The sequence below is a fragment of the Somniosus microcephalus genome, chromosome 4 (genome assembly GCF_052327205.1).
Source record: "Somniosus microcephalus isolate GS21.2 chromosome 4, FLI_Smic_1.0, whole genome shotgun sequence".
In the NCBI taxonomy this organism is placed as follows: domain Eukaryota; kingdom Metazoa; phylum Chordata; class Chondrichthyes; order Squaliformes; family Somniosidae; genus Somniosus; species Somniosus microcephalus.
The window spans coordinates 42362698-42423645 of record NC_140990.1 but is presented as its reverse complement, the minus strand read 5'-3'; the positions used below and the strand labels follow the sequence as shown (position 1 = coordinate 42423645).

The following is a 60948-nucleotide window of genomic DNA, read 5'->3' as shown; positions in this document are numbered from 1 at the left end:
AGCACCCTGTGTCACTGTCTGTATCTGTACTGATGTTAATCCAGCTTCCTCACACTATCACTCAGTAACCCCTCCCCCAGCGCCCTGTGTTACTGACTGTATCTCTACTGATGTTAATCCAGCTCCCTCACACTGCGACTCAGTAACCCTCCCCCAGCGCCCTGTGTTACTGACTGTATCTCTACTGATGTTAATCCAGCTCCCTCACACTGTCACTCAGTAACCCCTCCCCCAGTGCCCTGTGTTACTGACTGTATCTCTACTGATGTTAATCCAGCTCCCTCACACTGTCACATAAGAACATAAGAAATAGGAGCAGGAGTAGGCCAATCGGCCCCTCGAGCCTGCTCCGCCATTCAATAAGATCATGGCTGATCTGATCCTGACCGCCAATCCACTATCCCAGAACCATCTCCTGAATCTAACAGAATTAGACACACGAAATAGGAGCAGGATCAGGCTACATGGCCCCTGGGCCCGCTCCGCTACCCACAGGGCCATGACCGATCCGAACCTAGACTCATGTCCAAGTTCCTGCCCGCTCCCCGTAACCTTTAATTCCCTTTACTTCTAGGAAACTGTCTATTTCTGTTTTAAATTTATGTAATGATGTAGCTTCTACAGCTTTTTGGGGCAGCATATTCCATGGACCTACCACCCTCTGAGTGAAGTAGTTCCTCCTCATCTCAGTTTTGAAATAGCAGCCCCTTATTCTATGACTATGCCCCCTAGTTCTAGTTTCACCCATCATCGGGAACATCTTCCCCGCATCCACCCGATCCAACCCCGTCACAATCTTATATGTTTCAATAAGATCGCCTCTCATTCTTCTGAACTCCAATGACTAGAGTTCTAATCTACTCAACCTCTCCTCATATGTCCATCCCCTCATCCCCGGGATTAACCGAGTGAACCTTCTTTGTACTGACTCGAGAGCAAGTATGTCCTCTACTCCCCAGCATCCTGTGTTACTGACTGTATCTCTACTGATGTTAATCCAGCTCCGTCACACTGTCACTCAGTAACCCCTCCCCCAGCGCCCTGTGTTACTGACTGTATCTCTACTGATGTTAATCCAGCTCCCTCACACTGTCACTCAGTAACCCCTCCCCCAGCACCCTGTGTTACTGACTGTATCTCTACTGATGTTAATCCAGCTCCCTCACACTGTCACTCAGTAACCCCTCCCCCAGCGCCCTGTGTTACTGACTGTATCGCTACTGATGTTAATCCAGCCCCCTCACACTGTCACTCAGTAACCCCTCCCCGAGCACCCTGTGTTACTGACTGTATCTCTACTGATGTTAATCCAGCTCCCTCACACTGCCACTCAGTAACCCCTCCACCAGCACCCTGTGTTACTGACTGTATCTCTACTGATGTTAATCCAGCTCCCTCACACTGTCACTCAGTAACCCCTCCCCCAGCGCCCTGTGTTACTGACTGTATCTGTACTGATGTTAATCCAGCTCCCTCACACTGCCACTCAGTAACACCTCCCCCAGCGCCCTGTGTTACTGATTTTATCTGTACTGATGTTAATCCAGCTCCCTCACACTGTCACTCAGTAACCCCTCCCCCAGCACCCTGTGTTACTGACTGTATCTCTACTGAGATTATTTGAATGGTAATAGATTGGGAGAAGGGGAAGTTCAAAGAGACCTGGGTGTTCTTGTACACCAGTCGCTGAAGGTAAGCATGCAGGTGCAGCAGGCGGTTAAGAAGGCAAATGGTATGTTGGCCTTCGTAGCAAGAGGGTTCGAGTACAAGAACAAGGATGTCTTGCTGCAGTTGTACAGGGCCTTGGTGAGAACACACCTTGAGTATTGTGTGCAGTTTTGGTCGTCTTACCTGAGGAAGGACGTTCTTGCCATGGAAGGAGTGCAGCGAAGATTCACCAGGCTGATACCTCGGATGGCAGGAATGATGTATGAGGAGAGATTGTGTCGATTGGGCTTATACTCACTGGAGTTTAGAAGATTGAGAGGGGATCTCATCGAAACCTATAAAATTCTGTCAGGCCTGGACAGACTAGATGCAAGAAGGATGTTTCTGATGGCCGGGGAGTCCAGAACCAGGGGTCACAGTCTAAGGATAAGGGGTAGGCCATTTAGGACTGAAATGAGGAGGAATTTCTTCACCCAGAGAGTGGTGAACCTGTGGAATTCTCTGCCACAGAGGGCGGTGGAGGCCAGTTCATTAAGCATATTCAAGAAAGAGTTGGATATATTTCTTAAGGCTAAAGGGATCAAGGGATATGGGGAGAAGGCAGGGACCAGGTACTGAATGTGGATGATCAGCCATGATCTCATTGAATGGGGGAGCAGGCTCGAGGGGTCGAATGACCTACTCCTGCTCCAATCTTCTATGTTTCTGGGGCCACTAATATGGGAGAATCATGTGGACCAATCAAACTGACAGAAACCCTGAAGCCCCGCCCACTCTTTGTTCCTGCCCAAAGTACCGCGCATGCGCCGTGAGACCCGCCCTGTCCAAGTTGGCGGCCAGTGACCCCGTTGACCCGGGCGGTCACTGACCGGGCCTGTAACCGGGGAAACACGGGACCTGTGGGCTCTTATTCGCGGCCTCAGGCCTACACCAGGTGTTTATAAAGCTTTTAAACCTACCCGCCGGTCCAATCCATCCCTTGCGCCCACAATCTTCTCCCGGCGCTGACCCGCTTGTTCTGCTCAATCCATCACCGACTCTCCCACGGCGCATGCGCATTGTACGTTTGGACCCGCGCCGGCGCACTGGGCTCCGGTCGTCATGGATAGGGCGCGGAGGATTCTGGGTTACTGCACTGCCATTGAAATCCCCAATTGGTGAACAAAACATTCATTTTTTTCTTATCCGATTGAGAGTGGGCCTTTTTTGAGTACCGGTAGGGGCGACACTAAGTAGTCCCACTGTCATCAGACGGGAACAAAAACCGTTTAGGCAAGAGCCCTAGTGCACCACAAATATGAAACAAACAATAATAACTATGTAGTGTACAGCGACACACACAAATACGATGGAAAGATGGCTGCAAACTTCCCTTAACTCCAACCCTCTGATTTCTATTTTGTAGCTGTCTTTCAATCCATTCTGCTGCCTGGCCCTTCACTTCACACCTTACTCATCTAGATCTTACATATTGTTTATGGATGGATGGATAGCAAGCTGGTTACAAAACAGGAAACAGAGAGTAGGGGTCAGGAGTAGCTGCTCAGACTGGCAAAAGGTGAAAAGTGGTGTTCCACAGGGATTGGTGCTGGGACCATTGTTGTTCACATTTACATAAATGATTTGGACTCGGGAATCGGCAGTACAATTTCAAAATTTGTCGATGACACCAAATTGGGATGTGTAGATAATAAGAACATAAGAAATAGGAGCAGGAGTAGGCCAATCGGCCCCTCGAGCCTGCTCCGCCATTCAATAAGATCATGGCTGATCTGATCCTAACCTCAAATCTTCTATCACTCTGCATCCACCCGAACCCATGTGATCTCCCGGGAGAGGCGAAAAACCAGATAAAAGACCCAATGGCCAATTTGGGAGAAAAAAATCTGGGAAATTCCTCTCCGACCCATCTAGGCGATCGAAATTCTTCCAGGAGATCACACTGTCCCTATATTTTCTACAGTACTTACCTTCTGTAAAGGCGATCTCCACCCCAGCCAGGAACAGGAATAAAACCATCTCCTGAAATCTAACACAGAATTAGAACACAGTAGGAGCAGAACCAGGCTACACGGCCCCTGGGCCCACTCCACTACCCACAGGGCCACGACCATTCCGAACCTAGACTCATGTCCAATTTCCTGCCCGCTCCCCGTAACCCTTAATTCCCTTCTAGGAAACTATCTATTTCTGTTTTAAATTTATTTAATGATGTAGCTTCCACAGCTTTCTGGGGCAGCAAATTCCACAAACCTACCACCCTCTGAGTGAAGAAGTTTCTCCTCATCCCAGTTTTGAAAGAGCAGCCCCTTATTTTAAGACTATGCCCCCTAGTTCTAGTTTCAGCCATCATTGGGAACATCCTCACCGCATCCACCCGATCAAGCCACTTCACAATCTTATATGTTTCAATAAGATCGCCTCTCATTCTTCTGAACTCCAATGAGTAGAGTCCCAATCTACTCAACCTCTCCTCATATGACCACCCCCTCATCCCCGGGATTAACCGAGTGAACCTTCTTTGTACTGACTCGAGAGCAAGTATGTCTTTTCTTAAGTATGGACACCAAAACTGTATGCAGTATTCCAGGTGCGGTCTCACCAATACCTTGTACAACTGCAGCAATACCTCCCTGTTTTTATATTCCATCCCCCTAGCAATAAAAGCCAACATTCCATTGGCCTTCTTGATCACTTGCTGCACCTGCATGCTAACTTTTTGAGTTTCGTGCACCAGGACCCCCAGATCCCTTTGTACTTCAGTACTTTCCAGTTGCTTGCCATTAAGATAATAACTTGCTCTATGATTTTTCCTGCCAAAGTGCATAACCTCACACTTTCCAGTATTGTATTCCATCTGCCAAATCTTAGCCTGTCTATGTCCCTTTGCAGGTTTTTTATGTCCTCCTCACTCACTACTTTCCGTCCCATCTTTGTATCATCTGCAAACTTTGATATGTTACACTCGGTCCCCTCCTCCAAATCGTTAATATAGATTGTAAAGAGTTGGGGACCCAGCACTGACCCCTGCGGAACACCACTAGTTACTGGTTGCCAATCTGAGAACGAACCATTTATCCCAACTCTCTGCCTTCTGTTAGATAGCCAATCCTCTATCCATGCCAGAATATTACCCCCAATCCCGTGATTTTTTATCTTGAGCAATAATCTTTTGTGTGGCACCTTGTCAAATGCCTTTTGGAAGTCTAAATACACTACGTCCACTGGTTCCCCTTTATCCACCCTGTATGTTACTTCCTCAAAGAACTCAAGTAAATTTGTCAAACATGACTTCCCCTTCATGAAACCATGCTGAGTTTGTCCTATTAAATTATGTTTATCCAAATGTCCCGTTACTGTCTCCTTAATAATGGACTCTAACATTTTACCAACCACAGATGTTAGGCTAACAGGTCTATAGTTTCCAGCCTTCTGCCTACTACCCTTTTTAAATAAGGGTGTTACATTAGCAGTTTTCCAATCTGCCGGTACCTTTGCTGAGTCCAGGGAGTTTTGGAAAATTATTACCAATGCATCCACAATCCCTACCGCCACTTCCCTCAAGACCCTAGGATGTAAGCCATCAGGTCCAGGGGATTTATCCGCCTTGAGTCCCATTATTTTACCAAGTACCACTTCCTTAGTGATTTTAATCATATTTAGTTCCTCCCCCCCTAGAGCCCCTCTGAGGAAGACTGAGAAAATGTAAGAAGACATGAATAAATTTGCAGAATGGATGTGTAATTAGCAAATGAATTTCAATGTGGATAAGTGTGAGGTGGTGTATTTTGTGAGGAAGAATAAGGAGGCCACACACTACTTGGAAATTATTTGGACTCAATGGGGTAGAGCAGGAAAGGGCTGTAGGGGTACAGATACACAAATCACTAAAAGTAGGGACGCAGATTAAGGCCATAAAAGAAGCAATCCAAGCACTGGGGTTCATTTCTGGAGGGATAGCATTGAAAAGCAGAAAAGTTATGTTAAACTTGTATAGAACCTTGCTTGGACTACACTTGGAGTCCTCTGAACAGTTCTGGTCTCCATATTATAAAAAGGATATAGAGGCACTGGAGAAAGTGCAAAAAGTATTTGCAAGGATGATCCTAGAACTGAGAGGATATATTTATCAGGAAAGGCTGAACAGGCTGGGGCTCTTTTCTCTAGAATAAAGAGAAGGCCAATGGGTGACCTGATAGAGGTCTTTAAAGTTATGAAAAGGTTATATAGGGTGGACCTGGAGAAAATTTTTCCACTGCAGGAGTCCAAAACTAGAAGTCATAATTATAAGATAGTCACTAATAAATCCAATAAGGAATTCAGGGGAAACTTCTTTACCCAAAGTGAGGTAAGAATGTGGAACGTGCTACCACAAGGAGTGGTTGAGGCGAATAGCACAGATGCAAGGAATAGAAGGTTATGCTAATAGGTTTAGATGAAGAGGGTGGGAGGAGACTCCTGTGGAGCGTGCACCACCAGAGACCAGTTGGGCCGAATGGCCTGTTCCTGTGCTGTAGACTCTCTGTAGACTCTGTAACTCTATGTAACTATGTCTTAAGAACATAAGAACATAAGAAGTAGGAGCAGGAGTAGGCCACACAGCCCCTCCGGCCTGCTCCGCCATTCAATAGGATCACGGCTGATCCGAAACTGGACTCACGTCCACTTCCCTGCCCGCTCCCCGTAACCCCTTAATTCCCTTATCAGCTCGGAAACTGTCTATCTCCATTTTAAATTTATTTAATGTCGCAGCTTCCACAGCTCTCTGAGGTAGCAAATTCCATAGATTTACTACATCTGAGTGAAGAAGTTTCTCCTCATCTCAGTTTTGAAACGGCAGCCCCTTATTCTAAGATTATGCCCCCTAGTTCTAGTCTCATCCATCAGTGGAAACATCCTCCCCGCATCCACCCGATCAAGCCCCTTCACAATCTTACATGTTTCGATAAGATCGCCTCTCATTCTTCTGAATTCCAATGAGTAGAGTCCCAACCTACTCAACCTTTCCTCATAAGTCAACCCCCTCATCTCCGGAATCAACCGAGTGAACCTTCTCTGAACTGCCTCGAGAGCAAGTATATCTTTTCTTAAATATGGAAACCAAAACTGTACGCAGTATTCCAGGTGTGGCCTCACCAGTACCCTGTATAACTGAAGCAAGACTTCCCTGCTTTTATACTCCATCCCCCTTGCAATAAAAGCCAAGATTCCGTTGGCCTTCCTGATCACCTGCTGTACCTGCATACTAACCTTCTGTGTTTCATGCACCAGGACCCCCAGATCCCTTTGTACTGTAGCACTTTGCAGTTTCTTTCCATTTAGATAATAACTTGCTCTTTGATTTTTTTCTGCCAAAGTGCATAACCTCACACTTTCCAACATTATATTCCATCTGCCAAATTTCTGCCCACTCACTTAGCCTGTCTATGTCCTTTTGCAGGTTATTTATGTCCTCCTCACTCACTGCTTTCCCTCCCATCTTTGTATCGTCGGCAAACTTGGATACGTTGTGCTTGGTCCCCTCCTCCAAATCGTTAATATAGATTGTAAAGAGTTGGGGTCCCAGCACTGACCCCTGCGGAACACCACTAGTTACTGATTGCCAACCCGAGAATGAACCATTTATCCCAACTCTCTGTTTTCTGTTAGATAGCCAATCTTCCACCCATGCCAGTATATTGTCCCCCAATCCCGTGATTTTTTATCTTGTGCAGTAATCTTTTGTGTGGCATCTTGTCAAATGCCTTTTGGAAGTCCAAATACACCACATCCACTGGTTCCCCTTTATCCACCCTGTTTGTTACATCCTCAAAGAATTCGAGCAAATTTGTCAAACATGACTTCCCCTTCATAAAACCATGCTGACTGTCCGATTAAATTATGCTTATCCAAATGTCCTGTTACTGCTTCCTTAATAATGGACTCCAACATTTTACCAACCACAGATGTTAGGCTAACTGGTCTATAGTTTCCAGCCTTTTGTCTACCTCCCTTTTTAAATAAGGGCGTTACATTAGCAGTTTTCCAATCTTCTGGGACCTTTCCTGAATCCAGGGAGTTTTGGAAAATTACCACCAATGCATCTGCAATCCCTACCGCTACTTCTCTCAAGACCCTAAGATGTAAGCCATCAGGTCCAGGGGATTTATCCGCCTTAAGTCCCATTATCTTATTGAGTACCATCTCCTTAGTGATTTTAATCGTGTTTAGCTCCTCCCCCCTATAGCCCCCTGTTTGTCCAGTGTTGGGATATTTTTAGTGTCCTCTACTGTAAAGACTGATACAAAATATTTGTTCAGCATATTTGCCATCTCCATGTTCCCCACTATTAATTTCCCGGTCTCATCCTCTAAGGGACCAACATTCACTTTAGCCACCCTTTTTCTTTTTATATAACTGTAGAAACTCTTGCTATTTGTTTTTATATTTTTTGCTAGTTTACTTTCATAATCTATCTTCCCTTTCTTAATTAATCTTTTAGTTATTCTTTGCTGGCTTTTAAATGCTTCCCAATCTTCTATCCTCCCACTAGATTTGGCTACTTTATATGCCCTTGTTTTCAGTCGGATACTATCCTTTATTACTTTACTTAGCCATGGATGGCTGTCTTTTCTTTTACGCCCCTTTTTCCTCACTGGAATATCTTTTTCTTGAAAGTTGTGAAATATCTCCTTGAATGTACACCACTGCTCCTGTACCGTCTTACACCTTAATCTATTTTCCCAGTCCACTTTAGTCAACTCTGCTCTCATACCTTCATAGTCTCCTTTATTTAAGCTTAGTACGCTGGTTTGAGATCCAACTCTCTCACCCTCTAACTGAATTTGGAATTCAACCATGTTATGGTCACTCATACCAAGGGGATCATTTACTAGGACATTTTTTATTAATCCTGTCTCATTACACAGGACCAGATCTAAGATTGCCTGCCCCCTGGTTGGTTCAGTAACATACTGCTCAAGGAACCCGTCCCTAATGCACTCTATGAACTCTTCCTCAAGGCTGTCCTGCCCAATTTGATTTGTCCAGTCAATATGAAAGTTAAAATCTCCCATGATTATAGCTGTTCCCTTATTACAAGCCCCAATTATTTCCTGATTTATACTCCGACCAATAGAGTTGCAACTGTTTGGAGGCCTATGGACTACGCCCACTAGTGACTTTTTCCCCCTTATTATTCCTTATCTCCACCCAAACTGTTTCACTATCCTGATCCTTTGACCCAATATCATTTCTCACTATTGCAGTGATTCCATCCTTTATTAACATAGCCACCCCACCTCCCTTTCCTTCTTGTCTGTCCTTCCTAATAGTCAAATACCCCTGGATGTTTAGTTCCCAGTCATGGTCACCTCGCAGCCATGTTTCTGTAATGGTCACCAGATCATACCCATGTGTAGTTATTTGTACCGTCAACTCGTCTATTTTGCGTGCATTCAGGTAAAAAACTTTTAAATATGTTTTGTGACAATTTATTCCTGCTTTTACCCCCTTTACTACTTTACCTTTATCTTTATATATTCTGTCCCTTCCTGACACGCTCTGGTTTTTAATTCCCCCACTGCTACTTTGCTCTATTGCCTTCTCCACTGTCATTTTTATTTTTCGCTCTCTTAAAACCTACCCCCCACTAATTAGTTTAAAGCCCTCTCTACAGCCCCAGTTATTCGATTCGCCAGGATTCTAGTCCCAGCACTGGCCAAGTGAAGTCCGTGCCAACGGAACAGCTCTCTCCTGTCCCAGTACTGGTGCCAGTGTCCCAAGAAGCAAAACCCATATCTCCCACACCAGTCTTTGAGCCACGCATTTAACTCTCTGATTTTATTTACCCTAGCCAAATTTGCTCGTGGCTCAGGTAGTAATCCAGAGATTATTACCCTTGTGGTTCTGCTTTATAATTTGGCCCCTAGCTGCTCATACTCCCTCAGCAGAACCTCTTTCCTTGTCCTATCTATGTCGTTGGTACCAACATGGACCATGACAACTGGATCCTCCCCCTCCAAGTTTCTCTCCAGCCCAGAGGAGATGTCCTTAACCCTGGCACCGGGCAGGTAACACAACCTTTGGGACTCTCGCTCTTGGCTGCAAAGAACCCTATCTATCCCCCTTATGATACTATCCCCTACCACTACAACATTTCTTTTTACTCCCCCCACTTGAATGGCCCCCCGTTCCACGGTGCTGTGGCTAGGTTGCTCATCCTCCCTGCAGTCCCTGCTCCTGTCCTCACAGGGAGTAATAGCCTCGAACCTGTTGGACAAGAGCAAGGGCTGCGGCTCCTCCAACACTACCTTCTGGATCCCCGTACCTGCCTCACTCATAGTCACACCCTCCTGTCCCTGACCACGGACTACATCTGAATTAGTTAATCTAATTGGTGTGACTACTTCCTGGAACACAGAGTCCAGGTAACTCTCCCCCTCCCTGATGTGTCGCAGTGTTTGAAGCTCGGACTCCAGCTCATCAACACGGAGCCGGAATTCCTCGAGCAGCCAACACTTGCTGCAAATGTGATCACTGTGAACATCAATGGTGTCCACCAGCTCCCACATATTGCAGCAGTAACACATCACCTGCTCTCCCATTCTATGTAATAAATTAAATTTATTAATATTATTTTTAAATACCCTCTGCCCCGATTCTAGATGATGAATATCACACCTTAGAAACTATAAACCACAGAGTTTAAGTTTAAAAAGTCTTCTGACTCCTGACATAGCTGGAAAAGCTTTTGCTATTCTTACCACAATTCTGCACCATTTTCTTTTCCAAAGACCACTGAGCTTCTCTAATGGCTGCTTTTGTCTCCCTCAATTGTGGGTGATATTTGTCCCTATTCTTCTGTAAACTGAATTCGTCTTGTTACAAACTGGGTTCAAATTTCGGCGAGTCAGGCATCATTCACCCGAGACCTACGCAGGCAGGTAAGAGCACAGATGGTTCCTTAGTAAGGATTCCTCTGGTTCCTTGGCATATATTTGTCAGGATACTGAAACCCAGCTTTCTTACCGTCCACTCCTGGAGGCCCCACTCCCTGAGCATACAACCTTCAGCAGGGTCAGTGGTGGAGTTCCACAGCGGGAGTGATCCCAGAGTAACTGTCGGGATCGCACCCCGTGGATGTTATGGGTACGTCAATAAAACAGGGAATTCCTGGAAACACGCTGCAGGTCCTTCTTTATCTGGAGATCAAATATCTGTTGTATAATTGTACCAGCAGTTAACAGGCTCCTGTGATCTCCTCCATCTGCTATTTTAATGCAGACTTTAACCAATTTATTTTAAATGTGTTTATTTTAAATGAGCTAATACCTGCCTTAAAATGGTAGACTCAGGACTGTCCCACAAACACATTAAATCTTCGTGGAATAATTACCAGTCATTTTTAGACTGGAAACTTAAACCTGTTTCACTTTCAGTCAGGAACAGATCGCAGTTTGACACCAATCTCTGATTTGACAGCACGTTTCCAGCATTCACCGTTGTTCTTCCTGACTCTAAACACAGTTGTAAAGGAGCCTTCTGTTCCGTGCCTAGGAGCTCTGGACCATGGAAGGGAGCGGCTGGGACACATTTCTTACACGCCTCAAGATTAACCCGCACGGAGACTTTGCTGTCAGTGAAGAGAGACGAGAAAGACCAAAGTGCCGTTTGCCCCTCTCAGTGTGGCCCTGAACGACTGTGTCCAGGCTGGAGTTCTGTTCCCGCCGTATGATCCTCCCCCAGATTGTCCTTTCTGAGCTCCAGCCAGGTGATGCTAAACACTCAGGTGGGAAAGAAAAAAATCTACAACAATGTGTTTAAAACAAAGCTGATTTATTTGACAGGTATCCAGAATATTGAACACCAGCCCAGTTATAGGGGTTATTAACATCAGCAGAAAAAAATCCCAACTGTCAGAATGAGCATGGTTCAGTCCTGGATCTGATTAACAGCAGCAATAACAGCATAATCCAAACCCAGCAGTCACATGTGAACTCGCTGGTGTGTCAGAAGGTGGGATTACTGAGTGAATCCCTTCCCACACACGGAGCAGGTGAATGGCCTCTCTCCAGTGTGAACTCGCTGGTGTCTCAGCAGGTGGGATGAACAGGTGAATCCCTTCCCACACACGGAGCAGGTGAACGGCCTCTCCCCAGTGTGAGTACATTGGTGTTTCAGTAGGTTGGATGAATCAATGAATCCCTTCCCACACTCGGAGCAGGTGAATTGCCTCTCCCCAGTATGAACTCGCTGGTGTCTCAGCAGATCCTTTTTGCTTTTAAATCCGTTCTCACAGTCAGAACATGTAAAAGGTCTCTTAACTGTGTGAACAAGTTGGTGTGCCAGTAGGTGGGATGACTGAGTGAATCTCTTCTCACACACAGGGCAGGTGAATGGCCTCTCCCCAGTGTGAATTCGCTGATGTGTCAGCAGGTAGGATAACTGAGTGAATCCCTTCCCACACTCAGAGCAGGTGAACGGCCTCTCCCCAGTGTGAACTCGCTGGTGTATCAGCAGGTGGGATGATCGAGAGAATCCTTTCCCACACTCAGAGCAGGTGAACGGTCTCTCCCCAGTGTGACTATACTGGTGTGTCAGCAGATCATTTCTGCTTTTAAAGCTCTTCTCACAGTCAGAACATTGAAAAGGTCTGTTATTGGTGTGAACAAGTTGGTGAGTAGTGAGGTGGGATGAACAAGTGAATCCCTTCCCACACACGGAGCAGGTGAAAGGTCTCTCCCCAGTGTGAGTGCGCTGGTGGACAGTGAGTTCAGATGATCGCCTGAACCCAGTCCCGCAGTAAGAGCAGCTGAACGGTCTCTCCCCAGTGTGAACACGTTGATGGCATGTCAGTTCCCCAGAACGTTTATAGCACTTCCCACAGTCCGGGCATTTAAAAGGTCTCTCATCAGTGTGAACTCGCCCATGCTTCAGCAGATTGGATGAATTAATAAATCCTTTCCCACACTCGGAGCAGGTGAACACCCTCTCCCCAGTGTGAACTCGCTGGTGTCTCAGCAGATCCTTTTTGCTTTTAAATCTCTTCTCACAGTCAGAACATGCCTCATATCAGTGTGAACTCGCTGGTGTGTCAGTAGGTGGGATGACTGCGTGAATCCCTTTTCACACACAGAGCAGGTGAACGGTTTCTCCCCTGTGTGAACTCGCTGGTGTGTCAGCAGGTGGGATGGCTGAGTGAATCCCTTCCCACACTCGGAGCAGGTAAACGGCCTCTCCCTGGTGTGAACTCGCTGGTGTGTCAGCAGGTGAGATGATCTCCTGAACCTCTTCCCGCAGAGAGAGCAGCTGAACGGTGTGTAACCGGTGTGAATGTGCTGGTGCTCCATCAGTGCCTCAGGGCATTTAAAACACTTTTCGCAGTCGGAGCATTTGAACTCTCTCTCATCAGTGTGAACTTGCTGGTGTCTCAGCAGGGCAGATGACTGAGTGAATCTCTTCTCACACACAGGACAGGTGAACGGCCTCTCCCCGGTGTGACTGCACCTATGAAGTTCCAGAACAAACAGGTAATTGAATGGTGCTTTTTGCTTCCACATTCAGAGGCCGATGATATTCAGGTCCCAATTAATCGAGTTGCTCTGTCAGATCTTGAAGTGATGTTTGGTTTGAGCTTCCCCTCTGCAAATCCTCCCCTTCTAACATCCTGAAAAATGAATTTAAAACAGGAAAAAAGGAGCGTGAGATGAATCTGGTCATTTGCAGGGCTGGCACTAGAAAAACGTGACTATGAAAGCTGCCGAATTATCGTAAACATCCAACTGGCTCACTAATATCCTTCACAAGACTCTGGCCTCTATAGTAGGAGAGGAGAGATAGAAGTGGGCGGGGGCGAAGTAGAGGGCCTCTGTACATCTGCAACTCGACAATAACTTTGACAAAACCTCCCAAACCCGTGACCTCCACCACCGAGAAGGACCAGGGCGGCAGGTGCATGGGAAAACCACCAACCCCAGGTCCCCCTCCCGACCTGGAAATATATCGCTGTTTCTTTATTGTCGCTGGGGCAAAATCCTGGAACTCCTTACCTAACAGCACTGTGGAAGTACCTTCACCACACGGACTGCAGCGGTTCAAGAAGGTGGTGGCTCACCACTACCTTCTCAGGGGCAATTAGGGATGGACAATATATGCTGGACTTCCCAGCGACAGCCACATCCCAAGAATGAAGTAAAAAAATCTGTATATGTAAAATAGATTAAAATCCTCTACCGAAATACTTGTTCCTAAAACAATAGTCTTTTACACTGTAGGGGCAGTGTCTGTTTAACAACCTAATCTCCCCCAGAATCCACCTCCCTTGACAGTCTCACATTGGAAATTGTTGGGTCCTCCTGGGCTCAGAAGTACTGGGGGTTAAACCCAGCAGCTTCTCCTCCATCTCCACTCCAGCTCAAACTGAAGCAACAAAAAGACCTACACAGGTGGCCAGGGACCGACTTCCGCATCCAGCGCTCACCCTGATACAAGCCGGCTCTGGATTGGTCGTCTCTGTTTCCAGGCTCGGTTCTGTGAGAAACGCGAGCAATAAAACAAAAACAAAATACTGCGGATGCTGGAAATCTGAAATAAAAACAGAAAATGCTGGAGATACTCAGCAGGTCAGGCAACATCTGTGAAGAAAGAAACAGAGTTAATGTTTCAGGTCGATGACCTTTCGTCAGAACTGGAAAAAAGAGGAAATGGATCAGATTTTTTAGTAAGTGTAGGGGCTGGGAAAGGGGGGAGGGGATGAAAGAACAAAAGGGAAGGTCTGTGATAGGATAGAAGGCAGGAGAGGTTAAGAGACAAAGGATTGCTGACTAATGGTGGCCGCAGCACCCACAATCCCCCACACCCCAGAAACTGCTCTATCCAACGCGCTGATTTCCCCGCTGAGAGTGCGCATGCTCCCTGGGGCCACGGGCCATTCTGGGAGCCTGGCTCCTGTCCTTTGCCCCGAGTCGGACTCGGTGGAACCGGCTGAAGAAACCGGGAAGTGGTGGCAGATGGGGGAGGCGCTGCACCCTGGGTTTCCTGGTGCCGGGGCCCTGGCCGCAAGACCTGTCCTTTGTCCCGAGTCGGACTCGGTGGAAAATGGTGAAGATTCCCCTCTCTCTTCTCCCCTAAAGGTGCTATCGCTGGCTTTACCCCCCAATACTCTGTCCTTCCTTACAAGCTTAAATATGGTCATATTTATGTTAATATACTACAAGCCAAATGTATGTTGAATGTTTAAATGTCTTAATCCAAATGTACACTCTCGGGAGCCGCAAGCCTACATTTCGTTGTACTGCACTTGTGCACTAACAATGACAATAAAAGTTGATTTGATTTTGATTTGATTCCCTCTGTAATACCTCCCAATTCTGGCGAGGGGCTCTCCCTGACCAGTCATCAATTCTCCTCCATTTACAGACGCTCCTTGACCGTCACCATTTCTCCTCCATTTACAGACGCACCCTAACCAGTAACCATTTCTCCTCCATTTACAGACGCTCCCTGACCAGTCACCATTTCTCCTCCATTTACAGATGCTCCCTAACCAGTCACCATTCCTCCTCCATTTACAGACGCTCCCTGACTCACTTCCTGTCTGTCCCGGAGTTTGGCGCTTTGTTGAGATTCGGGCCGGAGTGAAACCGGATCCCGCGGGTGGGGGCGGATAATGTTCACTGCTCTTATAATCGGGGCTGAGGCCGCACTCGGGGTGTGTGAAGCCCGCGTCCCCCCGGGGTTCATTAACCCGCCTCCCTCTGACCTGCTGCAGCCTCGCCACCCGCGCATGCTCAGCTCACACTGCCCAACAATCAGCCTCTCCAGCGCATGCTCAGCTCACACTGCCCAACACTCAGCCTCTCCCGCGCATGCTCAGCTCAAACTGCTGAATCATCCCTTTGTCATTTAATCTGGTATCATTCTACTAAATCTTTTTTGCACTTTTGCCAGCACCTCTCTATCCATTAATAATAGAGTAGAACAGTTCACAGTAGTCCAAGTGTGTTCTAACAGGGGCTCTGTACAAGTTTAACATAACTGCTGTGCTTTTCAACTCTAATTGTTGCTTGCGATTCCTGCACCATGTGGGAACTTCCGGACACTTCACGTGTCTTGGGGGACCATGTGTGTCGGAAGTGTTTCCAGCTGCTTGAGCTCGAGCTCAGGGTTTCCGAGCTTGAGGGGCAGCTGGAGTCACTGCGGAGCATCAGGGAGGCTGAGAGTTTCCTGGACTGTACGTTCCAGGAGGTGGCCACCCCACAGGCAGAGAGAGTTCAGGATAGTAAATGGGTGGCCATCCAGAAGAGTAGGAAGAGGCAGGAAGTGCAGGAGTCTTCAGGGGGGTCACTCTCAAACCGGTACGCAGCATTGGGGACTGCTGGGAGTGACAACACCTTGAAGGAGTGCAGTCCAGACCATGGCACCAATGGGCAAGGGACGGCACAGGGGGGAACAGCAAAGAGTAGAAATACAGTCATTATAGGAGTCTTGGAGTAATAACGGCACAGAAGGAGGCCATTCAGCCCATCGAGTCCATGCCGGCTCTCTGCAGAGTAATCCAGTCAGTCCCATTCCCCGCTCTATCTCCGTAGCCCTGCAAGTTTATTTCCCCCAAGTGCCTATCCATTCTCCCCTTGAAAACATTGAGTGTCTCCGCTTCCACCACTTCCGTCGGCAGCGAGTTCCAGATCATCACCACTCGCTGTGTAAAAATGTTTTCCCTCACATCCCCCCTGTATCTCTTGCCCAAAAGCTTAAATCTGTGTTCCCTTGTCCTTGTGCCATCAACTAGTGGGAACAGCCTTTCCCCGGCTAGCCTATCCAAACCCGTCATAATCTTGTACACCTCTAGCAAATCACCCCTCAACCTCCTTTGCTCTAATGTAAACAAATCCAGCTTCTCCAACCTGTCCTTGTAGCTAAGATCCCCCATCCCCGGAACCATTCTGGTAAACCTCCTCTGCACCCTCTCAAGGGCCTTCACATCCTTCCTAAAGTGTGACCAGAACTGGAGGCAATACTCCAGTTGTGGCCTAACCAGCACTTTATAAAGGTTCACAACTTCTTCATAGCTAGCATAACTTCTCTACTTTTGTACTCAATACCTCTATTTATGAAGCCCAAGATCCCATATGCTTTGTTAACCACTCTCTCAATATGTCCTGCCACCTTCAGGGACGTATGCACATTAACTCCCAGGTCCCTCTGTCTCTACACACTCTTTAAAACTGTGCCATTAAGTGTATATTGCCTCTCCCTGTTCCTTCTGCCAAAATGCATCACCTCACACTTATTAAATTTCATCTGCCACTTGTCTGCCCATTCTGCTAGCCTTTCTATGTCGTGTTGCAGTCGATTGATATCATCATCACTGTTTTCCACACCCCAAAGTTTGGTGTCATTGAGTATTCTAGCCTTGCCCTGTGCCTCTAAGCATATATTATCTTCTTTGTCTCTAATAGGCCCCACCCCGCCTCTTACTACCCGCTACTGTTTACATGCCAGTAGAAGATTTTTGGGTTCTTTTTATGTTAACTGCCATTCTACTCTCATATTTTCTCTTTGCCAATCTTATTTTCATCTTCACATCCCCTCTCAACTTATTGTATTTGGTCTGGTTCTCTCTTGAAGAATTCACCTGACATGCATCATACACCCTCTTTTTTTGTTTCATCACCTTCTCTATCTCCCTTGTCTTCCAAGGAGCCCTTGCTTTGGTTCCCTTACCCTTCCCTCTTGTTGGAATGTACCTAGCCTGTACTTGGAACATCTCCTCCTTAAAGATCACCCATTGTTCTGTTACAGTTTTTCCTGTCAGTCTTTGGTTCCATTTTACCCTGGCTAGATCCTTTCGCATCCCATTGAAGTTAGCCCTATTCCAGTTTAGAAGTTCCACTCTAGATTGTTCCTTGCTCCTCTCCATTGCTAATCTAAATCTTATGATACGATGATCACTCGTACCCAAGTGTTCTTCCACAGACACTTGGTCGACCTGGCCCACCTCATTCCCCAGCACCAGATCCAGCAATGCCTCCTTCCTAGTTGGGTCAAGAACATATTGGTCAAGGAAATTATCTTGAACACATTTCAGAAATTCCTCCCCCTCCTTTCCCTTTACTCTAGCATTATCCCAATCGATATTTGGGTAATTAAAGTCCCCCAATATCACCACTCTATAGCTCTAGCATATCTCTGCGATTTCCCTGCAGATTTGCTCTGCTACCTCCCTCTCACTATTTGGAGGCCTATAGAATACCCCCAATAGCGTGATCATACCCTTTTTGCTCCTCAACTCTAACCAAATGGATTCTGTCTTTGTTCCCTTTCCAACACTACAATGTCTTCCTGAATCAGCACTGCCACCCACCTCCCTTTCTTCCTTCCTTATCTTTTCTGAACACCCTGTACCCTTGAATATTAAGTGCCCAGTCCTCACCGTTTTCAAGCCACATTTCTGTTATTGCCACAACATCATATTGCCACACAGCTAATTGTGCTTGTAGCTCACCAACCGTATTCTCCACACTTTGTGCATTTACGTACATGCATTCTAAACCCAGTTTGGAATTTTTCATAGCCTTTCTTAGTCTGCTCCTATCTAATATAGTACTACTGCCTCTGGTACTATCTGTCAGTTCACAGAATCACAGAATCCCCACAGTGAAGATAGAGGCCATTTCGGCCCATCGAGCCTGCACCGACACATATCCCACCCTATCCCCGTAAACCCACGTATTTAATCCCCTAACACTAAGGGTCAATTTATCATAGCCAAATCAACCTAACCTGCACATCTTTGGACTGTGGGAGGAAACCAGAGCACCCGGAGAAAACCCATGCAGACACAAGGAGAATGTGCAAACTCCACACAGACAGTCGCCCGAGGCTGGATTTGAACCCGGGTCCCTGGTGCTGTGAGGCAACAGTGCTAACCACTATGCCACCGTGGGAAATTACTGGAATCTATCAGAGACAAAATGATTGAGCACTTGAACAAGTACGAGCTGATCAAAGGAAGTCAACGTGGATTTGTGATGGGTAGGTCATGTCTGACTAACCTGGATGAATTTTTGAGGTCTCTAATAAGGTAGACATGGAGGTGTCTATGGATGTTGTCTATAGATTTCCAGAAGGCATTTAATAAGGTTCAGCACAAGAGATGATTAGCAAAATTAAAAGCATAAAAAATTGAAAATCACCTTGTGACAAGGGTTGGGAGGTAGGAGACAGAGACTGGGATAAAGGGAACGTACTCTGATTGGCAGGATGTGTCATGGGTTGTCCCTGGGGATCTGTACTGGAGCCTCAGCTTTTCACCATATACACCATTGACTGGGATGAACATAGAAGATAGGAGCAGGAGTAGGCCATTCGGCCCCTCGAGCCTGCTCCGCCATTCAATGTGATCATGGCTGATCATCCAAATTCAGTACCTGGTCCCTGCTTTCTCCCCATACCCCTTGATCCCTTTAGCTTTGAGAAATATATCCAACTCCTTCTTGAATATATTTAATGAATTGGCCTCTACTGCCTTCTGTAGTAGAGAATTCCACAGATTCACCACTCTCTGGGTGAAGAAATTCCTCCTCATTTCTGTCCTAAATGGCTTACCCCTTATCCTTAGACTGTGACCCCTGGTTCTGGACTCCCCAACCATCGGGAACATCCTTCCTGTATCTAGTCTGTCCAGTCCTGTCAGAATTTTTTGTTTCAATGAGATCCCCTCTCATTCTTCTAAACTCCAGCGAGTACAAGCCCAATCGATCCAATCTCTCCTCATACGTTATTCCTGCCATCACAGGTATCAGCCTGGTGAATCTTTGCTGAACTCCTTCCATGGCAAGAACATCCTTCCTCAGATAAGGCGACCAAAACTGCACAGAGCTGGGGCTGGAATCTGGGAGAGGGGCCACAGTCAGCACAGAGCTGGGGCTGGAATCTGGGAGAGGGGCCACAGTCAGCACAGAGCTGGGGCTGGAATCTGGGAGAGGGGCCACAGTCAGCACAGAGCTGGGGCTGGAATCTGGGAGAGGGGCCACAGTCAGCACAGAGCTGGGGCTGGAATCTGGGAGAGGGGTCACAGTCAGCGGGCCTGGCAAAGGGCCAGAGTCACAGCAGCTTCACTAAAGAATATTATTTAAAGACAAATTTCCTGCAGTTTCACAGACAGCCTTGGTCACTCTGCAAAAACTAAAATGTTTATTAATGAAATAAGGGAGTCAAAACCATCAGGTGAGTCAGTTTGAAAAGACAGTCCCTGACCAGAGATTGCTGGATGCTGACACTCGGTGCTCTCAAGGATAGAATGTCCCATTCCCCGGGCACAGACATCCAGCACCTCGATGACAGCAAAAATTCACAAAACAATGGCAATATAACTTGGAGCAGAGATGGTTAAGTGGAGATCTGATAAAGATGTTAAAATTACGAGGGTTTTTTAAGAGCAAAGAAGGAGAAACTGTTGTTGCTGGCAGGAGGATCAGAAACGAGAGGACACGGATTTCAGATAATTGGCAAAAGAATCCAGAGGGGGAATGAGGAGACATTCCTTTACACAGCGAGTTGTTATGATCTGGATTGCACTGCCTGAATGGGTAGTAGAAGCAGATTCAATAGTGACTTTCAAAAGGGAATTGGATAGATACTTGAAAGCAGAATTTTGCAGGGCTGTGGGGAATGGGCAGGGCAGTGGGACTAATTGCATAGAGAGCCGGCACCAGCACGATGGGCCGAAAGGCATCCTACTGTGCTCTGTGATTCTGTAACATCAGCTTCTCTCTGCTCACAAGCACTGAGAGAACAGCGAAGAATATTACAATCCAGCCCAGTTATTGGGGGCTCTTAACATTAACAAGCCCCAGTTGCCTGAATTAACATGGTTCAGTCCTGGATGTGATTAAAGGCATCGGAATCAGTCAAATCGACCCCCCGCAGTCACAATGTGGACACTCTGGTGTGTCAGCGGGTGGGATACACCAGGGAATCCCTTTCCACACACTGAGGCTGACTCCAATGATCGGGAGTCACAGGGTTTCCGATACCAGATAATCAAGCTCACAAGAACACAAATTGTCTCTGCAGGCTTTATAAGGGCGCTGCATAACACAGATTGGGTGATAATTCCCTCAATCTGGAGAACAGAAGTACAGTGGATTCACGCCTGATCTTCTCGAGTCTGTTCCAACTGACAACGTGGCCTGTTCTTCTACACAAGCTTGGTTACCGCTCCGGAAATGGGATAGTTTGGAGCTGTCTGTTGACCGCCTCCTGAACTCCTGCTAATTCAGGGAATTTAGTTCATCTGTGACCAGACTATAACCACAAACACGTCTGGTTATCACACCTATACGGTCCGTGAGCTTATTATTAGATTCACACCCAGACATTGTGCCTTTACTTGTCTGCCACTTCATCCCATAACAGGGGTACAGGGGCTCAGCAATGTTTCATTCATCAGAAAAAGACAAAGTACAACAGCGTACTGGTCAGCTTAACAGAATCTCATCATATTTATGGGGCCATAAATATAAGATGATCACTAATAAATCCAGTAGGGAATTCAGGATACATTTCTTTACCCACACCTCCATCCCCCACCAGGACGGCCTTTGGGCGCTCCGCTTCTTCCTTGAACAGAGTCCCCATCCACCACCACCCTCCTTCGCCTGGCTGAACTTGTTCTCACATTGAACAACTTCTCCTTTGACTCCACTCACTTCCTCCAAATTAAAGGTGTTGCTATGGGAACCCGCATGGGCCCTAGCTATGCCTGCCTGTTCATGGGATATGTGGAACATTCTTTGTTCCAGTCCTACTCAGGTCCCCTCACTCACCTCTTTTTCCGGTACATCGATGACTGTATTGGTGCCGTTTCCTGCTCTTGCCCTGAACTGGATAAGTTCATTCACTTTACTTCCAATTTCCACCCTTCCCTCACCTTCACATGGTCCATCTCCGACTCTTCCCTTCCCTTCCTTGACTTCTCCGTCTCCATTTCTGGCATCGGCTTTCGACAAACATCCACTACAAGCCCACCGACTCCCACAGCTACCTGGACTACACTTCCTCCCACCCCACTTCCTGTAAGGACTCTATTCCATTCTCCCAGTTTCTCCATCTCCACCGCGTCTGTTCTGACGATTCCACCTTCCATACCAGTGCTTCCGACATGTCTTCCTTTTTCCTCAACCGAGGATTCCCCTCTACCGTGGTTGACACGGCCCTTGACCGTGTCCGTTCTATTTCCCGCACTTCTGCTCTCACCCCTTCCCCTCCCTCCCAGAACCACGATAGGGTTCCCCTTGTCCTCACCTTCCACCCCACCAGCCTCCACATTCAACGGATCATCCTCCGCCATTTCCGCCACCTCCAACGTGATCCCACCACCAAACACATCTTCCCCTCACCTCCCCTTTCAGCATTCCGTAGGGACCGCTCCCTCCGCGACACCCTGGTCCACTGCTCAATCACCCCCAACAGCCCTTCCCCTTCGCCTGGCACCTTCCTGTGCATAAGAACATAAGCAGTAGGAGCAGGAGTAGGTCATACGGCCCCTCGGGCCTGCTCCGCCATTCAATAGGATCATGGCTGATCCGAATCTAGACTCATGTCCACTTCCCTGCCCTCTCCCCATAACCCCTAATTCCCTTGTCTGCTAGTAAACTGTCTATCTCTGTTTTAAATTTATTTAATGTTGCAGCTTCCACAGCTCTCTGGGATAGCAAATTCCATAGATTTACTACCCTCTGAGTGAAGAAGTTTCTCCTCATCTCAGTTTTGAAAGGGCAGCCCCTTATTCGAAGATTATGCCCCCTAGTTCTAGTCTCACCCATCAGTGGAAACATCCTCACCGCATCCACCCGATCAAGACCCCTCACAATCTTATATGTTTCGATAAGATCGCCTCTCATTCTTCTGAACTCCAATGAGTAGAGGCCCAACCTACTCAACCTTTCCTCATACGTCAACCCCCTCATCTCTGGAATCAACCGAGTGAACCTTCTCTGAACCGCCTCGAGAGCAAGTATATCTTTTCTTAAATATGGAAACCAAAACTGTACGCAGTATTCCAGGTGTGGCCTCACCAGTACCCTATATAACTGCAGCAAGACTTCCCTGCTTTTATACTCCATCCCCCTTGCAATAAAAGCCAAGATTCCATTGGCCTTCCTGATCACCTGCTGTACCTGCATACTAACTTTTTGTGTTTCATGCACCAGGACCCCCAGATCCCTTTGTACTGTAGCACTTTGCAGTTTCTCTCCATTTAGATAATAACTTGCTCTTTGATTTTTTCTGCCAAAGTGCATAACCTCACACTTTCCAACATTATATTCCATCTGCCAAATTTCTGCTCACTCACTTAGCCTGTCTATGTCCTTTTGCAGGTTTTTTATGTCCTCCTCACTCACTGCTTTCCCTCCCATCTTTGTATCGTCGGCAAACTTGGATACGTTGCACTCGGTCCCTTCCTCCAAATCGTTAATATAGATTGTAAAGAGTTGGGGTCCCAGCATTGACCCCTGCGGAACACCACTAGTTACTGATTGCCATCCTGAGAATGAACCATTTATCCCAACTCTTTGTTTTCTGTTAGATAGCCAATCGTCCACCCATGCCAGTATATTACCCCCAATCCCGTGATTTTTTATCTTGATCAGTAATCTTTTGTGTGGAACCTTGTCACCTGCCCTTTTACCTCCTCCCTTCCCACTGTCCAGGGCCCCAAACACCCTTCCAGGTGAAACAGCGATTTACTTGCACTTCTTGCAATTTAATATACTCTATTCGCTGCTCACGATGTGGTCTCCTCTACATTGGGGAGACCAAATGCAGATTGAGTGACCGCTTTGCGGAACACCTCCGTTCAGTCCGTAAGGGTGACCCTGAGCTTCCGGTCGCCTGTCACTTTAATTCACCGCTTCACTCCCACTCTGATCCCTCTGTCCTCGGGCTATTACATTGTTCCAATGAAGCTCAACGTAAGCTCGAGGAACAGCACCTCATCTTTCGATTGGGCACTTTACAGCCTGCCGGACTCAACATCGAGTTCAACAATTTCAGATAATTATCCCTGCCCCCATTTTTCATGCAGTATGATTTTCACCACTCCCACTTGCAACATTTTATCTTTCCTGCCTCTTACAAAAGTACAGGATGTTCTTTCAAGTCCTTCCTCCCCTCCTAACCGCATCCCCCGCACCCCCCCCAACCCCCCCCCCACCACCCCGTCTCGGCACCTGCTTAATATCTGTTACATCTCCAGCTTTTTCCAGTTCTGATGAAGGGCCCCAGACCTGAAACATTAACTCTGTTTCTCTCTCCACAGATGCTGCCTGGCCTGCTGAGTATTTCCAGCATTTTGTGTTGTTATTTCAGATTTCCAGCATCCGCAGTATTTTGCTATTATATTATTATAACAGAGATAATATAGTGGATTCAGAGCTCTCTTCTCCCCAGGTCTGTTCTAACAAGCTGTGACTACACTGGTGATATTTATATTTAACTTGTTTACAACATTATTGACCTGGCCCTGCCCAAACCATAACCACAAGGATATCTGTCATTGTTCTGACTGTGACCACAAGGCTGTGTCACTATCACACACACACACCGTTTCCTTCTTTCACATCTCCATACACAGACCATCTCTTTACACATCCCCTTTCTACACAATTACAGCCGACATGAGCAAGGACGTGAGGCTCATTAAAAGACACACTCATTTCATGACTGCAAAGGTTACACTGGGACAAATCTTCAGTTATTTTTCATTACAGGCACAATGCAGAGTGGTCCAGCAGCACATGGCACCTTAACAGAGTCTCATCGGCCTACAATATAGAGCTGGAGGATTGGGCCCTGATCTGTTTACTTGTTCATCTCTTGTTCAATACATTTGCTGAGTGAATTTACATTTTAAACCAGGTTTGCAGTAATAGTCATGATCGCACCCCAGTGGATGTTCCGGGTCGTTTATTTTTAGTTATCCTGGTGTCTAACACACACACATCAATAAAACAGGGAATTCCTGGAAACACGCTGCAGATCCTTCTTTATCTGGAGATCAAATGTCTGTTGTATAATTGTACCAGCAGTTAACAGGCTCCTGTGAACTCCTCCGTCTGCTATTTTAATGCCAACTTTAACCAACTTATTTTAAATGGGTTTATTTTAAATGAATTAATACCTGCCTTAAAATGTTGGACTCAGGACTGTCCCACAAACTCGTTAAATGTTCATGGAATAATTACCACAGTCGTTCTTAGACTGGAAACTTAAACCTGTTTCACGTTCAGTCAGGAACAGATCGCAGTGTGACACCAATCTCTGATTTGGCAGCACGTTTCCAGCATTCATCGTTGTTCTTCCTGACTCTAAACACAGTTGTAAAGGAGCCTTCTGTTCCGTGTCTAGGAGCTCTGAACCATGGCAGAGAGTGGCTGTGACACGTTTCTCACAGGCCTCGAGATTAACCCACACGGAGACTTTGCTGTCAGTGAAGAGAGACGAGAAAGACCAAAGTGCCATTTTCCCCTCTCAGTGTGGCCCTGAAGGACTGTGTCCAGGCTGAAGTTCTGTTCCCGCCGTACGATCCTCCCCCAGATTGTCCTTTCTGAGCTCCAGCCAGGTGATGCTAAACACTCAGGTGAGAAAGATGGAAATCTACAACAATGTGTTTAAAACAAAGCTGATTTATTTGACATATATCCAGAATATTAAACTCCAGCCCAGTTACAGGAGTTATTAACATCAGCAGAAACAAACCCCAACTGTCAGAATGAACATGGTTCAGTCCTGGATGTGATTAACAGCAGCAATAACAACAGAATCCAACCCCTGCAGTCACTTGTGAACTCGCTGGTGTCTCAACATGCTGGATAAATGAGTGAATCCCTTCCCACACACGGAGCAGGTAAACGCCCTCTTCCTAGAGTGAATTCGCTGGTGTATCAGCAGGCTGGATGACACAGTGAATCCTTTCCCACACACGGAGCAGGAGAACGGCCTCTCCCCAGTGTGAAGTCGATGGTGTATCACCAAATCCTTTTTGTATTTAAAGCTCTTCTCACAATCAGAGCATTGAAAAGCTCGATCACCAGTGTGAACAAGTTGGTGTTCAGTGAGGTGAGATGACCGAGCGAATCCCTTCCCACACACGGAGCAGGTGAATGGTCTCTCTCCAGTGTGAACTCGCTGGTGTGCTAGCAAATCCCTTTTGCTTTTAAAGCTCTTCTCACAGTCAGAGCATTGAAAAGGTCTGTCATCAGAGTGAACAAGTCGGTGTTCAGTGAGGTGGGATGACCGAGTGAATCCCTTCCCACACTCAGAGCAGGTGAATGGCCTCTCCCCGGTGTGAGTGCTTTGATGTGCCTGCAGATCCTTTTTGCATTTAAATCTCTTATCACAGTAAGAACATTTCAAAGGTCTCTTATTGGTGTGAACAAGTTTGTGTTTAGTGAGGTTGGATGACTCAGAGAATCCCTTCCCACAATCAGGGCAGGTGAACGGCCTCTCCCCAGTGTGAACTCGCTGGTGTGCCACTAGGTGGAATGAACGAGTGAATCTCTTCCCACAGACGGAGCAGGTGAACGGCCTCTTCCTGGTGTGAGTGCGTTGGTGTACAGTGAGTTCAGATGATCGCCTGAACCCAGTCCCGCACTGAGAGCATCTGAATGGTCTCTTGTCAGTGTGAACACACTGATGACACGACAGGTCCTTGGATCTTTTATAACACTTCCCGCAGTCCGAGCATTTAAAAGATCTCTTGTTAGTGTGAACTCGCTGATGACACGTCAGGTCCTTGGATCTTTTATAACACTTCCCGCAGTCCGAGCATTTAAAAGAGCTCTTGTTACTGTGAACTCGCTGGTGACACATCAGGTCCTTGGATCTTTTATAACACTTCCCACAGTCCGAGCATTTAAAAGCGCTCTTGTTAGTGTGAACTTGCTGATGACACGTCAGGTCCTTGGATCTTTTATAACACTTCCCGCAGTCCGAACGTTTAAAAGAGCTCTTGTTAGTGTGAACTCGCTGATGACACGTCAGGTCCTTGGATCTTTTATAACACTTCCCACAGTCCGAGCATTTAAAGGAGCTCTTGTTAGTGTGAACTCGCTGATGACACGTCAGGTCCTTGGATCTTTTAAAGCACTTCCCGCAGTCCGAGCATTTAAAAGATCTCTTATTAGTGTGAACACACTGATGACATGCCAGGTCCTGGGATCTTTTATAACACTTCCCACAGTCCGAGCATTTAAATGATCTCGCGTTAGTGTGAACTCGCTGATGACACGCCAGGTCCTGGGATCTTTTATAACACTTCCCGCAGTCCGAGCATTTAAATGATCTCACGTTAGTGTGAACTCGCTGATGACACGCCAGGTCCTGGGATCTTTTATAACACTTCCCGCAGTCCGAGCATTTAAAAGAGCTCTTGTTAGTGTGAACACACTGATGACACGTCAGGCCCTTGGATCTTTTATAACACTTCCCACAGTCCGAGCATTTAAAGGAGCTCTTGTTAGTGTGAATTCGCTGATGACACGTCAGGTCCTTGGATCTTTTAAAGCACTTCCCGCAGTCCGAGCATTTAAAAGATCTCTTATTAGTGTGAACTCGCTGATGACACGCCAGGTCCTGGGATCTTTTATAACACTTCCCGCAGTCCGAGCATTTAAATGATCTCGCATTAGTGTGAACTCGCTGATGACACGTCAGGTCCTCAGAACTTTTATAACACTTCCCACAGTCCGAGCATTTAAAAGATCTCTCGTCAGTGTGAACACACAGATGACACGTCAGGTCCTCAGAACTTTTATAACACTTCCCACAGTCCGAGCATTTAAAAGATCTCTCGTCAGTGTGAACACATTGATGAGACGTCAGGTCCTCAGAACTTTTATAACACTTCCCACAATCCGAGCATTTAAAAGATCTCTCGTCAGTGTGAACACACCGATGGCACATCAGGTCCTCAGAACTTTTATAACACATCCCACAGTCCGAGCATTTAAAAGATCTCTCGTCAGTGTAAACACACTGATGGCACGTCAGGTCCTCAGAACTTTTATAACACATCCCACAGTCCGAGCATTTAAAAGATCTCTCGTCAGTGTGAGCACATTGATGGCACATCAGGTCCTCGGAACTTTTATAACACTTCCCACAGTCCGAGCATTGAAAAGGTCTCTCATCAGTGTGAACACATTGATGACACGTCAGGTCCTCGTAACTTTTATAACACGTCCCACAGTTGGAGCATTTAAAATATCTCTCGTCAGTGTGAACACATTGATGGCACATCAGGTCCGCAGAACTTTTATAACACGTCCCACAGTCCGAGCATTTAAAAGATCTCTCGTCAGTGTGAACACACTGATGGCACGTCAGGTCCTCAGAACTTTTATAGCACTTCCCACAGTCTGAGCATTTAAAAGATCTTTCGTCAGTGTGAACACACTGATGGCACATCAGGTCCTCGGAACTTTTATAACACTTCCCACAGTCCGAGCATTTAAAAGATCTCTCGTCAGTGTGAACACACTGATGGCACGTCAGGTCCTCAGAACTTTTATAACACTTCCCACAGTCCGAGCATTTAAAAGATCTCTCGTCAGTGTGAACACACTGATGGCACATCAGGTCCTCGGAACTTTTATAACACTTCCCACAGTCCGAGCATTTAAAAGATCTCTCATCAGTGTGAACACACTGATGACACGTCAGGTCCTCAGAACTTTTATAACACTTCCCACAGTCCGAACATTTAAAAGATCTCTCGTCAGTGTGAACACATTGATGGCACGTCAGGTCCTCAGAACTTTTATAGCACTTCCCACAATCCGAGCATTTAAAAGATCTCTCGTCAGTGTGAACACATTGATGGCACGTCAGGTCCTCAGAACTTTTATAGCACTTCCCACAATCCGAGCATTTAAAAGATCTTTCGTCAGTGTGAACACACTGATGGCACATCAGGTCCTCGGAACTTTTATAACACTTCCCACAGTCCGAGCATTTAAAAGATCTCTCGTCAGTGTGAACACACTGATGGCACGTCAGGTCCTCAGAACTTTTATAACACTTCCCACAGTCCGAGCATTTAAAAGATCTCTCGTCAGTGTGAACACACTGATGGCACATCAGGTCCTCGGAACTTTTATAACACTTCCCACAGTCCGAGCATTTAAAAGATCTCTCATCAGTGTGAACACACTGATGACACGTCAGGTCCTCAGAACTTTTATAACACTTCCCACAGTCCGAACATTTAAAAGATCTCTCGTCAGTGTGAACACATTGATGGCACGTCAGGTCCTCAGAACTTTTATAGCACTTCCCACAATCCGAGCATTTAAAAGATCTCTCGTCAGTGTGAACACATTGATGGCACGTCAGGTCCTCAGAACTTTTATAGCACTTCCCACAATCCGAGCATTTAAAAGATCTCTCGTCAGTGTGAACACATTGATGGCACGTCAGGTCCTCAGAACTTTTATAACACTTCCCACAGTCCGAGCATTGAAAAGATCTCTCGTCAGTGTGAACACACTGATGACACGTCAGGTCCTCAGAACTTTTATAACACCTCCCACAGTCCGAGCATTTAAAAGATCTCTCATCAGTGTGAACACGTTGATGGCACGTCAGGTCCTCGGAACGTTTATAACACTTCCCACAGTCCGAGCATTTAAAAGATCTCTCGTCAGTGTGAACACCCTGATGGCACGTCAGGTCCTCAGAACTTTTATAACACTTCTCACAGTCCGAGCATTGAAAAGATCTCTCGTCAGTGTGAACACATTCATGACACGTCAGGTCCTCAGAACTTTTATAACACTTCCCACAGTCCGAGCATTGAAAAGATCTCTCGTCAGTGTGAACACCCTGATGGCACATCAGGTCCTCGGAACTTTTATAACACGTCCCACAGTCCGAGCATTTAAAAGATCTCTCGTCAGTGTGAACACACTGATGGCACGTCAGGTCCTCAGAACTTTTATAGCACTTCCCACAGTCCGAGCATTTAAAAGATCTTTCGTCAGTGTGAACACACTGATGGCACATCAGGTCCTCGGAACTTTTATAACACTTCCCACAGTCCGAGCATTTAAAAGATCTCTCGGCAGTGTGAACACGCTGATGGCACATCAGGTCCTCAGAACTTTTATAACACTTCCCACAGTCCGAGCATTTAAAAGATCTCTCGTCAGTGTGAACACACTGATGGCACATCAGGTCCTCGGAACTTTTATAACACCTCCCACAGTCCGAGCATTTAAAAGATCTCTCATCAGTGTGAACACCCTGATGGCACATCAGGTCCTCAGAACTTTTATAACACTTCCCACAGTCCGAGCATTTAAAAGATCTCTCATCAGTGTGAACACACTGATGACACGTCAGGTCCTCAGAACTTTTATAACACTTCCCACAGTCCGAACATTTAAAAGATCTCTCGTCAGTGTGAACTCGCTGATGACACGTCAGGTCCTCGGAACTTTTATAACACGTCCCACAGTCCGAGCATTTAAAAGATCTCTCGTCAGTGTGAACACATTGATGGCACATCAGGTCCTCAGAACTTTTATAACACTTCCCACAGTCTGAGCATTTAAAAGATCTCTCGCCAGTGTGAACACATTGATGGCACGTCAGGTCCTCAGAACTTTTATAACACTTCCCACAGTCCGAGCATTTAAAAGATCTCTCGTCAGTGTGAACACACTGATGACACCTCAGGTCCTCGGAACTTTTATAACACTTCCCACAGTCCGAGCATTTAAAAGATCTCTCGTCAGTGTGAACACATTGATGGCACGTCAGGTCCTCAGAACTTTTATAGCACTTCCCACAATCCGAGCATTTAAAAGATCTCTCGTCAGTGTGAACACATTGATGGCACGTCAGGTCCTCAGAACTTTTATAGCACTTCCCACAATCCGAGCATTTAAAAGATCTCTCGTCAGTGTGAACACATTGATGGCACGTCAGGTCCTCAGAACTTTTATAACACTTCCCACAGTCCGAGCATTGAAAAGATCTCTCGTCAGTGTGAACACACTGATGACACGTCAGGTCCTCAGAACTTTTATAACACCTCCCACAGTCCGAGCATTTAAAAGATCTCTCATCAGTGTGAACACGTTGATGGCACGTCAGGTCCTCGGAACGTTTATAACACTTCCCACAGTCCGAGCATTTAAAAGATCTCTCGTCAGTGTGAACACCCTGATGGCACGTCAGGTCCTCAGAACTTTTATAACACTTCCCGCAGTCCGAGCATTGAAAAGATCTCTCGTCAGTGTGAACACATTGATGGCACATCAGGTCCTCAGAACTTTTATAACACTTCCCACAGTCCGAGTATTGAAAAGATCTCTCGTCAGTGTGAACACATTGATGGCACGTCAGGTCCTCAGAACTTTTATAACACTTCCCACAGTCCGAGCATTGAAAAGGTCTCTCGTCAGTGTGAACACACTGATGACACGTCAGGTCCTCGGAACTTTTATAACACGTCCCACAGTCCGAGCATTTAAAAGATCTCTCATCAGTGTAAACACACTGATGACACGTCAGGTCCTCGGAACTTTTATAACACGTCCCACAGTCCGAGCATTTAAAAGATCTCTCATCAGTGTGAACACATTCATGACACATCAGGTCCTCGGAACTTTTATAACACTTCCCACAGTCCGAGCATTTAAAAGATCTCTCGTCAGTGTGAACACACCGATGACACGTCAGGTCCTCAGAACTTTTATAACACATGCCACAGTCCGAGCATTTAAAAGATCTCTCGTCAGTGTGAACACACTGATGGCACGTCAGGTCCTCAGAACTTTTATAACACGTCCCACAGTCCGAGCATTGAAAAGGTCTCTCGTCAGTGTGAACACATTCATGACACGACAGATCCTCAGAACTTTTATAACACGTCCCACAGTCCGAGCATTTAAAAGATCTCTCGTCAGTGTGAACACGCTGACGACACGTCAGGTCCTTGGAACTTTTATAACACTTCCCACAGTCCGAGCATTTAAAAGATCTCTTGTCAGTGTGAACACACTGATGGCACATCAGGTCCTCAGAACTTTTATAGCACTTCCCGCAGTCCGAGCATTTAAAAGATCTCTCGTCAGTGTGAACACGCTGATGACACGTCAGGTCCTTGGAACTTTTATAACACTTCCCACAGTCCGAGCATTTAAAAGATCTCTCATCAGTGTGAACACACTGATGACACGTCAGGTCCTCAGAACTTTTATAACACGTCCCACAGTCCGAGCATTGAAAAGGTCTCTCATCAGTGTGAACACATTCGTGACACGTCAGATCCTCAGAACTTTTATAACACTTCCCACAGTCCGAGCATTTAAAAGATCTCTCGTCAGTGTGAACACATTGATGACACCTCAGGTCCTCGTAACTTTTATAACACTTCCCACAGTCCGAGCATTTAAAAGATCTCTCGTCAGTGTGAACACATTGATGGGATGTCAGGTCCTTAGAACGTTTATAACACTTCCCACAGTCCGAGCATTTAAATGATCTCTCGTCAGTGTGAACACACTGATGGCACGTCAGGTCCTCGGAACTTTTATAGCACTTCCCACAGTCCGAGCATTTAAAAGATCTCTCGTCAGTGTGAACACGCTGATGACACGTCAGGTCCTCAGAACTTTTATAGCACTTCCCACAGTCCGAGCATTTAAAAGATCTCTTGTCATTGTGAACACCCCGATGACACGTCAGATCCTCAGAACTTTTATAACACTTCCCACAATCCGAGCATTGAAAAGATCTCTCGTCAGTGTGAACACATTCATGACACGACAGATCCTCACAACTTTTATAACACGTCCCACAGTCCGAGCATTTAAAAGATCTCTCGTCAGTGTGAACACATTCATGACACGTCAGATCCTCAGAACTTTTATAACACTTCCCACAGTCCGAGCATTTAAAAGATCTCTCGTCAGTGTGAACACACTGATGACACGTCAGGTCCTCGGAACTTTTATAACACTTCCCACAGTCCGAGCATTTAAAAGATCTCTCGTCAGTGTGAACACACGGATGACACATCAGGACCTCGGAACTTATATAACACATCCCACAGTCCGAGCATTTAAAAGATCTCTCATCAGTGTGAACACGTTGATGGCACATCAGGTCCTCAGAACTTTTATAACACTTCCCACAGTCCGAGCATTTAAAAGATCTCTCGTCAGTGTGAACACATTCATGACCCGTCAGATCCTCAGAACTTTTATAACACTTCCCACAGTCCGAGCATTTAAAAGATCTCTCGTCAGTGTGAACACACTGATGACACGTCAGGTCCTCGGAACTTTTATAGCTCTTCCCGCAGTCCGAGCATTTAAAAGATCTCTCGTCAGTGTGAACACACGGATGACACATCAGGACCTCGGAACTTTTATAACACTTCCCACAGTCCGAGCATTTAAAAGATCTCTCGTCAGTGTGAACACACGGATGACACATCAGGACCTCGGAACTTATATAACACTTCCCACAGTCCGAGCATTTAAAAGATCTCTCATCAGTGTGAACACATTGATGACACCTCAGGTCCTCAGAACTTTTATAACACTTCCCACAGTCCGAGCATTTAAAAGATCTTTCGTCAGTGTGAACACATTGATGGGATGTCAGGTCCTCAGAACTTTTATAACACTTCCCACAGTCCGAGCATTTAAAAGATCTTTCGTCAGTGTGAACACATTGATGACACCTCAGGTCCTCAGAACTTATATAACACTTCCCACAGTCCGAGCATTTAAAAGATCTCTCGTCAGTGTGAACACATTGATGACACCTCAGGTCCTCAGAACTTTTATAACACTTCCCACAGTCCGAGCATTTAAAAGATCTCTCGTCAGTGTGAACACATTGATGACACGTCAGGTCCTCGGAACTTTTATAACAATTCCCACAGTCCGAGCATTTAAAAGATCTCTCGTCAGTGTGAACACATTGATGACACGTCAGGTCCTCGGAACTTTTATAACAATTCCCACAGTCCGAGCATTTAAAAGATCTCTCGTCAGTGTGAACACATTGATGACACGTCAGGTCCTCGGAACTTTTATAACAATTCCCACAGTCCGAGCATTTAAAAGATCTTTTGTCAGTGTGAACACACTGATGGCACATCAGGTCCTCATTACTTTTATAGCACTTCCCGCAGTCTGGGCATTTCAAAGGTCTCTTGTCAGTGTGAACACACTGATGGCACATCAGGTCCTCATTACTTTTATAGCACTTCCCGCAGTCCGAGCATTTAAAAGATCTCTCGTCAGTGTGAACACACTGATGACACATCAGGTCCTCGTTACTTTTATAGCACTTCCCACAGTCTGGGCATTTCAAAGGTCTCTTGTCAGCGTGAAGTCGCTGGTGTCTCAACAGGTGAGATGATGTCCTGAACCACTTCCTGCAGTGAGAACAGCTGAACGGTGTGTAACCAGTGTGAATATACTGGTGCTCTGTCAGTGCCTCAGGGCGTTTAAAGCTTTTCTTGCAGTCGGAGCATTTAAACTTTCTCTTTTCAGTGTGAACTCGGTGGTGTCTCAGCAGGGCAGATGACTGAGTGAATCCCTTCCCACACACGGAGCAGGTGAATGGTCTCTCCCCGGTGTGACTGCGCCGATGAATTTCCAGCTCAAACGAATAATTGAATCTCTTCCCACAGTCCCCACATTTCCACGGTTTCTCTCCGGTGTGACTGCGCTTGTGTCTCGACAGGTCAGATTCTTGGCTGAATCCTCGTCCACACACAGAACATATGTACGTTTCCTCCCCACCGTGAACGGTGCTTTTTGCTTCCATGTTCAAAGGCCGATGATATTCAGGTGCCAATGTAAGAGTGACTCTGTCAGATCTTGATGTGGTGTTTGGTTTGAGTTTCCCATCTACAAATCTTCCCCTTCTTGGTACCCTGTAACATGGATTTAATACAGCAAAAAGGGAGTGTGAGAGCGAGACCCCACAAAAAAGCAGGTTGTGAAATTGAGCTTAATGAATCTGGTCATTAGTGGGGCCGGTATTAGAACAAAGTGACCGTGAAAGCTGCTGGATTGTTGTAAAAACACAAGTGGTTCACTAATGTCCTTCAGGCAAGGGAACCGACCACCCCATCTGTCCCATGACTGCCTAGAAGGGAAAAGGCAGAAGGCGCATGGGAACACCATCACCTCCAAGTTCTGCTCCAAGTCACACACCATCCTGACTTGGACATATATCACCATTCCTTCATCGTCGCTGGGTCAAAATCCTGGAACTCTAATGGCACGGTGGGAGCCCTTCACCACACGGACTGCAGCGGTTCAAGTAGGCGGCTCACCACCACCTTCTCAACGGGCGCCCACATCGCAAAAATTAATTAAAAAAACTTGTATACGTAAACTGGATTAAAAGCCTCTACACAAATACTTGTTACTAAAACAATACTTTTTTACATTGTAGGGACAGTGTCTATTTAACAACCTAATCTCCCGCAGAATCCACCTCCCTTGACAGTCTCACATTGGAAATTGTTGGGTCCTCCTGGGCTCAGAAGTACTGGGGGTTAAACCCAGCAGCTTCTCCTCCATCTCCACTCCAGCTCAAACTGAAGCAACAAAAAGACCTACACAGGCGGCCAGGGACCTACCTTCCGTCAGCCTGCAATAAAACTCTTCCCAACAGCCACTGACTAATGGCGGCCGCAGCACCCACAATTCCCCGCGCCCCAGAAACCGCTCTATCCAAGGTGCTGATTTCCCCGCTGTGAGTGCGCATGCTCCCCGGGGCCGCGGGCCATTCTGGGAGCCTGGCTCCTGTCCTTTGTCCTGAGTCGGACTCGGTGGAACCAGCTGAAGAAACTGGGAAGTGGCGGCTCAGATGGGGGAGGCGCTGCACCCTGGGTTTCCTGGTGCCGGGGCCCTGGCCACACGTCCACCGGGCCTGGCCGCTCTGATTCTGATTGAGTTTTTTGATGAGGTAACAGAGAGGGTTGATGAGGGCAATGTGGTTAACGTGGTGTACCTGGATTTCCAAAAGACGTTCGACAAGTGCCACATAATAGGCTTGCCAGCAAAGTTGAAGCCCATGGAATAAAAGGGACAGTGGCAGCATGGATACGACATTGGCTAAGTGACAGAAAACAGAGAGTAGTGGTGAACAGTTGTTTTTCAGACTGGAGGAAGGTACACAGTGGTGTTCCCCAGGGGTCGGTACTAGGATCACTGCTTTACTTGATATATATTAATGACTTAGACTTGGGTGTACAGGGCACAGTTTCAAAATTTGTAGATGACACAAAACTTGGAAGTATAGTGAACAGTGAGGAGGATAGTGATAGACTTCAAGAGGACATAGACAGGCTGGTGGAATGGGCGGACATGTGGCAGATGAAATTTAACGCAGAAAAGTGCGAAGTGGTACATTTTGGTAGGAAGAACGAGGAGAGGCAATATAAACTAAAGGGTACAATCCTAAAGTGGGTGCATGAACAGAGAGACCTGGGGGTATGTGTGCACAAATCGTTGAAGCTGGCAGGGCAGGTTGAGAAAGCGGTTAAAAAAGCATACCGGATCCTGGGCTTCATAAATAGAGGCAGAGTCCAAAAGCAAGGAAGTTATGATGAACCTTTATAAAACACTGGTTCGGCCTCAACTGGAGTATTGTGTCCAATTCTGGGCACCGCACTTTATGAAGGATGTGAAGGCCTTAGAGATGGTGCAGAAAAGATTTACAAGAATGATTCCAGGGATAAGGGATGAGGGACTTCAGTTACGTGGATAGACTGGAGAAGCTGGGGTGGTTCTCCTTAGAGCAGAGAAGGTTGAGAGGAGATTTGATGGAGGAGTTCAAAATAATGAGGGGTCTAGACAGAGTAGATAGAGAGAAACTGTTCCCATTGGCGGAAGGGTCGAGAACCAGAGGACACAGATTTAAGGTGATTGGCAGAAGAACCAAAGGCGACATGGGGGAAAACTTTTTTATGCAGCGAGTGGTTAGGATCTGGAATGCACTGCCTGAAAGGGTGGTGGAGGCAGATTGAATGATGGCTTTCAAAAGGGAATTGGATAAGTACCTGAAGTAAAGAAATTTGCAGGGTTACGGGGAAAGGGCGGGGAGTGGGACTCGCTGAAGTGGTCTTGCAGAGAGCCGGCACGGGCTCGATGGGCTGAATGGCCTCCTTCTGTGCTGTAACCATTCTATGATTCTATAAAATATTAGAAAGTTTGTTCCACAGAAGCACGAGGTTTATCTGCTTTTATTCATGAATTTAAAAAGTCTGTATTAAAACCTGAGCCAGTGTGTTGTGAGACAAAGAGCCTTGTGTCCAATAAGGGGAATAAAGGCCCACAGCCTCCCCTGGCCCCGGGCCCTGAACAAGGGACTGGAGAAACTCGCTGCCCTGCGGATCAGACAATCAGCCGGCGCTAGTCCCGCCCCTCGGACTCCCCGATTGGTTGAAGGACCCGCCGCCGGCTCGCTCCTCCAGCCTCGCCCCACTCGCTCTCTATTGGTCGGAAACTCCCGTCAATCAGGCCAAGGCCCCTGGTCACGTGTCCCCGAGGAGATCACGTGACCGTCCAACTGACGGCGCTCGGTCCGGGGCCTCGCGGACTCTCAGGTTTTTCTATTTCTCTTTATTCTCTCCCGATCCACCCCTCCCCCCGACCCCGCGCCATTCTCCACCCAATCGGAGCGGAGAAAACTCACTTTGCGTCACCGATCGCGACTCTGCAACCGACACCAAGGCCTTTCCCCGGAATGTCCCGCGTCGACTCCGTCCGACAGGATCCGAGTGCGCAGGCGGAGCTCCGAGTGGGGGAGGGGGTTGGTCTCCTCTGGGCATGCGCGGTTATTACCCTTGGTGACCGGGAGGGGTCGCTGTGACGGACTCGGCCCAAACCGCCGTCCCGCGTACGCATGCGCGGACTCTCGGCTGTAAATCAACCAACAGCCAGAAGAGGTCGCTGGTGAGGCCCGTGAAGAAAGAAAGATTTGTATTTATATAGCGCCTTTCACCACCACCGGACGTCCCAAAGCGCTTTACAGTCAATGAATATTTTTGAAATGTAGTCACTGTTGTAATGTAGGAAATGCGGAAGTCAATAATTGCACAGCAAGCTCCCACAAACAGCAATGTGATAATAACCAGATAACCTATCTTTTTGTTATGTTAATTGAGGGATTCACATTGGCTAGGACACTGGGGATAATTCCCCTGCTCTTTCCCACATTACAACAGTGACTACATTCCAAAAGTACCTCATTGGCTGTAAAGCACTTCAAGTCGTCTGCTGGTCATGAAAGCACTGTATAAATGCAAGTCTTCCTTTCTCAAAATAGTGTCATGGGATCTTTTACATCCACCTGAGAGAGCAGACGGGGCCTCAGTTTAATGTCTCATCCGAAAGACGGCACCTCCGACAGTGCAGCACTCCCTCAGCACTGCACTGGAGCGTCAGCCTAGATTTTTGTGCTCAAGTCTCTGGAGTGGAACTTGAACCCACAACTTTCTGACTCAGCGGCGAGAGTGCTACCAACTGAGCCACTGGCTGACACTAAAGAACAAGCAGTTCTGACGACAGGTCATCGACCTGAAACGTTAACTCTGTTTCTGTCTCCACAGATGCTGCCTGACCTGCTGAGTATTTCCAGCATTTTCTGTTTTTATTAAAGAATGTTGGGTCGTCCTGCGCATGCGCACCTCCCTCCGGCTGAGGTGAAACACCGACTCGCCCCCACCTGAGCTGCGCACACGTACCAGATGTTGCGGCTCCGCATGCGCGCCCGGTGTTCCAACCGCGGGGTTTTGTGCGCTGAGCATGTGCGTTGCGGACCGATTGGGACGGGCGATTGTGGAGCAGGAGGGAGAGCGCGGGGGCCATGAGCACATGCGCGGGACTCAGAGTCAACAGAGCGCTTTCTGCAGTGCTGGGGCTTGTGGGTATTACAGCCGCCATTACTGCTGATCCTTTCAACCAACCTGTGCAGCAGCTGGAGCCTGAAAATCAGCTTCACTGCCCCTTGGTTCGGAAAGAGGAAAATTAAACAACAGTTTGCCTCTGATCCTTTTCTAATCTCAATTTACAGGGTTATAGAAGTGGAGCAGTTACAGGCGGGAAGCTCAGACCAAACATCACGTCAAGATCTGACACAGTCGCTCGATTCATCAGGACCTGAATATTATCGGCCTTTGCACATGGAAGGAGAAAGCAGCGATCGCAGCGATGACAAACCGCACATGTGTTCGGTGTGTGGACGCAGATTCAGCCGATCGCCTGACCTGGCGAGACACGTGCACCGTCACACCGGGGAGAAACCGGGTAAAGGTGGGTACGGCGGGAATGGATTCAGTTTACCGTCTGCATTGGAAGTTCAACGGCGCAGTCACACCAGGGACAGTCCGTTCACCTGCTCCGTGTGTGGAAAGGGATTTGTTTGTTCATCCCACCTGCAATCACACCAGCGAGTTCACACTGACGAGAGACCCTTTCAGTGTTCTGACTGTGGGAAGAGATTTAAAAGCTCTAAGAACCTTAAGAGACACCAGCATCTTCACACTGATCATAGAATCTAACAGCACAGAAGGAGGTGATTCGGCCCATCGTGTCTGTGCCGGCTCTTTGAAAGAGCTGTCCAATTTAGTCCCAAACCCCAGCTTTATCCCCAGAACTCTGCAAACTAGTCCTCTTCAAGTACATGTCCAATTACCGTTTGAAAGTTCCTGTGGAACCTGATTCCAGCATCCTTTCAGATGGTGCGTTCCAGATCTTAACAACCCTCTGTGTGAAAACAATTCTCCTCATTTCCCCTCTAGTTCTTTCAGCAACTATTTTAAATCTGTGACCTTTGGTTACCGACCCACTTGACAGAGTGAACAGTTTCTCCCTACTTGCTCGATCAAAACCCCTCATCATTTTGAACATCTCTATTAGGTCTCCTCTTAACCTTCTCTGCTCTAAGGGGAACAATCCCAGCTTCTCCAATCTCTCCACATAACTGAAGTCCCTCATCCCTGGTACCATCCTGGTCAACCTCCTCTGCACCCTCTCCAAGGCCTTGACATCCTTCCTAAAGTGTGGTGCCCAGAACTGTACACAAGACTCCAGCTGAGGCCAAAACCCTGCAGCTATACAAAACCCTGGTTAGACCACACCTGGAGTACTGTGAGCAGTTCTGGGCACCACACCTTAGGAAGGATATATTGCCCTTGGAGGGAGTGCAGCGTAGGTTTACCAGAATGATACCCAGACTTCAAGGGTTAAGTTACGAGGAGAGATTACACAAATTAGGGTTGTATTCCCTGGAATTTAGAAGGTTAAGGTGTGATCTGATCGAAGTTTTCAGGATATTAAGGGGAACAGATAGGGTAGATAGAGAGAAACTATTTCTGCTGGTTGGGGATTCTAGGACTGGGGGCATAGTCTAAAAATTAGAGCCAGACCTTTCAGGAGTGAAATTAGGAAACACTTCTACACACAAAGGGTGGTAGAAGTTTGGAACTCTCTTCCGCAAACGGCAATTGATGCGAGATCAATTGTTAATTTTAAATCTGAGATTGATAGGTTTTTGTTACCCAAAGTATTAAGGGATATGGGCCAAAGGCGGGTGTATGGAGTTAGGTCGCAGATCAGCCATGATCTCATTGAATGGCGGAACAGGCTCGACCGGCTGAATGGCCTCCTCCTGTCCTATGTTCCTAACTAGTGATTTGTAAAGGTTTAGTGTAACTTCCTTGTTTTTGCATTCAATGGCCCTATTTACAAAGCCAAGTATCCCATACGCTTTCTGAACCGCCTCACCAACTTGCCGTGGCACTTTCAAAGATTTGTGAATATGGACCCCCAGGTCCCTCTGCTCTTGCACCCCCTCAAAATAGTCCCATTTAGATTATACGGCCACTCCCTGTTGTTTCTCCCAAAGTGCATCACTTCACACTTATCCTCATTTAATTTCATCTGCCTTGTTTCTGCTCATTTCACAGTCTGTCTCTGTCCTCCTGAAGTCTGCTACTACTATGCTCACTATTTACTACATTGCCAAGTTTTGTATCATCCGTAAACTTCAAAATTGTACACCTATACCCAAGTCCAGGTCAGTTATATATAACAAGAAAAGCAATGGTCCTAATCCCGACCCCTGGGGGAACCCACTGCATACTTCCCTCCAGTCAGAAAAACATCCCTCAGCACTGCTCACTGCCTCCTCTCCCTTAGCCAATTATATACCCAAATTACCATCAGCCCTTTAATTCCCTGTGTTTCTATTCCCCGAGTAAGTCTCTTAGGTGGTACTTTATCAAATGCCTTTTGAAAGTCCATATATACAACATCTGCTGCACTACCTTTATCCCTCTCCCCTTTTTTAAACAGGCTGTAACATTTGCAATCCTCCAGTCTTCTGGCACCACTCCCATATATCTGAGGGAGATTGAAAGATTGTGGTCGGAGCTTCTGCTGTCTCCACCCTAGCTTCCCTCAGCAATCTAGGATGCATCACATCTGGACCGGGTGACTTGTTAACTTTGAGTGATGACAACCTATTTAGCACCTCCTTTCTATCTATTTTTATCCAATTTCTCTACTCCCCCCTCCTCTACTGCGACATTAACTTCATCCTCTGCTTTTGTGAAGACAGATGCTAAGTACTCATTCAGTACCTCAGCCACGCCCTCTGCCTCCGTATGATGAGCTCCTATTTGGTCCCTAATTGGCCCCACCATTCCTTTAACTATCCTTTAACTTTTCATACGTTTATAAAAGATTTTTGGGTTCCCTTTTATGTTACCCACTAATCTTTTCTCGCATTCTCTCCCTTGTGTTAGCTGTGGCCCAGTGGGTAGCACACCCGCCTTTGAGTCAGAAGGATCGTGGGTTTTAGTCCCACTCCAGGGACTTGAGCACATAAAGCTAAGCTGACACTCCAGTGAGAGTGCTGCATTGTCGGAGGTGCCGTCTTTCTGATGAGACTTTAAACTGAGGCCCCTTCTGCTCTCTCAGGTGGATGTAAAAGATCCCATGGCACTATTTTGAAGAAGAGTAGGGGAGTTATCCCCAGTGTCCTGGCCAATATTCATCCCTCAACCAACATAACAAAAACAAATTATCTGGTTATTATCACATTGCTGTTTGTGGGAGCTTGCTGAGCACAAATTGGCTGCTGTGTTTCCCACATTACAACAGTGACTCCAGTTCAAAAGTACTTCATTGGCTGCATAGGGCTTTGAGATGTCTGGTGGTCGTGAAAGGTGCTATATAAATGCAAGTCTTTCTTTCATATATCCTTTTTCAATTTCCCCCCACTCTCTGTATTCTCCTGGTTTTTGACTATTCTGTACCTGACATTTGTCATAAACCTCCTTTTTCTGTTTTGTTCTAACCTCTACATCCTTTGTCATCCAGGGAGCTCGAGCTTTGGACGCCCCATCTTTCCTCCTTATGGGAATATGCTTGGTTTGTACCCGGTGTCAAATTTGGTTTTATAATGTGAAGCACGTTGGGACATTTTACTACATTAAATACAAGTTGTTGTTATTGTCTGAAACTAACAAATTCCACAGAGGAAAAATAACAGTATTTTTACTCCCAAATATTAAATATTTTGTTCCACGAAGTTTAACTGCCTTTATTCATGAATTTAAAAAGTCTCTATTAAAACCTGAGCCAGTGTGTTGTGAGACAAAGAGCCTTGTGTCCAATAAGGGGAATAAAGGCCCACAGCCTCCCCTGGCCCCGGGCCCTGAACAAGGGACTGGAGAAACTCGCTGCCCTGCGGATCAGACAATCAGCTGGCGCTAGTCCCGCCCCTCGGGCTCCCCGATTGGTTGGAGGACCCGCCGCCGGCTCGCTCCTCCAGCCCCACCCTGCTCTTCCTATTGGTCCGGAGCTCCCGTCAATCACCCGGGCAGTGTGAGCTGAGCATGCGCGGACCTTGGCAGCAGCCGCTGACACATCAGGTGAGAGAGCTCAGGGAGCGGGTTCATGAACCCCGGGGTGACGCGGGCCGCTCACACCCCGAGCTCAGGGAGCGGGTTCATGAACCCCGGGGGGACGCGGGCCGCTCACACCCCGAGCTCAGGGAGCGGGTTCATGAACCCGGGATCCCTGATAGCCAGCCAGGAATCTTGTGCTGCTGCTGTGCCAGAGGAGAGGAGAGGTCCCTCTCTCTCTCTGTGTCCAGGAGGAGGGACCACATCTGTTGCTGCTGCAGCTACTATTGGGGTGCCAGAGGAGAGACCAGGAGACCAGACCAGAGCTAACAACAAAGGGAAGCCATTCCATCACTGCTTCCCCAACTGGTCTCCATTACAGGAGAGGGAGAGAGGGGAGAAAAACGAACATCCTACATCTGTTCAGAAGGAGGGAGAGCCATTGGAAAACTTCTACAGGTGGGTGTTTCATGGTGCACTCTCATAAAGACTTTGGCCTAGAAATTCACTTGGGCACGGGCAGCTTGCTCGCGCCCAAAAGTTAGCGCTGGGCGGGGAGGCATTAGCGCACGCCGTATATTCGTCTTCAGCGCCCCAATTCGGAAGCGGGCGCTATACCAGGGTATGCCCGCCTCTGTTTGGGGCGCTGCAACTGAATATCGGCACGCTAGTTGCCGCAGCGCCACCCGATGCGGTGCGTCAGGCTGCGGTACTGCAGGCCTCCTCCTCTTAAGGGGGAGGTGCCAGCAATGGCCGGAGCCCCGATCGTGAGTGCCGGCAAAAGAGCCCGGCACAACGGAGAAGTGCCGGGCTCCACGGAAACCAGCCGGCAATGCCGCGGAGGGGGTGGTGGAGGAGGCCGGGGAAGGAGGTGCGGGCAGGCGGCCGCCGAAAAAGCGGCCGGCCGCACCTTCAGCTTTAAAGCGCCCCACTATGGCAGCAGGATGGCCCCGTTTTCTGTTCGCTGTTTGCGCCCGCTTCGGAGGAGGCGGACGCAAATAAATATGGGGATCGGCGTGGTTTCGGGGCGTTACGGGCCACCGCGCACACCGATGACGTCATCGATCCCGGCGCAGCGCTAATGGCTACCACCACCAATACCGCTGCACTCAATTTCCGCGCTACCACCCCGCCGGCGCAAAAGACCTCTTTAGGCGCTAAGTGGGCGCAAGGCCCACTGAATTTCTAGGCCCTTGTATTTAAGTGGGGGGAGGAAAGAAGGAGAAGAAAACATCAAGGGGTGTGTGTGAGTGTGTGTGGCTCTTGTAAAAACTAGGCCACACACACCACTAGCAAGCACCCCTCCCTATTGCTTGACCTGGGACAGCTGGAGCTGCCCAGGCGAAGTCATCATTTAATTATCACATCGTTAGGACCTGGTGGTGGACTGAGCCTGGGCATCTCCAGCTTTATTTTCCCTGGTGAAGACATCTTCTCCCCCCACAAGAAGACTGTTAAGTCTGTGGGTTGTATTATAAATAATCACAGACTCCACTGTTAACAAAATAAAACACGTCTTTACTATTCAGAGGCTCGGGCGATTCTGCCCTAGTTAACGTATCACAACCCTTATATACTGGTGTGGTCACTATCGGTATTACAGTATACATGAGCCAATAGATAGTGCCACCCTAAAGTAGTACTCTTAAAGGCGAACGGTTACATTCTATAGTTCCCTTAAAGGTAAACGGTTACATACACAACACTCCTCCCTTCCTAGCTTATTACTTACAGAATCCCGTTAAACATACAATCTTCAACTTAATATAAACAGTTTGCAGATATACTCTCGATGGAGTCAACGTCATATAACAATTTACAGATATACTCTCAATGGAGTCAACGTCATATAACAGTTTACAAACATACTCTCAGTGGAATCAGTTTACAGGTTCAGTCTCTGTGGGAACAGTTCATAAATTCAGTCTCTGGTATTAATTCGTTCCAGACAGCATCCTCCATAGCCTTTTTTTTTTTTTTTTTTAACAGCTTGTACTTTCGTCCTGTTGAACCAGCAGTGCGGACTTATACAACCCACTGGCTGTCTTGATAATGTCCCTGGATTTTTTTTACAAATTTAGCACCTTTCGTAGTGTTCGGACTGAGGTAGTAGAAGTAATAATATTTTAAACAGTTATTATTTTCTGCTTCTTCTTTTTCTTTTCTGCCTTTTTGAAACTCTCCGAGCTCTTTTCCCGGCTGCCATCTGTAGCGCCACCAACTCTCTATGTTCCTTAGACCTTAAGTGCTTCCTCAGGATTTCAGCACTTTGGGAGTTCCCATCACAATTTGGGCAGACCACATCCTCATAACATTCGGTGTCACTCAACAGGTCAAAACCCTTCTTCAAGCAATCATATTCATCCTGCTCTTCCTCGGATGTCTGCCCTTCCTTCCCTCCTGGCCTCATTTGTGCGTTCAATCCTTTCCCTTCCTTCAGGGATTTCGTTATCAGGCTATTTAATCCTTCTACTGAAGTAGCTGTTTCCCCATTCTCCTGTTCCCCTGGACGTAATTCAGCGTACTCCTCCCTTTCATCCATCATTTTCTCCAATGCTTTCATCTTCTCTTCCTCTTGTACTTTGGCTTCCAGTGCTTGGAGAAGTTGCGCCTCGATGCTCTCTAGCTCATGTTCAGGGCCCATTCCCAGTTGAAACTGTTCTTCAAGTCGGTCAACCTCGGTAATTGCCGCCTCATATTTGTCTTGGGCTTCCTTCCATATTTTTATGAGTTCTGCCATGTCTTTCACCTCTACATCCTCATCTATGTATGGAACTTCTACCGATGAGTCTGTCTTGGCCCTGAGCTCCTCAAGAATTTCCTGCAGCCTTTGGACTTCTTGCTCATGTTCAACCTTTAGTTGCTCATATACTTCCAACGAAACTAGCTTTTCGGAGGTTGCTGAGTTAACCCCCTCCAGAATTGTAGTCTGGGCTTGTTCATACTGTTTTTTCAACTTCTCGCACTCTGCTTGTAAGGAGTCGTAGAGAAGAACTGGAATAAAATCCTGGCTTCCTGAAGATTCCTCTTCATTTGTTTCTTTCACAATTTCCTGTTGGAGTTCAGCCAAGGCTGCTATGCTATCTGCCTCTCGAAGTCTCACTGCCATCAACTCTTCTTTATTCTTGCAGTCCATCTCAGCCATTTCCCGTTTACTTTCATTTAACTGAGTGAGTAGTCCCTTATTTTGGGCTGAGAGATATTGCACCTTCTCATGTAGACCCTTGCACTCCTTCTCTGCTTGACATAGCTGATTACCGCTGATTTGGTTCTGCGTTTCAAGTTCCAACATCCTTTGCTTAGCTTCTTTCAGTTTCGCCCCTATAAGCTCCTCTTGCAACATGGCCACATTATTCTCATCAGGTAAAGAAGCGTTTCTCTTTTCCATGTCCAAGATTTGTTTCTGCATCTCCTTAAGAGCACCCTGTGATTCAACTTCTCTTAACTTTGCCTGCACTAGCTCCGTCTCTAATTGCAGAACAAAATCCTCAGTGCAGCGTGATTTGCCCTTCTGCTGTATCTCTAGATCATGCAAATATTCTAACCCCTGAACATCATCAGGGAGATGTGATCGGTAATTGGTCACGATGGCTCTATGGTCGCTCTCTGCTTGAGCCAGTAGGTTCTGTTGTCTTTCCAGACTCTCCCATTCGGTGTCATAGAACTTTTTCATTGTTTTCATCTCTTGTACGAGGCGGTAACTTAATTGTTCTAATTGTTGTTGTACTTTGAAATAGCGTTGAGTTCGAGCCCGGTGTTCCTCCGTAATGCATATGTCTGTAGCTTGAACAGACTCAGAATTCTCTGTCTTTATGCACGCCATCGATTTTCCAACCTTAGTCTGTGAGTTAATGTTAACCTTGTTTTTCATACATAAGCTGGACTTATCGTCTTCCGGCTCAGAGTCTGAGCTGCTTGTCTGCACCAAGTCCTCACTCGTCATTGCTTGTCGGTAGTGCCATTCCATGTCTATTTTCTTGATCCACTCCCGTCCTAGAAGTGGTGGTCCTCCCTCAGGTAGTACGTACAAATTCATTCTTGGGTGTACTTTACCCCTATCTCTCACCTTGACTCTTATTTTCCCCATGGGGTATACGCGATGCCCCGTGTATGTCTGTAATACGAACTTGGTATTTCTTAAGGGTATGTGAGAGAATAGTCGGTGGTAGTCCTTTTGGTTGATGACTGATACAGCTGATCCCGTGTCCAGCTCCATTCGTACTTGGACTCCAGCTATTTTTAGTGTGACCCAGATCGTCTGTAGATCAGTTACTTTACCCACATTGTGGATTCTCAGACTATCCAACTCCTGGCTGTTTGGGTCTGAGTCTGAATTTTGTTCGTCTGAACTCTTTTCAGCCACCTGATGCACCTTGTTGTACTTTTCTTGTGGTGGTGGCTTCCTTTGTTTGTTGGTCTTCTTTCTGGACCTGCATACCTTCGCGATGTGACCCAGTTTGCCACATTTCCTGCACTCTTGATTCTTAAACCAGCACTGATTCTGGTCGTGCGTTGTCTTTCCACAACGGTAGCATTTGGAAATGCTTGCAGTCATTTGGTCCACCCCGAGTGCCGCCGCCTTTAGCTGCATTTCCGCCGTTCCTTTCACTGCGGCTTCGTGCGATGAAGCTATGAGGACAGCCCTGTCCAGTGTGAGGTCGTTTTCCTCCAGGAGTCGCTTCTGCGTTCCTTCTTTGGCCAAGCCGCATACGAACTTGTCCCGCGGCGCCTCTGTCAAATTCCCTCCAAGCTGGCAGTATTTCGCTAGCTTAGGCAGTTCGACTAAGTATTCCGCATTGCTTTCATCTTGCCTCTGGGTTCTGGCGTAAAATTTAAATCGTTCAGCCAGTATCAACGGTGTGGGGTTCAAGTGATCCTTCAGCACTGCTACGATCTCTTCGAAGGTCTGGTCCACTGGTTTAACTGGTGCTATTAGATGTTTCAAAAGCCCGTATGTTTTTGCTCCCATCGAATTTAACAAAGTTATTGCCTTGTCGTATATGGCTACGCAATATATTCCTATGCGTTCCCCATACGTGGCCCTGTCTTCTATTTCAGCATTAAAATCATTAATATTTCCTCGCTTAGGCATCTTCTTCTCTTTTCGAGTACAGTACAAGTATTACTTTACTTATTATTAATTTTCTTCTCTCTTCTTGAGAACACCACAAGTATTGCTGTACTTATACTTATTTTCCCTCTCTTCTTGAGAACACACCAGCCTTTCTGAAAAATCTTATTACTTTCCTGAAATTCTTAATAATTTCCAAGATGGCGGTTTCCCGCTTCTTCCTTCTTCTTCAGCGGTTTCCCCGCAAAAAATGGCGGCTTTCCCGCGCTTCTCGCTCTCCCCGCCCACTTCGATGGCGGTTTTCCCGCGCTTCTCGGCGCTCTCCGCCCACTTCAATGGCGGTTATCACCCGTTCCCCGACGCTGACTTTCAGGCCGAGTGCGGGCCTTATCAGCGGATGCGATCGATGGCCCGGCTGCGCCTCGCACTTGAAAGCGGCCCCCGGCCTCTGGCTCACCCGCTCGCGCGGCTCTTGCTCGCTCCCTCCCGGGCTCTGGCTTACCCGCTCGCGCGTTTCACCGCGGCTCTTATCAGGGATTGCGATCGCCCTGTCTTTGCAGCCAACGCTGCGGCTTACCCACGAGGTTATGGAGGCTTCAGGGTCCTAATGCCTGTCGCTTCCAGCCTGTCGGTTCCAGACTGGTGAGGATTGAAACCTCTCTTCAACGTCCTGTCTTCGGACGAAGCCGCCGTGGAACAACTGCCGCAGGGTTCGAATCCCATCCTCGTCGCCAATGTTAAGTCTGTGGGTTGTATTATAAATAATCACAGACTCCACTGTTAACAAAATAAAACACGTCTTTACTATTCAGAGGCTCGGGCGATTCTGCCCTAGTTAACGTATCACAACCCTTATATACTGGTGTGGTCACTATCGGTATTACAGTATACATGAGCCAATAGATAGTGCCACCCTAAAGTAGTGCTCTTAAAGGCGAACGGTTACATTCTATAGTTCCCTTAAAGGTAAACGGTTACATACACAACAAAGACCATCAATAGAGACTTAATTTTCAGAGAGTGCACCCCTGCGAGCACCCGCCCACCATCTTGAGTGGAGACCCAGCCCCTGCGGCCTCCCTCCTTCCCACCCCACTTTCTCTCTCTCTTTGCCTCTCTCTTTGTCTCTCTCTAAGAGGCACCTCATATCCATTAATTGTCCGTTGAGCAGAGGGGAGAAGGCCCCTCTCCCAATTTAATCAACAAGGGGAGAGGTGTGCCTTCACTTTTAAAGCTCCCTCTGCTCAGGGAAAAACAACCACTGAGGCCATTAAAATCACCAGGCCTGTGACTTGGGGTGGGTGTAGCCCTTTATATTAAGCACCCCACGATGGCGACCACATCATCGCTGCTGACGGGGCCAGCAAAGTCATACGCAAGTGTGGCAGCCACGACCATGGCTGCTCCCGCTGCTTCTGCTGCCCCGTCACCTTTCCGCCTCATCACTAAAAAACACGGGGCGAAGAGCTACACTCACCCCAACATGACTATCGAGGCATGCGTGAAGGCCGTGGCTGGAGTTGTCGGCCCTTCAGCCATCGTCGCTGCCTCGAAAATGTACGGCAAGGCTGTGTTATTCCTGGGGTCGGAGCGGGCGGTGTCCCTGGCCATAACCAAGGGGCTCACCGTGGGCGGGACCTTCTTGCCGGTGGATCCTCTCGAGGCCACCGTGCAGAAGATCCTCTTATCAAACGTCCCGCCCTTTGTTTCGGCTGAGCTCCTCCTCCCCCACCTACACCAACTGGGGGAGGTGAGGTCGGGAATCACACCGATCCCACTCGGACGCAGGGAGGCCAGCCTCCAGCACGTCTTCTCCTTCCGGCGCCAGCTTTTTGTTCAGCTGGCGCGGGAGGAGGACGCCGAGGGCACTTTTGTCGTGTGCCACGAGGGAGCTGCCCACCGCGTCTTTTGGACGTCGGACGGTATGCGGTGCCACGCCTGTAAGGAGGTGGGGCACGTACGAAAGAACTGCCCTGCCTCCAAGGCCGCCAGAACATCTGAGGCGGCCAAGGCTGGCGCCGCCGCCGCTGCCGCCCCCCCAACCCCCCGATTCTGTCCACGCGTCCTCAACACCTGATGCACAGTCGACGTCGGAGGCCAACGCCATCATAGCCTCCGGCGGGGGGAGGGAGAGCGTCCGCGCGAAGGGAAGGTGCTGAAGAAGATGAAGCACCTTAGGGCGGGTCCCCTCAGTGAGCACACGGATACGGATGATCTGGTGGAACTTACGCCCGCATACCTTGCGGTGGTGGTGGCGGAGTCTCAGAGTTTGGGGGGCCTCGTGCCCGGGCCCATGATCGCAACCACTAAGGCGGAAGAATTAAGACCTGCGACCGGGCTCGGGCTCGAGGGACCCGAGCAACCCGCGCGATGGGAGGGAGCGGAGGAGGAGGCCCTGGTAGGTATGGAGGTCTCCCAGCCTTCGTATCCCTCCATAACAAAAAGGAGGCGCGAGTCCCTGGGAGAGGAGGAGGACCACGAGAGACGATGTCCCTCCTCGCGGAGGGAATTGTCGCCCACCATGTGTGCTGCGTCCCCCCCTACCGTTACTGACATCTGTGTTCGGCGGAAGTTGCCTGTCCCTTGGGAGGGTACAACAGATGAATCTGTCCCACCTGCGCCTCCTGGGGACGGGGAAGAGACCCTGCGCATGGTGGGGGGACTGCGGATCTACCCGCGGAGGAAATAACACGAGAACCGTTACATCTTGCCATGTCGGGCGCTCTGGAGACTGGGGTGGGCAAGGCCAGTGAGGCTGGGCTCGCCCAGGACAGTCCGGACCATTCCCAGTCGCTGCTCGACATGGCCGAGGAATGTATTCAAGCTCCCCAGCCTGCTGGGTCGGTGGCTGATGGCGGTGAGGCGGAAGACCCCCTGACTCCATCTCCGACGCTGGTGCTGGGAGTGTTGAGGGAAATGGGGATAGTGTACTCCCCGGTTTCCCCGTGCACCCCGGTGCCTGGGGTGGAGGGGGGCCCCGAACCGCCTCCTGACCTGGCACCTACGGAGGAGCCCAGGGAGGAATCCTCTGCCGCCGATCCTGGGGGTGGGATCGGGACAGAGGCGGGGCCGGCTGATGATGACCTCCCGGAGGAGGACGGGGACCCAGCGGAGAGCACTGAGGATGAGTCAGACTCCGTCACCAGTGAGGTGGCAGATACCCTCGTGCCCCCCTCCGGGTCCCTCCTCATCCCCGTTGTAGAACTCTGGGACTTTCTGGCTGCGTGCCAGGGTCGCCCTGGCAAAATCCAGCTGGCCCTAGACAGATGGTCAGATCTGGCGCTGCTTGTCGGCTCCGTCCGTGCCACTGTCAAATTCATGGACGCGGATGAGAGCGTGGGATCGCGAGCAGCGTTGGATCAACAAGTTCCTTGCTGGGCTGCTGAGGGAGTGGCGGTCGACAAGCAGCCGCTCTCCCTCCTCCCGTTAGGTTAAGCAGAGGTTGCACTATGCTCTTGTCATGAAGATAACCATAGCCAGCCTCAACATCAACGGCAGCAGAGATGCACGCCGTAGATTTAATAACTTTTCGGTCCTCCGGGACGGGAGGTATGCGGTGTGCTTCCTGCAAGAACCCCACACCGTTCCGGAGGACGAGGCCACGTGGCTCCTGGAGTGGCAAGGAGGGGTCAGCATGAGTCACCTCTCCAACTATTCCAGCAGGCTGGCTATCTTGCTGGCCCCACATTTTCAGCCGGAGATCTTGGGGGTCAAGGAGCACGTGCCGGGCCGCTTGCTCCAGGTCACTGTTCGCCTGGGGGGGCATGCCGCTCCATCTAGTGAACGTGTACGCCCCAGCGGCCGGTGCGCAGCAAGTGTGCTTCTTTGAAGAAGTGTCCATTCTTCTGGGCTCCATCGACGTCGGCGAGTGCGTCATCCTCGGGGGGGATTTTAATTGTACCCTCGAGGCGAGGGACCGTTCAGGTCCCCCGTACAGCCTGGCGGCGATGGAGAAGTTGAGGGACCTGGTCGGGTCCTTCGACTCGGTGGACGTCTGGCGAAATCGCCATCCCGACTCTAGCGCCTTCACATACGTGAGGTCTGGAGGAGGAAGGTCCAGAATCGACCGCCTTTACATTTCCTGGGCATATGTCTCCTGCGTTCCGGCGGCTTCCATGCGGCCGGTGCCGTGCACGGACCACCACCTGGTGTGGGCGGAGCTCGCCCCGCTGTGCGCGCGGGGGGGGGTCCGCGTACTGGCATTTTATCAACCTGCTGCTGGAGGACGAGCGGTTCCGGGATTCATTTCATCGGTTCTGGGCCGACTGGAGAAGGAAGCGTTGGGCTTCCCCTCCTTGAGGCTATGGTGGGACATGGGCAAGGCTCACGTCCGTCTCTTCTGTCAGGAGTACGCGAGGGGGTCAACCAAGAGGCGGGAGGCCCGGGTTGGGCGGTTGGAGAGGGAGGTGCTTGACCTGGAGTCCCGTCTCGGTCAAGTCATCAATGACCCGGCCCTGCGGAGGGTGTACGAAGAGAAGAAGGGCGCGCTAAAGGACCTGCAGCTCATTGGGTCCCGAGGCACGTTTGTGAGTTCGCGGATCCAGTTCCTGCGGGACCTGGACCGCGGCTCCCCCTTCTACTCGCTGGAAAAAAGACGGGGGGTCCGTAAGCAGCTCTTGGGGCTGCTGGCCGCCGACGGATCTCTGGTCTCGGATCCGGAGGGGATCGGCGCGGAGACCCGGGCCTCTTACGGGGCTTTGTTCTCTCCGGATCCGTCCAGCAAGGATGCGCGCAGTGTTTTGTGCGAGGACCTGCTGAAGGTCGGCCCGGAGGGCGCCGAAAAATTGAACGCTCTGCTTAGCTTGGCGGAGCTGACCGATGCCCTCCGCCAGCTCTCGAGGGGAAAGTCCCCGGGACTGGACGGGCTGACCGTGGAGTTCCACAGGGTGTTCTGGGACGTCCTGGGGGGCGACTATGCGCGGGTCCTGGGGAAAGTCTGGTGACCGGGGAGATGCCCCTCTCATGGCGCAGGGCGGTCATTGTCCTGCTGCCTAAGAGGGGCAATCTCCGCCTTTTAAAAAAACTGGCGCCCGGTCTCCCTCCTTAGCACGGATTATAAAATTTTTGCCAGGGCCATGTCTGCCCGCCTTGGCACTGTGCTGGGCCACATGATCCACCCCGACCAGTCCTACACAGTCCCAGGCCGGACTATCCACGATAACATCCATCTGGTCCAGGACCTGGTCCACCATTCCCAGAGGGCTGGTCTGTCGGTCGCCTTCCTTTCCCTGGATCAGGAGCAGGCGTTCGACAGGGTGGATCACGAGTATCTCTTCGGAACTCTGTGCGCTTTCAGGTTTGGGACGCATTTCGTCGCCCGGATCCGACTTCTGTATGCCGCCGCGGAGTGTCTGATAAAAGTTAACGGGTCTTTGACGGCGCCCCCTCGCTTCGGGAGGGGTGTTCATCAGGGATGCCCCATTTCCGGTCAGTTATACGCCGTCTGCGTGGAGCCTTTCCTGTACCTCTTGCGGAAGAGGTTGACGGGACTGGCTCTGCAAGGGCCGGGCGTGGATGTCATCCTCTCGGCTTATGCCGATGACGTACTCCTCATGGTCACGGATCCCGCTGACTTGCGGAGGATGCGGGAATGCCAGCAGATTTACTCAGACGCATCCTCCGCCAGGATCAACTGGGAGAAATGTTCTGGACTCCTGGTGGGCCAGCGGCGGGTGGACTCCCTGCCTGAGGAGTTCAGGCCCTTTGCCTGGAGCACCACGCACCTCCTCTACTTGGGAATCTACCTCAGCCCCACCGAGGATGCCTGGCCGGTGAACTGGCAAGAGCTGGAGGCCAAAGTCACCGCTCGCCTAGGACGCTGGACAGGACTGCTCCGGGTGTTGTCCTACGGGGGTCGAGCGCCGGTCATAAACCAGCTGGTGGCCGCCATGTTGTGGTACCGGTTGGTCACTTTGATCCAGCCCCCTGCGTTTGTCGCCAAGATGCAGAAGAAGCTCATCGACTTCTTCTGGGACAAAGGGAAGCACTGGGTCTCTGCCGCGGTTCTGAGTCTCCTGCTTAGGGAGGGCGGTCAGGCGCTGGTGTGCCTTCGCACCCGGGCGGCGACTTTCCATCTTCGGACCCTGCAGAGATACCTGTACGTCGAGAATCCTCCTCGATGGTGTGCGCTGGTGATGTATTTCTTCCGCCAGCTGCACGGCCTCAACTACGACACGCAGCTCCTGTTTGTGGAATTGGGCCGTACGCGTGCCTACCTGCAGGAGTTGCCTGTCTTCTACCAGGAACTGCTATGGGCCTGGAACAGCATTGCCTCCAGGTGGAGTTCTCCCCCATCAGGAGTGGTGGCTCTCCTTCAGGAGCCGCTGCTCAGGAATCCGCACCTCCGTGACCGCTGGATCGGGCGGCTGGCGGAGGGCAGGGCTGTGCCTGGTAAGGTGACCAGGGTCGGGGACCTGCTCGATGGCGGAGGAGCGGGCTGGATGGTGCCGGAGGAGCTGATGCAGTGCCTGTCCTGGGCCAATGTCCGGCTCGCGGCCAAAGCCATCGAGATGCTGAAAGCGGCACTAGGCCCCGACTCCACTAGGTGTATCGAGGAGCCTCAGGCGCGTGGGGCGATCCCGTCCAAACTGACCCCTGTTCAGACGGAATTCCTCATCGGCGCGCGGCCCCGAAACCCCTCTCGGGAACCGGCGCCTCACAACTTGAGCCGTCTCGGGGAAATGCCCTCTGTGCCTTTTAGTTCTGCGCAGAGGGGTTTCCTGTACGGGCTGCTCCTGCACACTCTCCACTTTGCCATCTTCACCTGCCGTCCGGACATGCCTTGGTGTGCCATCTTGCTATCCGGCAGAGGTGGAGGTCCCCAATGGGCAGCTCTCTACGCGGGAATCCTCCCTTTATCTATTCGGGACTTGGCCTGGAGGGTGTTGCTTGGAGCAGTCCCGTGCAATAAGATTTTAAGTAAGTTCACGGACTCCCAGGCCGCTTGCTATTTTTGCGGCCTAGAGGAGTCCGTGTTCCATGTTTATGTGGAATGTGAGAGGTTGCAGCCCCTGTTCCATTATTTGAAGGGGCTGCTCCTCGCTTTTTGGCTGCACTTCAGTCCCACGCTCCTGATCTACGGCCACCCGGTGCGGAGAGGAGAGAGCAGGTCGGAGGACCTCCTTGTAGGACTGCTCCTGGGCCTGGCCAAAGTGGCCATAAACAGGTTCAGGCAGCGGGCGGTCGAGGGGGTTGTTCGGCCCGATTGCCTGCCTCTCTTCCGCGGCTATGTTCATGCCCGGGTGGCCCTGGAGATGGAGCATGCGGTGTCTGCCGGCACACTTGAGGCCTTCCGAGAGCGGTGGGCACCGCGGGGACTGGAGTGCATCATCACCCCGGCCAATGTGATTTTAATTTAATTTGATAAGTTTAAAAAAATTAATCTATTGTTTTTAAGCTTCTTTACAGTCCATTTGTTCGGCCGGGAGTGCGGGAGGCTCCGCTCGGCGATGCAGAGAGCCCTGCAGATGGAGAAGAATGTCAACCAGAGTCTGCTGGATCTGCACAAACTCTCCACTGGGAGCGCCGACCCTCAACTGTGTGAATTCCTGGAGACCCACTATCTGGATCAAAAAGTGAAGATGATCAAGAAGCTTGGAGATCACATCATTAACTTGAAGAGACTGGGACCCCTGCCTTGTAGGCAATGAGGGCTTGTGACTTTGTACAAAGAGCTGAGACTTGAGCTCTGTGAATGTCATTTAATGTAAAATGTTAAAAAAAAAAAGAACCCCGGGGGGACGCGAACTGCTCACACCCTGAGTGCGGCCCCATTATTAAAATACTCAACATTATCCGCTTCACACACACCCGGGGTGGGCCTCAGGCCCCGAACAAGAGTCTCCGGGCCGGGCGTTTGCCCCGAGCGGGGCGGCAGCTGCGGGGCTTTCGCCCGGTGACAGGCCCGGGGTAACAGCCGCCATCTTGAGAGGCTCAGGGGGCAGCAGGGCGCATGCGCGGCCCCCTTGACAAGGAACCAGGAGGAGAGAATCTTGTCAATTTCTATCCTGGACTCACAGTGATGGCTTTTGTAAACTCCTTTTACAGGCTGTGAGAAGGGCAGCATTTACACACCGCAAACTCAAACCAAACATCACATCTAGATCTGACAGAGTCACTCCATTCATCAGGACCCGAATATCATCAGCCTTTGAATGTGAAAGGAGAAATGTTTGTCTGTCCTGTCTGTGGGAAAAGATTTCAAACATCAGTGTGACTGGAAAAGCACCGAGGCACACACACCCGAGTGAGAGTGTTCCAGTGCACTGACTGTGGAAAGAGCTTTAACCAGTTACACAGCCTGAAAAAACATCGCACTGTTCACAGCGGGGAGAAACCGTACACGTCTTCTGTGTGTGAACGAGCTTCAACAGATCGTTCAACCGAGGGACTCAAGGACACCCGCACCACGGAGAAACCGTGGGAATGTGGGGACTGTGGGAAGGGATTCAATTACCCATGTGAGCTGGAAACTCATCAACGCAGTCACACTGGGGAGATGCCATTCACCTGCTCCGTGTGTGGGAAGGGATTCACTCAGTCATCTCACCTCATTGAACACCAACGTGGTCACTCTGATAAGAGACCTTTTAAATGTTCTGACTGTGAGAAGAGCTTTAAAAGCAGAAGTGATCTGCTGAGACACAAATGCACTCACACTGGGGAGAGACTGTTCACCTGCTCCATGTGTGGGAAGGGATTCTTTAATTCATCCACCCTGATTGACCACCAACGGGTTCACTCTGATAAGAGACCTTTTCAATGTTCTAACTGTGAGAAGAGCTTTAAATGCAGAAGGGAACTGCTGACACGCCAGTGCATTCACACTGGGGAAAGGCTGTTCACCTGCGCTGTGTGTGGGAAGAGATTCACTTGGTCATGCAACCTGCAGATTCACCAGCGAGTTCACACTGGAGAGAGACCATTCACATGCTCTGTGTGTGGGATGAGATTCACTTATTCATCCCACCTGCTGACATAGAAGATACACCAGCGAGTTCACAAATGACTGCAAGGGTTGGATTCTGCAGTTTTTGCTGCTGTTAATCACAACCAGGACTGAACCATGTTCATTCTGATAGTTGGGGTTTATTTCTGCTGATGTAACTGGGCTATAGTTTGATATTCTGGATAAATGTCAATTATATCAGCTTTCTTTTAAACACCGGGGCCTAGAAATTCATTACAGCCACTTTTGGGGCGGTAAAGTCGGGCGGCCGCTAAAGTTTGCGCCCGGCGCAAATTCGAGGCCACTTCGCCGATATTCATTAGCTTCGCCTTAAGAGTTTGCTCGAGCGCTAAAACTGGCGATGCACGGCTCTCTTTAGGCACTAAGCCGGAGGTGCTGAGCGATACCGCCGAGGCTGGGCACAGCGCAGGTGCGGCCATTTCTTGATTGACAGCAGACACCCTGGCGCCGGCCAGCTCTTAAGGGGGAAGGTTCGACTTGGTCTGCTGCCACGCCCTGGACACTGGAGCCCTCCAGCTAGGCCTGAACACTGCTGCTGGACCCAAATAGCGCCTCAAAGTATGGAGAAGGCCCGTGAACGAGTGCAGCGCTTCTCAGACCATGATCTGAGGGTGCTGGTTAGCGCTGTGGAGAAGAGACGCCATATTTTGTTCCCAGACAATGGGAGGAAGCCGCCGGCCCGCGTCTACCGGAAAGCCTGGAGGCATGTCACCACCAGGGTGACATCCAACAGTGAGGTCCCCAGGTGCGCTGTACAATGTCGCAAAAAGCTAAATGACCTCGCCAGGATTGTCAGGGTGAGTACCCTTTCCAGTGTCCTCCTCATCCTTGCATGTGCACCTCACATTATGGGCAAAGGGACCTGAAAGCCCTAATGGCCAGCCCTCATGCAGCAGCTATGGGACAGTCATGAACATCAATTGCACACAAAATCAGGGCTACGCACTGGCCAGGCTATTCCACCATGGGAGGCAGTGCACACAAGATCAGGGCTACACACTGGCCAGGCTATTCCACCATGGGAGGCAGTGCACACAAGATCAGGGCTACACACTGGCCAGGCTATTCCACCATGGGAGGCAGTGCACACAAGATCACGGCGACACACTGTACTTAGAGGCCGTCCTTTCTCTTGCAGGCCAAGCTGGCCAATAATAAGAGGAGCCGGACTGTGACCGGGGGAGGCGGACCCCAGATCCAGCTGCTCACTGAGCTGCAACAGCGCGTGGAGCGCATCATGGGTGCCCGGGTGATTGGCCCCGTTGCATCTGGAGATGCCGACCCTGTTCTGGGCACCAATGGTAAGGACATCACCTTTTGGACCTCTCTCGTCCCACTTGCGCATCAGATCTACATCCTTTGCCACTGTCCGCCCAATGCGCTGAATGCCACCACTCATGCATCCCTCGCTGACGCCCTCTCCTCACTCTAAAGCTACTCTTGTGCCTTCCTGCTTTCAGATGGTGAGGAGGAGGTCCCTGAAGTTGCCAGTGACAGCACCTCAGAAGAGGAGGAGGAGGAGGAGCAAGAGGAAGGCGGCCCATCAGGGGAACCCTCAGCCGCAGCAAGCCATGCCACTGTAGGGGAGACGTCTTCCCTGGAGGGGAGCGTGGGGGAAGTGTCGGAGGGGAGTGTAGCTCCTGGGACCAGCGGCCTGCAGAAACGCGGGAGGGGGGTGGAAGCTCAGCGGCCTTCGCCCCAGAGGGGGGACGGGTCGGAGGGGAGTCCAATTGCTGGGCCCAGCGGCATCCAGCAACGCAGGAAGGGTCGGCCAGTTCGGCAGCCTTCTCCCCAGAGGGAGAGTCCGGCCTCCAGTCCGGAGACGGTGAACGCCGAGGAGAGGCGCCGCCTCGAGGACATGTCCGCGGACTCGGTGCGCCGGCACACGGAGCTCATGGGGGTAGTGGGATGGATGCCTGAGGCCATCGAGTCCCTGTCTCGGAGTGTCACCGCATTCGGGGCCTCTCTGGCAGCGACTGGCCAGGTGATCAGTGGTGCCGTGCAGTCACTGGCTGCTCTGATGCGGTCACAGAACAGGGCAACACGGGCACTCACTGCTGCCACACTCGCTGTGTCAGCCCGGCATCGCCAGGGCACCCAGTGCGCTGCAGCAGCACAGCGGTCTGTCCCTCGGCAGATTGCTGCGCATGCTGCAGTGCTGGCCCGGGCAAGTGCCAGTGTCTCAGGCGACCAGCGAGCACCTGCCATCCGCCAGCTTGCCCCCATTCCTCCAGCTGCCACTGCCACTCCCCCAGTGAAGCTGCCATGAGCTGCTGCAGCGACTGATGCTGGCCAGCCACAGCTGCAGCATTCACCAGCCGGCCCCTCGAGGCCCAGACCTCGTCTAGGCCGACCCCCAAGGGCATCTGCCGTCACGACATGTGCCCCTCAGGAGCCTTCCCCCAGCCTTGCAGCAGCCACTGGCCTCACTTTGAGGAGGAGCAGCAGGGCGTCCAGGGGCCGGCAAAGTTTGCAGAGGGCATCGCCCTCGCGGGACACAAAGTAGAGGGTGTGTCCAAATGTTGTGTTTTGTGGAATGGTTGTTTTTTGAAGGCCGAGGATGAGGCCATTTTTGTTTACACCTTTTGTTAATCCTCCCCAGGTTGTGGGAGTGAGTCATGTGTGTGAGTGTTTTTTGGAGGTTTCGTGTGTTCTTGGTTTTCATGTGGGAAGGGCCCTGAGTTTGTACAATAAACCATTTTATTTATTCACATTGTCCATGTTTGATCTTTGAAGTGTTTGTTGCCTTAACCGGCTGAGGGCTTGCGGAGCGGCTGCAATCATGTTCTTTCATTGGCACAAGCCATTCCCTGACAGGGGGCCTAGAAGTGACGCTCAATAAGCCGCCGACGGGCGGCCCTTGGACCTTCTGCCTCCCTCCTGGGCTGGTACTCCTCATCCTCCTCCTCCTCATGCTCCTCCTGCTCCTCCTCCTGAGGTGGTGGTCCAACGTGAGGTGGCAGTGCCTGAGTCCTGTGGATAGCCAGGTTGTGCAGCATGCAGCAAACGACGACGAATTGGGAGACTCGCTCCTGCGAATACTGGAGGGCTCCCCCGGAGCGATCCAGACAGCAGAACTGTTGCTTCAGGATGCTGATTGTTTGTTCGATGAGGTACCTGGTCGCTTGATGGCTCTCGTTGTATGCCTCTTCAGCAGGGGTCATGGGCGCGCGGAGCGGGGTCATGAGCCAGGTACACAAAGGACAGCCTTTGTCCCCGATAAGCCATCCTCTTGGGTGAGGCTGTGCCTGGAACATGTCAGCCACAGTTGTCTGCCACAGAATAAAGGCATCGTGGCTGCTGCCTGGAAAGCGGGCATTGACAGCTAGGATGCGCTGCCTGTGGTCACACACCAGCTGTACGTTGAGGGAATGGTAGCTCTTCCGGTTGCGGTAATCCTCGGCATGCTCCAGAGGTGCCCGCAAAGCCACATGCGTGCAGTCAATGGCACCCTGCACCATGGGGAAGCCCGCTATTCTTGCAAATCCCACTGCACGCTGCTGCTGCTTGTCCAGGGTCATGGGGAAGGAGATGAATTGACATCTCCTTCTGAAAAGGGCATTGGTCACCTGGCGGATGCAGCAATGCACGTCGAACTGGGAGATGTTAGTGATGTCCCCAGCAGCGGATTGGAAGGAGCCGGTGGCATAGAAGTTGAGAGCCACCGTCACCTTCACTGCCACTGACAGAGACGCCCTGTGCATCAGCTGTGGACGCAGATCTCTGTGAAGCAGCTGGCAGATGTCTGCAACCACCTCCCTTCTGAATCGCAGCCTCCTAACACACTGCGCGGCAGACATGTTGAGATGGGAGAACTGCTGGCGGTATACCCTGGGTGGGTAAGGCCTCACTTGGTGACGCCTGTTGCCCCCTCTGCGTCTAGCCAGGGCTGCCGCTCTCTCACGGCGTCTGTAAGCCCTTCCGACATAATGCTGAAACTCAGCGTTGGCACCCAATGCAGCCCCCATAATATGCTGGCAAACACTGAGATCTCAATGAAGGCAAAGATAATTGCAAAGCTCTGGCCTGAAGCCAAAAAGACCTGTCCTAGTGTTGGGCCAAAGCAGTAAGCTCTCTTCCTTGGTCTCTCTCCAAAAATCCGTTGCACAAGAGTGAATGCTGCAAAATGGCTGCCCTTTATAGTGCAGGGTAAGTGCCCTTTAATTTGCGCTCCCCGCGGCCCGCCTCGGCTGTGTACCGTTCCACTTCACAGTCGTTAGGGCCGCCCGGCGCACAATGGGGTGGCACGAGTGAAGCTCCGGTTCCGGGCGCACAAAGGGCGTTGCACGACAAAATGAC

General features: G+C 49.4%; 1 pseudogene; it reads right to left on the bottom strand.

Annotated features, from left to right (window-relative positions):
• Positions 1–11524: 11524 nt before the first annotated feature.
• Positions 11525–34509, bottom strand: LOC147118727 (uncharacterized; annotated as a pseudogene).
• Between the last annotated feature and the right edge of the window lie 26439 nt (positions 34510–60948).